Genomic DNA, 72089 nt, shown 5'->3' with positions numbered 1-72089 from the left:
GTTCCAATTGATTATGAGAACAAAGTTGCTATCTATGATGATTATTGTGATGACTTGTATGCTATAAAGAATAATGATATCCATGAAACTTGTCATCATGATTTTAGTTTTGAATTGGATTATGCTTCACATGATAATCATTTTGTTGAGTTTACTCCCAGTATCCCGAATGAGAAGAATTTTGCTTATGTGGAGAGTAATAAAAATTCTATGCTTGTAGATCATGAAAAGAATGCTTTAGGTGCTTGTTATATTGTTGAATTCATTCATGATGCTACTGAAAATTATTATGAGGGAGGAATATATGCTTGTAGGAATTGCAATAATATCAAGTTTCCTCTCTATGTGCTTAAAATTTTGAAGTTATGCTTGTTTTACCTTCCTATGCAAGTTGATTCTTGTTCCCATAAGTTGTTTTCTCACAAAATCCCTATGCATAGGAAGTATGTTAGACTTAAATGTGCTAGTCATATTCTTCATGATGCTCTCTTTATGTTACAATTCTTATCATTTATGTGAGCATCATTGAAATCATCATGCCTAGCTAGGAGCATTAAACGATAGCGTTTGTTGGGAGGCAACCCAATTTTATTTTTGTTCTTTACTTTTTTCTCCCGTTAGTAATAAATAATTCATCTAGCCTCTGTTTATATGTGGTTTTATGATTTTAATTAGTGTTTGTGCCAAGTAGAACCTTTGGGAAGACTTGGGGAAAGTCTTGTTGATCATGCTGTAAAAAACAGAAACTTTAGCGCTCACGAGAACTGCTGTCATTTTTATTTGTAGAGTTCTATTTAGTTAATTATTTTTGCAGATAATTAATAGATAAATTCCTCAGGTCCAGCAATTTATTTTATAATTTTATGAGTTCCAGAAGTATAGGTTTGATTCAGATTACTACAGACTGTTCTGTTTTTGACAGATTCTGTTTTCATTGTGTTGTTTACTTATTTTGATGAATCTATGGCTATAAAAGAGTTTACAAACCATAGACAAGTTGGAATACAGTAGGTTTAACACCAATATAAATAAAGAATGAGTTCATTACAGTACCTTGAAGTGGTGATTTATTTTATAGTAACGGAGCTTACGAGTTTTCTGTTAAGTTTTGTGTTGTGAAGTTTTCAAGTTTTGGGTAAGGATTCGATGGACTATGGAATAAGGAGTGGCAATAGACTAAGATTGGGTATGCCCAAGGAACCCCAAGGTAATATTCAAGGATAGCCAAGAGCCTAAGCTTGGGGATGCCCCGGAAGGCATCCCCTCTTTCGTCTTCGTTCATCGGTAACTTTACTTGAAGCTATATTTTTATTCGCCACATGATATGTGTTTTGCTTGGAGCGTCAATTTATTTTGTTAGGATTTTCTTGCTTTTATTTAGAACAATGTTTTGCATCTTTTATTTCAATAAAAGTGGCATTAATAGTCTTTACTATGCCTATGTTACAAGTATATATGTTGCTGTTTGAAAACAGAAAGTTTACCGCTGTTGCAATAATTCCCTAGAAAATTTAGAATGTGATAAAATGTTGAAACCTTTTGCATATTAAGCTCTGATAAATTTACTACAGTGGGAATTTTCTTTCATAATTTTTGGAGCTAGGGAAGTATGGATGTTGCTGCATTCTTTACAGACTGTCCTGTTTAGGCAGATTGTTGTTATGTTTGCATTGTTTGCATATGTTTGCTTCTTTAATGATTCTATTTGAGGATAGGACTATTAAATATGCAGAGGAATTTAGTATGCAATGTTGAATAATAATTTTAGTGATTTTCTACAGTAGAGTATGATAAGGTTTTGGGAATGGTTTATACTAACTTATCTCACGAGTCCTTGTTGAGTTTTGTGTGGATGAAGCTTTTGAGATTTAGGGAGACCTTGATATGAGAGGAATTAAGGAGACACAAAAGCTCAATCTTGGGGATGCCCAAGGCACCCCAATATAATATTTCAAGAAGTATCAAGCATCTAAGCTTGGGGATGCCCCGGTTAGCATCCCACCTTTCTTCTTCAACAATTATCGGTTAGTATCGGTTGATTCTAAGTTTTTGCTTCTTCACATGATGTTTGCTATTCTTAGATGTCATTTTATTTTGCTTTGATTGCTGTTTGAATAGAGTACCAAGATCTGAAATTATTAAATGTTAGAGAGTCTTCACATAGTTGCATAATTATTCGACTACTCATTGTTCTTCACTTAAATCTCTCGGAGTAGTTTGTCATTTGCTCTAGTACTTCACTCATATCTTTTAGAGCATGGTGGTAATTTTAGAGCATGGAATATGCTGGCAAGGTAACACATAGAGAATAATGGAATGAAACAGCTATACTATATACATATTTGGCTGGTGGAAGCTCTATGGTTACAGTTTTGCGTAAAGCCAATTTTTCCCTACTTTAAAGGAATAAAATTTAATTACTATCATGGTGGTTGTTAAATATTAAGAATGGTTGACAGCATTCTCAATCCCAATTAAGCATCATCATTAAACATAACCCAACAAAATTTATTTAGGGTAACATGTTGAGATTCACATGAAAATCCAAGTACTAGATACTCAAGATGTCCATAACCGGGGACACGGCTAACCATGATTAGTTTATTACACTCTGCAGAGGTTTGCGCACTTTTCCCCACAAGACTCGATCGCCTCCGTTTGGTTTCTCGCACTACATGGTGTTTGAGAAGACGGATGACCGAGACATAGTCTTTCAGAAGCGCTAGCACCTTACGATGGGTAGACCGTACCACCTACATCCCCTACATCTGCTAGTCTACCACTGTAAGAGTTCGCATGACTTAGTCAACTATGCTAGAGCCCATAATAGCTTGTGGCTGCACACGGAAGTTTCTAGTATGAATAGTCTCATGATCCCTTTGAGCCTGGGTGGCGGTCCAAAAGAAAACAGGCAAGTCCTGGAGTACCCAAGTGCCTCAATCCACCCAGATGTGTGTTTAAGTTGCCACCTTAGATAAACCATTAATTTAACAATCTCACATCTGTCATGGATATCACTCACCCAATCCACGTCTACTAGCATAGCATGGCATGATAAGCAAACGTAGAAGTAACTCCCAAAGGTTTGATAATAACAGGTAATAGGTACTACCTCATCTACTTCCCATCCCACAATTTAATTAGATCCTAATCATGCAATGTGTGAGGATTGATCTAATGCAATAAAACTGGGTAGTAGGAAAGGTATGGTCAAAGTGTTACTTGCCTTGCTGATGATCCGTGAAACCTAACGATTCGAAGTAACAGGCGGCGCACTCCGGGTATTCTATCGCAGACAAACAAACAAGCATACAATAAGTACTCATCTAATGCACAGGTAAAACTCAAGTAAGAGATCTAACCAGAAGGTTCAACTTAAGAACTCCGGTTGGCAAAAAGAATCAAATCGAACGAAACAACGAAAGTCAAACGGCGAAAGAAAACAACTTCGTTCTAGTAATCTGTATCTAGGGCAAATTTTACAGTAGCAAAATCTTGTTTAAGTTGGTTAAACGGATAGAGGGTTTCGAGACGAAATTCTAGGCGCTTGAATCGCCTGATTCCGATAAACGAGCGAAAAGTTATACTAAAATGAAAATCGGATCAGGAATCGCGATTAGAAAAATCGCGGATTTAATCCGAGAAAAGAAAACGACGAACGCCGAATTTTTTTCTCTTTTTTTTTCTCTTTTTCTTTTTTTCGACACGGAAAACGAGGCGCGACGAACCTCGGGCGGCGGGATCGTCGGCGGCGGCGGCGGCGGCTCCGGCGACGCGCGCGGATCGAGGCGGGGCTGAGGGGCTGGGGCGGCTTGGGGCGGCGCTATTTAAAGGCTGCCCCCGGGCGGTGTCCCGCTCGGGTACGGCCCGAAGTCGGTTCATTTTTTTTAATTATTCCGCTCGGAAGAAAAATAAAAAGAAATACTAAACAGACTCCAAAAATTCCGAAATAAATTTTCACGGGCGTCTAAAATCAAACCGGACAAGGTGAACATTTATTTGGGCCCTAAATGCAATTTTGAAAAATGCACTTTTTTCCTAAATTCAAATAAAACACCGAAAAACTCCGAAATAAAATCTTATTTGATTTTTTTATTAAATCCTCAATATTTCTTTATTTTGAGAAAGTCATTTTATTCCCTCTCTCATATTTTTGTAATAGAAATAATTGATGATAAAATAAATCAAATCAAATGATCCTATTCTCAAAATTTGAGAGAACTCAAATATGAAAATAACGAAATCCCCAACTCTCTCCATGGGTCATTGAGTTGCGTAGAATTTCTAGGATCAACCAAAATGCAAAATAAAATATGATATGCATGATGATCTAATGTATAACATTCCAAATTGAAAATTTGGGATGTTACAAACCTACCCCCCTTAAGATGAATCTCGCCCTCGAGATTCGGGTTGGCTAGAAAATAGGTGAGGGTGGTCTTTGAGCAAATCTTCCTCTCGCTTCCAGGTGGCTTCATCCTCCGTGTGGTTTCTCCACTGAACTTTGCAAAACTTGATAACCTTACTGCGAGTAACTCGGCTGGCAAACTCGAGAATCTTAACTGGTTTCTCCTCGTAGGTCAAATCGTTATCCAACTGAATAGTTTGCAAAGGCACTGTGTCTCTCAATGGTATGTCAGCCATCTCCGCGTGACATTTCTTTAACTGAGAAACGTGGAACACATCATGTACTCCTGACAATCCTTCGGGCAATTCCAACTTGTAGGCCACTTCTCCCATACGCTCCAAAACTCGATATGGTCCTACAAATCGTGGCGCTAACTTCCCTTTAACTCCAAAACGCTTTGTTCCCCGAAGTGGAGATACTCGAAGATAAGCTCTGTCTCCGACTTCGTAAACTGTCTCCTTACGTTTAGAATCTGCATAACTCTTTTGTCTGGACTGGGCTACCTTGAGCCTATCGCGAATCAACTTCACCTTCTGTTCAGACTCTCTAATCAAGTCAGGTCCAAACAACTGGCGGTCTCCAACTTCGTCCCATGACAGCGGTGTCCTGCACCTCCTTCCGTACAAAGCTTCGAAAGGGGCCATCTTCAAACTGGTTTGGTAACTGTTGTTGTAAGAGAACTTTGCATATGGCAAATTATCGTTTGAACTAGATTCGTAATCTAGCGCACAAGCTCTCAGCATATCCTCCAAAATCTGATTGACTCTCTCGGTCTGTCCATCTGTCTGTGGATGAAAAGCTGTACTGAATTCTAGCCTGGTTCCCAAAGTTTCGTCCAACCGCTTCCAGAACTTTGAGGTAAACTGGGTTCCTCTATCTGATACGATACTCCTTGGAACTCCATGCAGACATATGATCCTGGTCATGTATATCTTTGCCAACTTAGCACTGGTGTAAGTGGTCTTTACTGGGATGAAATGAGCTACTTTCGTCAATCGATCAACTACAACCCAAATCGAGACATAGCCTGAACGAGTCCTGGGAAATCCCGTGATAAAATCCATGCCTAACTTAACCCACTTCCATTCGGGTATCGGCAATGGTTGTAACAATCCTGCTGGCTTCTGATGCTCTGCCTTTACTCTCTGACATACATCACAAACTGCTACATACTCTGCAATATCCTTCTTCATTCCGGTCCACCAGAAAATATCCTTCAAATCCAGATACATCTTGGTATTTCCTGGGTGAATTGAATATGGAGAATTGTGTGCCTCTTGCAGTATCAACTTCCTGATCTCTGGGTCATTGGGCACGTAAACACGGTCTTCAAACCATAGGGTGTCGCGCTCATCCTCACGAAATCCTTTAGCTTTTCCGTTGCTCAGTTTCTCCTTTATAGCGGCAATCTCTTTGTCAGCTTTCTGAGCTTCCCTGATTTTATCCATCAAGGTTGACTGAATCTCCATTGCTGCTACATAGCCTCTCGGAACTATTTCTAAACATAGTTCACGAAGATTTTCGGCTAACTCCCTTGGTATTCCTCCCGTCATTAATGTATTGACATGGCTCTTGCGGCTTAATGTGTCAGCTACTACATTAGCCTTTCCGGGGTGATAATGCAATTTCATATCATAATCCTTGATAAGCTCCAACCATCTCCTTTTTCTGAGATTTAACTCCTTCTGTGTGAAAATGTACTTCAAACTCTTATGATCCGTGTACACCTCACAATGATTTCCAATGAGAAAATGTCTCCATGTCTTCAATGCATGAACTACGGCTACTAACTTCAAATCATGCGTAGCATAATTCAACTCATGAGGTTTCAGTTGTCTTGAGGCATATGAAACAACTCTCCCTTCCTGCATAAGCACTGCTCCAAGTCCTCGACGTGAAGCGTCGCAATACACCTCATAATCCTTGGTCTGGTCTGGCAAGATCAACACTGGTGAGGTAACTAAGCGTTTCTTCAACTCCTGGAAACTAGCCTCACTTTCCCCTGTCCATATGAACTTGGTATCCTTCTTCAACAACTCAGTCATAGGCTTCACAATCTTTGAGAAATTCTCAATAAATCTCCTGAAGTATCCTGCGAGTCCAAGAAAACTCCAGATCTCTCCAACTGTTGTTGGGGCTTCCCACTTGGTCACGGTTTCAACTTTAGCGGGATCTACTGCTATACCTTCTCCAGATATAACATGTCCGAGGAATCCTACTTCCTTCAACCAGAACTCACATTTGCTGAACTTAGCATATAATTGATGTTCTCTGAGCTTTCCAAGTACCAAACGCAAATGCTCCTTATGCTCCTCTTCATTCTTCGAATAAACCAGGATATCATCAATGAACACTACGACGAACTTATCCAAAAACTCCATAAACACTTTGTTCATCATGTTCATAAAATAGGCAGGTGCGTTAGTCAGACCAAATGACATAACGGTATACTCATACAGCCCATACCTGGTGGTAAAAGCTGTCTTCGGAATATCATGTTCTCGAATCTTCAACTGGTGGTATCCTGATCGCAGATCGATCTTGGAAAATACCTTAGCTCCTTGCAATCGATCAAACAGATCGTTGATCATTGGTAGTGGGTACTTGTTCTTGATCGTTACTTCATTCAATCCTCGATAATCAACAACCATCCTTAATGATCCATCCTTCTTCTCCACTAGAAGTACTGGCGATCCCCAAGGTGAAGAACTTGGGTGAATATATCCCTTATCCAGTAACTCCTTAATCTGCTTCTTAACTTCCACCAAATCCTTTGCTGGCATCCTATATGGTCTCTTTGATATTGGCCCTGTGCCTGGCAATAGCTCAATCAAAAACTGAATATCTCTATCCGGTGGCATGCCTGGCAACTCCTCTGGAAATACATCAGGGAAATCTCTTACCACTGGTACTTCCTCCTGCACAACTCCTGTTAGGCAATTTACTTGAGTCCTCTTTGGCACATGCCGGGATACATACTTGATCCTTCTCCCTTCTGGGGTGGTAAGCAAAATTGACTTACTAGCACATTCAATATTCCCTTCATACTTTGATAACCAATCCATGCCTAATATCACATCCAATCCTTGAGATTCCAATACTATTAGGTCTGAGGGAAAAACATAGTTACCAATCCTTAATGGTAACCGATCACACCATAGACTAGCCACATATTCTGCTCCGGGCGAGGTTACTGACATGGGTGACCTAAGAGCTTGGGTTGGAGGCATCTGAGGGTTTAGAAAAGATGAGATATAAGAATAGAGGGGGTCTAAAGAGAAAACACTACCCATATGCACATGAGGCAAAAGCAAACAATTCACTTCAATCAATCAAACAAGGGCATACAATCGATCTAACTATCGCAAAAGTGCTCGGACTACTATATTTACATGGTGGACTACTACTACTGATGAGGTGGTCTACTAGAAATATTCTACGGTCGTTGACTCCATGATATCTGCTCCAGCTTCATCAACATAGTCATCATCGCTACTATCTGCTTCCGAGTCGGTGCCGTCGATGATGATGTAGTCTTCCGGGCTAATCTCCTGGGGTTCTTCGTCTTCATCTATTGGCGTAGGGTCTCCCATAAATATTCCAATCTTCTTGATTAGGTCGTCATTCTTCTCCACCAATACTTCAATTTCCTCTTCATAATCTTCACGTGTAGCCTTGAGTTCTTCCTCCAGTTCCTTGATTCTAGTCTTTGCCTTCTTCAGGTCTATCATGTCGGCGCACATCTAGTTCTCCTGTCGTCGAATGTGCTGGTTTAACTCCTGGATAAAAGCTTCGATTGATCTATCCTTCCTGGTGCTGATCATCTCCCAGTGTTCATCTCGGCGCCCACAAATCTGGTAGATAGTATCCTTGAGATCCTTGCGGTAGACTTCTCCAATGCGTCCCATGGCGATGTGAGCTGCCATACTCTTTCCTAGACTCCAAGTTGGTGCATCAAAAGAAAATTCTATGGGCTCAGTGACTGGCATGAACGTCTTTCCTGGAACTTGAACTTGAATCATTCAGCGCTCTTCTTCAGGTAAAGTGGCGTTGTAGGTTCCCGTGAAGCTTGGTACTCCTATATTCAGGTATCTAGTGACTTCCTTCAAGTGACGTCCAAAGGGGTGTATCTTCATCCGGTTGTGTGAACTTGTTCCTTGCATCTGCCATCCTAAAGAGTAGAAAAGATGAGAGGTCAGAAGAGAAGAGAGTGAATAGTAATCTAGGTCTTGTGCTTAGTGGTCGTGTCCTACAGTCAGCGTGTGCTCTGATACCATCTCTGTAGCGACCAGACCTCAAACAGTCTGATCTCTGTGCTCCGGTGTCATCCCTGGATCAGTAATGCTGACACCACACGGTACTCGGAGGATTTATAGCAGAGTAGCAATCACACACTTATTACATCGAGTGTCTCAAAAGAGAACTTATTACAATAAATATGGCTTAAGGCCATCTAATAACGATAACAGCGGAAGGCTTGGAAGATAAGTGAGTCCATCAACTCCAACGGCATCACTGAGTATAGAACCACGACCTAAAACTCCTTAATCGTCATCTGAAAAGTCTGCAACATTAATGTTGCAGCCCGAAAATGGGTCAGCACATGGAATATGCTGGCAAGGTAACACATAGAGAATAATGGAATGAAACAGCTATACTATATACATATTTGGCTGGTGGAAGCTCTATGGTTACAGTTTTGCGTAAAGCCAATTTTTCCCTACTTTAAAGGAATAAAATTTAATTACTATCATGGTGGTTGTTAAATATTAAGAATGGTTGACAGCATTCTCAATCCCAATTAAGCATCATCATTAAACATAACCCAACAAAATTTATTTAGGGTAACATGTTGAGATTCACATGAAAATCCAAGTACTAGATACTCAAGATGTCCATAACCGGGGACACGGCTAACCATGATTAGTTTATTACACTCTGCAGAGGTTTGCGCACTTTTCCCCACAAGACTCGATCGCCTCCGTTTGGTTTCTCGCACTACATGGTGTTTGAGAAGACGGATGACCGAGACATAGTCTTTCAGAAGCGCTAGCACCTTACGATGGGTAGACCGTACCACCTACATCCCCTACATCTGCTAGTCTACCACTGTAAGAGTTCGCATGACTTAGTCAACTATGCTAGAGCCCATAATAGCTTGCGGCTGCACACGGAAGTTTCTAGTATGAATAGTCTCATGATCCCTTTGAGCCTGGGTGGCGGTCCAAAAGAAAACAGGCAAGTCCTGGAGTACCCAAGTGCCTCAATCCACCCAGATGTGTGTTTAAGTTGCCACCTTAGATAAACCATTAATTTAACAATCTCACATCTGTCATGGATATCACTCACCCAATCCACGTCTACTAGCATAGCATGGCATGATAAGCAAACGTAGAAGTAACTCCCAAAGGTTTGATAATAACAGGTAATAGGTACTACCTCATCTACTTCCCATCCCACAATTTAATTAGATCCTAATCATGCAATGTGTGAGGATTGATCTAATGCAATAAAACTGGGTAGTAGGAAAGGTATGATCAAAGTGTTACTTGCCTTGCTGATGATCCGTGAAACCTAACGATTCGAAGTAACAGGCGGCGCACTCCGGATATTCTATCGCAGACAAACAAACAAGCATACAATAAGTACTCATCTAATGCACAGGTAAAACTCAAGTAAGAGATCTAACCAGAAGGTTCAACTTAAGAACTCCGGTTGGCAAAAAGAATCAAATCGAACGAAACAACGAAAGTCAAACGGCGAAAGAAAACAACTTCGTTCTAGTAATCTGTATCTAGGGCAAATTTTACAGTAGCAAAATCTTGTTTAAGTTGGTTAAACGGATAGAGGGTTTCGAGACGAAATTCTAGGCGCTTGAATCGCCTGATTCCGATAAACGAACGAAAATCGGATCAGGAATCGCGATCAAAAAAATCACGGATTTAATCCGAGAAAAAGAAAAACGACGAACGCCGAATTTTTTTTCTCTTTTTTCGGCACGGAAAACGAGGCGCGACGAACCTCGGGCGGCGGGATCGTCGGCGGCGGCGGCGGCGGCTCCGGCGACGCGCGCGGATCGAGGCGGGGCTGAGGGGCTGGGGCAGCTCGGGGCGGCGCTATTTAAAGGCTGCCCCCGGGCGGTGTCCCGCTCGGGTACGGCCCGAAGTCGGTTCATTTTTTTTAATTATTCCGCTCGGAAGAAAAATAAAAAGAAATACTAAACGGACTCCAAAAATTCCGAAATAAATTTTCACGGGCTTCTAAAATCAAGCCGCACAAGGTGAACATTTATTCGGGCCCTAATTGCAATTTTGAAAAACACACTTTTTTCCTAAATTCAAATAAGACACCGAAAAACTCCGAAATAAAATCTTATTTGATTTTTTTTATTAAATCCTCAATATTTATTTATTTTGGGAAAGTCATTTTATTCCCTCTCTCATATTTTTGTAATAGAAATAATTGATGATAAAATAAATCAAATCAAATGATCATATTCTCAAAATTTGAGAGAACTCAAATATGAAAATAACGAAATCCCCAACTCTCTCCGTGGGTCATTGAGTTGCGTAGAATTTCTAGGATCAACCAAAATGCAAAATAAAATATGATATGCATGATGATCTAATGTATAACATTCCAAATTGAAAATTTGGGATGTTACAGTCGTTTTATTTTGAAGAAATAAATGAACTCTCATGCTTCACTTAGATTATTTTGAGAGTCTTAAATAGCATGGTAATTTGCTTAAAATCCTAATATGCTAGGTATTCAAGAATAATAAAGTTCTCTTATGAGTGTGTTGAATACTAAGAGAAGTTTGATACTTGATGATTGTTTTGAGATATGAGGATGGTAATATTAGAGTCATGCTAGTTGGGTAGTTGTGAATTTGAGAAATACTTGTGTTGAAGTTTGTGATTCCCGTAGCATGCACGTATGATGAACTGTTATGTGATGAAGTCGGAGCATGATTTATTTATTGATTGTCTTCCTTATGAGTGGCGGTCGGGGACGAGCGATGGTCTTTTCCTACCAATCTATCCCCTTAGGAGCATGCGCGTAGTACTTTGTTTCGATAACTAATAGATTTTTGCAATAAGTATGTGAGTTCTTTATGACTAATGTTGAGTCCATGGATTATACGCACTCTCACCCTTCCACCATTTCTAGCCTCTCTAGTACCGCGCAACTTTCGCCGGTACCATAAACCCACCATATACCTTCCTCAAAACAGCCACCATACCTACCTATTATGGCATTTCTATAGCCATTCCGAGATATATTGCCATGCAAATTTCCACCATTCCATTATTATGACACGCTTCATCATTGTCATAGTGCTATGCATGATCATGTAGTTGACATCATATTTGTGGCAAAGCCACCGTTCATAATTCTTTCATACATGTCACTCATGCATCATTGCACATCCCGGTACACCGCCGGAGGCATTCATATAGAGTCATATCTTGTTCTAAGTATCGAGTTGTAATTCTTGAGTTGTAAGTAAATAAAAGTGTGATGATCATCATTATTAGAGCATTGTCCCAGTGAGGAAAGGATGATGGAGACTATGATTCCCCCACAAGTCGGGATGAGACTCCGGACGAAAATAAATAAATAAATAAAAGAGGCCAAAGAAGCCCAAATAAAAAAAAGAGAAAAGAGGCCATAAAAAAGAGAAGGCCCAAATAAAAAAATAAAAAAATAAAAAAATGAGAGAAAAAGAGAGAAGGGACAATGCTACTATCCTTTTACCACACTTGTGCTTCAAAGTAGCACCATGATCTTCATGATAGAGAGTCTCCTATGTTGTCACTTTCATATAGTAGTGGGAATCTTTCATTATAGAACTTGGCTTGTATATTCCAATGATGGGCTCCCTCAAAATGCCCTAGGTCTTCGTGAGCAAGCGAGTTGGATGCACACCCACTAGTTTCTTTTGTTGAGCTTTCATATACTTATAGCTCTAGTGCATCCGTTGCATGGCAATCCCTACTCACTCACATTGATATCTATTGATGGGCATCTCCATAGCCCGTTGATACGCCTAGTCGATGTGAGACTATCTTCTCCCTTTTTGTCTTCTCCACAACCACCATTCTATTCCACCTATAGTGCTATATCCATGGCTCACGCTCATGTATTGCGTGAAGATTGAAAAAGTTTGAGAACATAAAAAGTATGAAACAATTGCTTGGCTTGTCATTGGGGTTGTGCATGATTTAAATATTTTGTGTGGTGAAGATAGAGCATAGCCAGACTATATGATTTTGTAGGGATAGCTTTCTTTGGCCATGTTATTTTGAGAAGACATAACTGCTTAGTTAGTATGCTTGAAGTATTATTATTTCTATGTCAATATGAACTTTTGTCTTGAACCTTATGGATCTGAATATTCATACCACAATTAAGAAGAATCACATTGAAATTATGCCAAGTAGCACTCCGCATCAAAAATTCTATTTTTATCATTTACCTACTCGAGGACGAGCAGGAATTAAGCTTGGGGATGATTGATACGTCTCCAACGTATCTATAATTTTTGATTGCTCCATGCTATATTATCTACTGTTTTAAACATTATTGGGCTTTATTATACACTTTTATATCATTTTTTGGGACTAACCTATTAACCCAGAGCCCAGTGCCAGTTTCTGTTTTTACCCTGTTTTAGGGTTTCGAAGAAAAGGAAAATCAAATGGAGTCCAATTGACCTAAAACTTCACGGAACTCATTTTTGGAAGGAAACCTACCGGATAGACTTGGACCCTACATCAGAAGATGAAGGAGGAGCTCCCGAGGGTAGGGGGCGCGCCCACCCCCCCTGGGGCGCGCCCCCCTGCCTCGTGGCCCCCCCTTCGGTCCACCGACATACCTCCTGCACCCATATATACCTACGTAACCTAAAACTTCCGGAGAGCACAATAGATCAGCAGTTCCGCCGCCAGAAGCCTCGGTAGCCACCGAAAGCCAATCTAGACCCGTTCCGGCACCCTGCCGGAGGGGGCAATCCCTCTCCGGTGGCCATCTTCATCATCCCGGTGCTCTCCATGACGAGGAGGGAGTAGTTCTCCCTCGAGGCTGAGGGTATGTACCAGTAGCTATGTGTTTGATCTCTCTCTCTCGTGTTCTTGAGGTGATACGATCTTGATGTATCGCGAGCTTTGCTATTATAGTTGGATCCTATGATGTTTTCTCCCCCCTCTACTCTCTTGTAATGAATTGAGTTTCCCCTTTGAAGTTATCTTATCGAATTGAGTCTTTAAAGATTTGAGAACACTTGATGTATGTCTTGTCATGGATATCTGTGGTGACAATGGGATATCACGTGATTCACTTGATGCATGTTTTGGTGACCAACTTGCGGGTTTCGCCCATGAACCTATGCATAGGGGTTGGCACACGTTTTCGCCATGATTCTCCGGTAGAACTTTGGGGCACTCTTTGAGGTCCTATGTGTTGGTTGAATAGATGAATCTGAGATTGTGTGATGCATATCGTATAATCATACCCACGGATACTTGAGGTGACATTGGAGTATCTAGGTGACATTAGGGTTTTGGTTGATTTGTGTCTTAAGGTGTTATTCTAGTACGAACTCTAGGGCTGTTTGTGACACTTATAGGAATAGCCCAACGGATTGATTCGAAAGAATAACTTTCAGGTGGTTTCGTACCCTACCATAATCTCTTCGTTCGTTCTCCGCTATTAGTGACTTTGGAGTGACTCTTTGTTGCATGTTGAGGGATAGTTTTATGATCCAATTATGTTAGTATTGTTGAGGGAACTTGCACTAGCAAAATTATGAACCCTAGGCCTTGTTTCAACGCATTGCCATACCGTTTGCGCTCACTTTTATCATTAGTTACCTTGCTGTTTTTATAATTTCAGATTACAAATACCTTTATCTACTATCCATATACCACTTGTATCACCGTCTCTTCGACGAACTAGTGCACCTATACAATTTACCATTGTATTGGGTGTGTTGGGGACACAAGAGACTCTTTGTTATTTGGTTGCAGGGTTGCTTGAGAGAGACCATCTTCATCCTATGCCTCCTACGGATTGATAAACCTTAGGTCATCCACTTGAGGGAAATTTGCTACTGTCCTACAAACCTCTGCACTTGGAGGCCCAACAACGTCTACAAGAAGAAGGTTGTGTAGTAGACATCAGTAGTGAATGCGGTCTTAGGAATATCTTCCTTCTTGATCTTCATTTGATGATATCCGGTCCTTAAATCAATCTTGGAAAATACTTTTGCACCACTGAGCTGATCGAACAAGTCATCAATCCTTGGTAGTGGGTATTTGTTCTTGATTGTGACATCGTTCAACTGATGGTAGTCAACGCACATTCTGAGACCACCTTCTTTCTTGTCTACAAATATTGCAGGTGATCCCCATGGTGACGAGCTTGGGCGGATATATCCTTTCTGCAGCATCTCATCCAACTGCTTCTTTAATTCCACGAGTTCGGAGGAAGGCATCTGATAATACTTTTTGTACAACGGTGCAGTCCCGGGTACAAGATCAATTGCAAATTCAAGCTCTCTGTCTGGGGGCATTCCGGGTAATTCCTCAGGGAATACATCGGGAAATTCACTGACCACATGAATCAGATCCAATTCTTCGGCTACTGCAGTGAAGACCATCTCCCTTTTGGGTATACCTTTGCGGGCATAACATTTTATGGCTCGCCCTTCCTGATTTGTCAAGGTGACTTCTCGGGTCGCACAGTTTATGCATACTTGATATTGAGTCAACCAGTTCATTCCCAAAATAACATCCAACTTGGCAGACTCGATGACTATCAAAGCGGTTGGAAAGCGGACCCCCTTAATATCAATTTCCAAATTCTGGCAGACCAAATTGCTTTCGAGCATAGATCCCGGGGACTGAACCATCATACTTTTTCACAAAAGTGAGCAAGGAAATTTGTTTCGGGCAACAAAACTCTGAGAAACAAAAGAGTGGGAAGCCCCAGAGTCGAATAAAATTATTGCGGGTATGCTATTAACAGAAAACATACCAATGACAACTTCAGGGTTTTCCTGAGCCTCGTCTGTGGAGAGGTGATGAACTTGCCCTTGGACGATCTTCTGGGTATGATATGGCCCCATGTGATTGACTTGCGGCCGGAACGGGGCATTTGACTTCTTGGGACACTGCCTGGCATAATGTCCGATCTGTCCACAATTAAAGCAGGCGTTGTCTGACGCTCCTCGTGTACTGGACTGGTCACGACATTCTTGGCTTGAGTAGTGGTCTTGTTCACATTCTGCTGCCAATTGGGTTTGTACTCCACTTGAGTCTATTACCAGGTACGGGCCTTCTGTATGGGATGTCCGTCCTTTTTCGGCTCAAATTTACACTTGTGGACATTGTTTGTGGGTCGGTTGTCTTGCATAGGCTTGTACTTTCTTTCTGCGATGAGGGCCTTGTTTACCAGAGACTGAAAATCTGGAAAATCGAGCATGCAGAGAGCACTCCTGAGGTGTTGATTTAATCCTCCAAGGAACCTGTCAATCTTCCTTTCTTCCATGGCCACATCATAAAGGGAATAACGGGCAAGATGGTTAAACTTGTGAAAATATTCACTTACTGACAGACTTCCTTGAGTGAGACCAAGAAATTCGCGTTGCTTGACCTTCATGATACCAGCTGGAATATGATACTTGAGAAATTGGTCCTTAAAATTAGTCCACGTAGTTTCTTCTCCCGCGGGCCACAGAGCTTTAACATTATCCCACCATATAGCAGTGGCTCCTTCAAGATAGTGGGTAGCGAACGGAACCTTGTTAGCTTCTTCAGTGCGAGCAATTTCAAGTTTCTTCTCAATGGTTCGTAACCAATCGCCTGCTTCCAAAGGGTCAACCACTTGACTGAAACTGGGAGGCTTAGTCCTTTGAAAATCTGACAGTTTGGAGTGATGGCCATTTTGATTCCCATTCTGCCCAACCATAGCTTGCACACTTTTTAATAGCTCAATCAGATCACTATTCCTTCTTTCTCAAACATGCGCATAATTTGTTCAGTGGAGGGTGGATTTGGCGGTGGAGGCGGTGGCTGTGGATACGGCTCGGGGGAGTGTCATGCTTGTCTTGCTGAGCGACGAACAGGGACATCCTCCCAAGCCTGCGTGTTGCTGCCTCCCCGCGTCATCCTACTATTTATTTTTTTCCCAATAATAGCAACCGCGATGAGCAACATCCAAATGTGGGAAGAAAAGACAGCGGCAAACCCGAAAGAGCGAAACGAATGAACCAAAAAACACGGCGATCGAATAAAAAGTTCCAACATAATTATACATAGACTCATACATGAAAGATAGACATCATGACTGGTGCGACTACTTGCATACATGCAACGATACACCATGGCTCATACAACTACATCCGTACATCACATGACCACCACGGATACTCACACGCTCTAGGACTCTGCCGGTGCTGCTGGATCCTCTCCTGAGTCAGACCCAGATCCTGAACTGACGACGCCAACCGAGACCTCCGGGTTAAAGGTAACACAACGACACTGCCTCGAGGGCTCTCCCTCAGGGGTAGGCACGAGATGAGAAGGGATCATGGGAGCTGTGGGGGTAGCAAGAAGAGATGCCCACTCAGCAGGAGCACTGTGTGGGTTCACTGTCGAGGTGCCCGAGCTACTCGGGGGAGTAACCGGAGAAATAGGCAAGCTAGAACTAGGCACAATATAAGGAGTAAATCCCATGGAAGGTGGAGTAGGGTAGGATCCAGCGGCGGCTAAAGCAGAACGAGCACGATTCAGCTCTCGAGCCAACTCGTGAATCAGAAGATAACTAGCAATGATATATCAAGAAAGGTGGCTAGTGTGACTATCAGACGGCGGATCAATGGAATGAAAGCGAACACGGCCATCATCATGCAAAGATGGGTAGAAGCGAAAACCTGGGTGGTTCTGCATCCGAGCCTCAGCATATCGTAACTCAACAAGAATCTCGAATGCAGCATACTGGACGGCCTAAGCAACGGTGGATGCATAACCGCTCCGAGAGGAATGAGTGTAAGAACCCGCTGACGAACTGGTGCGCAGGGTAACCACGGCGTGATACTCATACACGGAGTCGGCTAGATGCTCCCGGTGTTGGGGAACGTAGCAGAAATTCGAAATTTTCCTACGTGTCACCAAGATCTATCTATGGAGAGACCAGCAACGAGGGGAAGGAGAGTGCATCTACATACCCTTGTAGATCGCTAAGCGGAAGCGTTCAAGTGAACGGGGTTGATGGAGTCGTACTCGTCGTGATTCAAATCACCAATGACCAAGTGCCGAACGCACGGCACCTCCGCGTTCAACACACGTGCAGCCCGGTGACGTCTCCCACGCCTTGATCCAGCAAGGAGAGAGGAAGAGGTTGAGGAAGACTCCATCCAGCAGCAGCACAATGGCGTGGTGGTGATGGAGGAGCGTGGCAATCCTGCAGGGCTTCGCCAAGCACCACAGAAGAGGAGGGAGAGAGAGATGCAGGGCTGCACCAACGAGAGATCGAATCGCGTGTGTTATGGGCAGCCCTAGGCCTCATATATATAGGGAAGGGGAGGGGCTGTGCCCCCTCTAGGGTTCCCACCCCCTAGGGGGGAGGCAGCCCTAGATGGGGATCAAGGATGGCGGCCAAGAGGGGGAGAGGAGAGGGAGGCGCACCAATATGGGCCTTAAGGCCCATATCCCTTAGGGTTTGCCCCCTTTCCACCTCTTAGGCGCCATGGGCCCTTGTGGGAGGCGCACCAGCCCACTAAGGGGCTGGTCCCTCACCACTCTTAGCCCACGCAAGCCTCCGGGGTTGGTGGCCCCACTTGGTGGAACCCCGGGACCCTCCCGGTGGTCCCGGTACATTACCGATAAACCCCGAAACTCTTCCGGTGACCAAAACAGGACTTCCCATATATAAATCTTTACCTCCGGACCATTCCGGAACTCCTCGTGACGTCCGGGATCTCATCCGGGACTCCGAACAATATTCGGTTACCACATACAAACTTCCTTTATAACCCTAGCGTCATCGAACCTTAAGTGTGTAGACCCTACGGGTTCGGGAGACATGCAGACATGACCGAGACGTTCTCCGGTCAATAACCAACAGCGGGATCTGGATACCCATGTTGGCTCCCACACGTTCCACGATGATCTCATCGGATGAACCACGATGTCAAGGACTTAATCAATCCCGTATACAATTTCCTTTGTCTATCGGTACGATACTTGCCCGAGATTCGATCGTCGGTATCCCGATACCTTGTTCAATCTCGTTACCGGCAAGTCTCTTTACTCGTTCCGTAACACATCATCCCGTGATCAACTCCATGATCACATTGTGCACATTATGATGATGTCCTACCGAGTGGGCCCAGAGATACCTCTCCGTCACACGGAGTGACAAATCCCAGTCTCGATTCGTGCCAACCCAACAGACACTTTCGGAGATACCCGTAGTGTACCTTTATAGCCACCCAGTTACGTTGTGACGTTTGGCACACCCAAAGCACTCCTACGGTATCCGGGAGTTGCACAATCTCATGGTCTAAGGAAATGATACTTGACATTAGAAAAGCTTTAGCATACGAACTACACGATCTAGTGCTATGCTTAGGATTTGGTCTTGTCCATCACATCATTCTCCTAATGATGTGATCCCGTTATCAACGACATCCAATGTCCATGGTCAGGAAACCGTAACCATCTATTGATCAACGAGCTAGTCAACTAGAGGCTTACTAGGGACATGGTGTTGTCTATGTATCCACACATGTATCTGAGTTTCCTATCAATACAATTATAGCATGGATAATAAACGATTATCATGAACAAGGAAATATAATAATCAATTTATTATTGCCTCTAGGGCATATTTCCAACACCCGGTACACCCGATATGTTGGGTCGTCACCGTGAGGGTACAGTCGACGCCACACGCTACGAAGGAGATGTGGAGAAGTGTAGGGCATCAGCCGCAACTGGCATGGATACAGCACCGGAGCCATCTACACTCACAACCATTAACTGGTTAGAAATAACAATAAGTCTAATGCATGCAATGCAGCATCTAGATGCAAGTACTAACGGCACTCAATTAGCAAACTAACTAACGTTTACTTCGCGTGTCAGGGTCTAGCGTATCCTATAGTCAGCGCGGCTCTGATACCAAGCATTGTGGCACCCCGGCTCAGAGCAATCGGTTTACCTTGCATTGCCAACCCAGAGATCATGTCTTCTGGCAACACACAACATCTTGTACAGAAATCACCGCTTTATTGAAACTAGCGGAAGCATAGTGTGACATTACATCAAGTTGCGAGGCCAAGCGGCACACTCGGTGCGGCTGAATAATATGTACATTATTTAGTGAACATAAAAGGGGCCTCGAGCATGACATCTACACGGCAGCGGAACAACGACGTAGCGGGACTCCATAGCACAGGGACACTGATGTGAACATGGTCTAGACACAGCAGCACTCCGATCCAGTTAGACTTTCCTAAAATCTGGTATAACACGCCAGGTCAGTACATTGAATGTACTTGCAAGGTCACAGCAAACCAAACCATAATGACAAACAATATCATGACATTTAATCAAGTTAAATGCAAACAACAACATGCTACTCATGCAGTGAAACCAAACTTGTGCATCGAGTCACTCGGACTCTCTTACCAACAAGTTGCCTCGCAACCGAGCAGTTCTCACGATGAATCACTAACAGAACCATACTTGGTTCAACTGGTTACCTTGTAACCAAGCAATGATCACTCCCGGATCACAAGTGATACCACAACAGTCAGTCTCACTGACATCATCATGATCCAACCAGTGCAATGCAAATAACTTAGTGTACAAGATTTATTTATGAAAGTTGATCCATGGTGTGACTTACTTATGAACTGGGCCCTTATCCGTAGGCGTGGTTCGATAGATTATTACACTCTGCAGAGGTAGCGCACTTTACCAACACCATGGAACCCATGGCCTCGCACTCCCATTTGGGTGGACCAATGGCATTCCGACAGAATTCTCCCATTGCCATGACACTCTTTCGGCCATTCTGACCAACTCCCCACTGGGCTTAGTCCTGGGTGACCGAGCCTACCAAAGGCAAAACAACCACCGTCATGGCAAATAGACAGTCCCAAACGGGGACAAGGTACCATAACAACAATAGGTCCACAAGGTTATGTCTGCTTACCGGGCCAGGGTAACACACGCCCATAACCTTCCCTCGTTGGAGGCACCGACAAAAAGGCATGACAATAGGATGACTAACGGCCTTCCCATACCAAGGCAAATGTGGTTGCACTTGTTAGCCTGATTTAGTGGCACCATGACCCGACCAACTTTATGTTCAAGTTCAATTATCATCAGGTTTAACTTGAGATAAAATGCTCGAGTCACTATATGCCACGCTTATGCAACCATATAGCATGCATCACATATCACTTAGGAACAACAGATCAACCTCATTCAAAGTTCTACTTGCACAAACTCATCTTTCAACATTTCTGGTCCTTACTTACTGGGCATCTAGATTAATCACTTTTTAGTTGGCATTTCTCATACGAATCTCATCATGCATATAAGGAAAATAATACCGATGCTCATATTACCATAGTCATGACAAACTCACTTAGTTCAACTACTCAAGCTATACCTCACTAGTTCAAGCATTCATTTCTGTTAACCAAGCATTTTGATCATGATAAACTAAATAACACAAGCATTATTTATTTTAATACTATATGCAAGGAATAACATATAAATTCAAGTAGAAAATCATGGATATTGCAAAGAAACCATGACAATGTTGTTGTGGCTTGCCTTAGTGCAGAGGAGCTTCACACTCCTCCTGAATGCCTTCAAGACAACCTTCACCTTCTGAAAATAAATCAAATGACAAAAAGAAAATATCAAGAACACTTCTGAAAATTACTAGAAATTCTTGGCAGCAAAGAAAAATCCCATCTTGGGTGTGCTGCTAGGATTTTCCAGTAAGAACAGGATGCAAAAAGAATCAACTCATTTGGACTTGTAGAATAAGAGTTACAGCTAGTCAAAGTTCTGGTCAAATTTGAACTAAATTTGAATTAAAAGAAAAACCAAAGGGGGTGACGTCGAAGGCGTAAACCGCCTGGGCGCCACCACTCATACCGCTTTGGCCGCGGCCTGAGTGTCTGACAGCGGGCCCCAGTGGTCAGGTCGGAGGGGGAGGGGAAGAGAAGCAGAGGCGGGCCGCGCGGCGACGGCGCTTTCTCCGGCGAGGAGTGCCCGGCGACGAGATCTAAGAGGATAGGGTTGTAGAGGAGATTGAGGCGCACCTGCCCGTACCCGTAGCATGGCTAGGGGTGGCCGGACGGGGTCGGAATGGAGCTCTCCAGCGGCGGCGGCAGTCGGAGCTCGTCGGAGATGGTGGTTCCGGTGAAGCAGGGCCAGTCCAGCAGCTCCAACGGCACCAGCACGCACCAGTGGACCACCATGAACACGCCGGAGTGGTCAGTGGAGCTCGAGCCGCTCTGGAGAGGGAGGGGGCAGAGTACGGGGATCGCCGGCGAGCTCGGGGCGGGGACGGCGGCCAGAGGCCTGCCCAGCCGGGCTGCGGCTTCCTATGGTTGTGTGGAGGTGTGCTGAGTGTGTGTGCAGAGAGAAACGAGCTCGGGGGAGCTCTATTTATAGGCGAGGCCGAGGCGGGGATCAAGAGCTCGCCGGAGCTCTCTGGAGTGTCGCCCGGCGACGAATGGCGTGAGTGAGAGGGGGAGAAGACGCCGGAGATTACACGGGGGCTGTAGACGAGCTGCGACAAGCACAGGAGCGCGTTATGCTACGAGCACAGGGGCACGGGCGCACTGTTGCCTTGGCCGCGCCGTGCCCATGCTCGCTGCGGCGAGCTCCGGCGTCGGCGAGTGCCAGGGTGGAGTTATGGAGGTGCAAATGAGGATAGGGGCGCGGTTTGGCAAGGTGCGGTGGCCGGGGCAGCGAGCACGCACGAAACAGAGACGCTGGCGCACCGCAGAGCGCGTCGGCCGCATGTCAACCCCCTTGGACGCTCGTGGTCACAACGTGAACTTTGGCATCAGGCTAAGCTAAGCGCAAACACCATGTCTGGCAGTTAGTCCTTAGTGGTTTTGGTTGTTTTGCACGGTTGGTTGGGTCACAGGTGAACTGTGGGAGTGGCTTTCTTCCTGGCAAGTTTCTGGACAGAAACTTATGAGCTTTACTGAGAAAATTTTAGTGAGAACTAAAGGTTGTGCTTTGGGGTTTAGCAATCTCTTAGGAGGGTAATCAAGCTCAGAAAAATCAGCCCCAAAAGATCAAGCAAAAATATACTTGCTGTGCAAAGTGACCATTCTGTCCAAAATAGAAATGATTTTCTAGAGCAAAAATATTACAAAAAGTTATGCAATTTTTTGCTCAGAAAGGTGCCCTAGGGTTTAAAGAATATTTATGAATTTATTAAGTATTTTTGGAGCAAGAAATCTAGGGGTTGCTTTGGAGCATACTTCTCTAAAGTGATTTTCAGGGAAGAAAATAAATATTTTTCTTTTATGAAGAATATTCCTTGGTCTTTTGTTGGAGTTTTTCAGAAAACGAAAGGTGAGTTAGAGATGGATGGGTCACTGGGGTGAAAATCAAGGGTAGGCCCAAGTATTCAAGTCCATTTGAATTGATTCAAAACTCCAAATCCAAAGCAAATGCAAATGAAAGTCCGAAGAAAGAGAGAAGGCAAATCTAGGCTGTCACAGACATGTAGCTAAACAATTTCCTTTCCCAAATGATAACGCCCACACGTGTGGCACTCCAATTTGCCCACACGTGTGGCGTATCTGCACTTTACCCACACGCTTTGATCTCCGTCTATTATGCTTTGCGCGAATCTTGAAGGAATCTGTTGAAATTTCAGTGCCACGTAGGTATAGCGTGTTTGTGTGGGTGTTAGAGCGCTCGCCCACACGACTCGCGGCGCGTGGTTGCCAGTTGCGCTATGTGGGCGAACCAGTTCCCACCCACACAGTCATCATCCCGTCCACGTGCGTGTGGGTGAACTACTCTTCGCCCACACGACGCTCGCACGATGATAGATGACAACTGCAGTTGCGCATATGTGGCAACTAGGTAAACACACATGGCAACTATAATTCGTTGATAGATGGCAACTACAGTTGTGCGTACGTGGCAACCAGGTAAACACACATGGCAATTATGATTAACCATACATGGCATTGGCAACTATAGTTGGAGCAGACATGACAACTATATAAATGCACATGGCAACTATTGTTTGACCCATGTGGCAAGTAGTTAATTACACACGACAACTATGGTTTGATTACACGCGGTAATTATCATAAATTAGACATGACAACTATAGTTAACAAAAATAGAGAGAATTATATGCTTTTACAACTACATTTACTATCCCGGATAACTAAAGTTGCCATCCCCGGGGTAACTAAAGTGTCATCCCGTGAGTAACTAACGTAGCTGCGCCAGGACATGTGGATATATTTGCTTCATGCCACACACGCGGGATGAAGATGAATAATACTTGTTGGGCGTGTGGCACGAAATAGCTGCGCCCAACATATGTGGGCAATTCTAATATTCGACCACATATAGCCCGTGTGGGCTGCCTCCTGATTATGCCACACAGGACGAGTGGGCGGATTTCGAATATGCCACACGTATGGCAAATATCGACGTTCTTTTTTTTTCTAGTGTGGCAGCTGGACACAAAGACACGCTATAATAATATACGGCTATGCGCTTTAAACAGGGAACAAGTGTGGTGGCGCTCGCTAGCCACGTCCCTTAAATAAAGTGGCAACACTAACAAGAAAAAAAAGGTACGCGATTCAAATATTCTACCTATCACGTTCCCGCGAATCAACATGTAGTTGAGATAGTTAGGTGAACAGTGATATCTTCAACCCAACAAGGTTCAAATTCTGATGCTCGCATTATTTCTAAACTTATTTCAGGATCCCGGCAATGCTAAAAAAAACTATCACGTTTCCGGCGCGGCGCGTGCTTTCTTTACCGCGTGGTGGGGACGTGGAACTATCATCTATGGCACCGAGATCACTCGTGGTGGCCGTAGGGTCCGCGTCACTGCCACGCGCGTGAACGATAGGAAGAGACGACATACCTAGCATTTGCGTTCGTTTGACTGCTCCCTGGTGTGCTGATATTGCGGTTTAACAGGTCGGGTCCTGCTTTAGCGATCTTACTCTGATGTGAATGAACGAGACATCTCGTTTCTTTCAGATCGAGACAGAACGCCATGCGAACGAGGGTTATCTATCAAAAATCAATAAAGCTCTTTGAATCCCAAAAAGAAGGCTGAAAACTACTCTTCCAAGTTAATTAACTTAGGTTAGTTTTGGCGCCGTGATGGCTTTTCAAAAATCATTTTCTCTAAAATAAAAAACTAACACCAGTTGAAACAAATCCTCAACGATGTGCCGTCTCAGCTGCCCCTATCTTGTCTTCATGCCTAGACAAATAACCCGGCCGGTCCGTCGGTTTTGGTCTCCATCTGCCTCCGACTGCGACGCGGGTAGGCGGTTCAGGCCTCAGATCCGCTCCAACAAGGACGACCCGAACCCGCAGCGCAAACGAATCAAACGCGCGCACGGCACGCCCACGGTATACTTTGCCGTGTGGAGCCAGCCAGTCACACCCCCAACGCCTATCCTACCTGGCCACCTTCCCGTCAGCGATGCATGGCGATGGCGCCCTATATAAGCGACAGCCAGCATCCAAGGTGCTCCATCGGCCATCGCATATTCGCATTTGCACAGCCCCGTTCGCTGGCATCCAGATCACCCATTTCGTTCCTGCAATCATACAAGTGTTCGTCCGGCCCACAAGTTGGTTGAGATCAAGCCCTGCGCCATCGCCATGTCTTCGACGACGACGGCGGCATCCGACGTCGCCGGCGTCTGGTTCTTCGGCGAGCTCTCCGCCGCCCTGCGTGGGAAGAAGCGGCAGGCCGTACCCACGGTGAGCCACGCCGAGCACCAGCACCAGATGGGAGGGGCCGCTCATGGCAACAAGGCGGCCGCGGCGGCGGGGCCTTCCGTGGTCGACCGGAAGGAGGCCGGCGGCGGCGGGATGTCGGACGCGACGGTGTACCTGCTGCTCGACCGCTTCGCACCCAGTTAGCCGGTGTTCGCTCGTCTCACCCACCCCTGCTTCCTCGTGTACCTCGACTGTGTATGTAACTACGTTCTTGAGACATTTATGCAGAAACTCTGGTTGGACATGTGATTTCCCCTGTTCTGACTATTACCCGAGCAACCGGGGGATCAGAGCATCTCTAGCCCATACCCGCCAAAAAATAACTTTATTAATTCAAAACTCGAAGAATTCAAGTACGTATCGAATTTAATGGTTTTAAACTTAGTCATTCAAATTCAAACACAACATACGGTTCAAATGAAACAAGAATACAAATAAAAAATGATCAAAGCACAAGAGACAAGTGATATGAAGTAGCCAGCGGGGCTCAACAATATATCTTGGAGTTGGTTATGAGCTTCTCGGTTCTCGATTCTTCCGCGTGCTTGGATTCTACTGGGGGTGATGTTCTAGCTCTACCATGATAGCAGCGTAGAGGAACCGCAAGTTCTTCGCGTCATCCCTCTCATCCTTAACGATTATGTTGTACAAGATAACACACATTGGCATGACCTTTCACAGGATCTGAGGCTTCCAATACTCAAAAGTGCCACGGACAATCGCAAAGTGTTTTTGAAGCATGCCAAAAGCTCTATCACCGTACCAAAGTGTTTTTGACGACTCAAGTTGCTGCCGCGCGTACTCATCCGTCCGCGCGGCTATGTGAGGAAGGGCGGATGCTACAACTCCTCTTTTTTTGTCGTCCGAGGAGAGCACCGCCTCCGTCTTAACTCTTAACCGACAGAGCAGTGGACCATGACAGGCCTGGGACTGTGGGCGGCGGCACCACGATTTGTAGCTCTTCCGAGATCCTCCTATCGGGGAGAACCACCTGTTTGCCATTGTCGCACTTGCCCATCGCGACGATGTGCGGACGAGAGGAGGCAGCGGTGTGCAAAGTAGATGAGGTAGGGTTTGCACATACGGCCGGCCTGCTTAAATAGCCGGGGTAGACGGACCAGCGCCGCTTCAATCCGAACACAATGGCCGGAGTAGGCTTCTCCGTCGTTGCATCTGCATTGAAGTGGCTAGTCATCTGGTCACGTCGACCTAACTGTCATCAATGCGGGGACGAGGATCCTCTGTCGTACGACAGGGTACCATTCGACCACTGACAGGTGGGGCCGGCGGGAACTAGGCCCACATGTCAGTGCCCCAACAACATGCACCGTACGTCAGGGGAGCTATCTCCATCAATGCGGTAGGCTGCCGCCACGTCGCGCCTGCTCTGAAGCGACATGAATGCGCAGTAATGATTTTAGAGCGGAGCACGTGACAAGGGCTTTGGGTGAGACCGTGCAGCTGGACGCCAACATGGCACACATCCAGACACCCGTACAACTTCCACCGGTTTGCTTCCGGTTTATGGGAATTAAGGCGCACGGGCCGGTCCATGGACGCACGGGCCGGTTTGTGGGTCAGACCACACTGTCCAAATATTTAGAGGTGTTTTAATGCAAACATTGGAGTTGCCCTACACTTGGGACAGCAAAAAGGGATGGGGAAGGGGGGCGATGTCAGAGAGTCTGCTAAGGCCTTGTTGGAAGTCTTTAAGCACCGGTACTTATTTATAGCAGACACTTAATAAAGCGTCTTTTCTGTAGAAATAGGCACCCATGCTTCAGAAAAAATCTGATTTATTTTTCTAAGCACCTCCCTAAGCAACCATGCTTGTTTGTACATATATGCAGGAACGATAGTTGCACAACTTCTTTACCCCCAGTTCGACCATTGCCCGGAGGTCATCTTGACCGGTTGTATAGCAGTCAGCACGTACCTCCTGCTCGGGCACTTCATTGCAAGTACTTGACAATGTAGTTGCATTCTTTATTTTCTAGTACCTGTTGAGATGCTTCGAGCACACAAACAATTGTACAAGAAATCGGACATGCTACCATGTAAAGGAGATCGATAATGATACATACAGATGCAAGAATCAATCGGAACCAGGCAGGCATCTTGCCTCTCATTCTACGTGTGAACAACTAAACAAACAAACCATACAATAAATTACAAACAGAAGATGAGCTGGGAAAAAAGAACCAAAATGGGCAAAGCTCTAAAAAAAGGTCATCGCCGGAGAGGGAAATGCACAACTATTTACACCTCTTCTTCGTCTTCTGTCACACAATCAAAGGTCGCCGTCAGTGGGAGTAGGAGCTCGGCTCGTCGCCGCTGTATAGCGTCTCGCTGGAGCCAAAAACAGGCTTCTCCTCCTCCCACTTGACGATCTCCCGGCCGTAGCGGATAGCAGAGCAGACAGACTGCTGGTCCAGGGCGTTCACGTAGGACACATAGAGCTTCCGCTCTGTGAGCGAGTGGAACAGCCTCTTGAATTTCACGCCGATGTAGTGCGCGGCCATCTGCGCCAGCGACGCGCCGTTCTGGCTGCCGCGCTTGCTTCTGCTGGTTCCGTCAATCAGATTGCGGCTTACCAACGGGGTGAATTCGGCAAACCAGTCGCATGCTGTTAGCGGGGATTTACCAATCTTCTGCTCTAGAAGATCAAACTTGGTCAGGAGTAGGAGAAAATTCATCTGCTCAAACGTTGGATGAAGGGCGATGCTCTCAAATAGCTGTCTGCTCTCTATCATCTTGTTCACAACGGTGCCATTTGCATCCTCGTAGTACTCGTCATAATCGCTAACCGCAACACAGAAGATGACAAGGCTGACATCATCGAACATCTGCAGCCATTTGCTGTTCTCCCGCAATCCTTTATTGTTTATTCTGATCAGCTGGTACCTGATAATAAAAGAGAAATTTTTATTGTGAGTATTACTATCACAGTTCTTAATAGTAATATAGGAATCCGACATAGAATGTAAATATATGGTGTCTTGAGCTGAACGAGATACTAAATGTACATGTGTGCTTTCCATTGCGACAGACATTTGACAAAATACCATGGAAAGCGGCCTCATGAAATCAGAAGGGAAAGACTAACAGGAACCCATGCATATATGCATTTTTTATTACATAATTAGCTAATGGTGCTGAAATATTGTAAGCTATGGAAAAACTACACGGAACACAAGTAAATACCAGATCATCCCTGCCTTTTGTGACAAAAGATTTACCTTAGCAACGTGTCATGTGGATCAAGCTCATCAGCAACCCGCACATCCAAAGCCAGCTGCGGGAAAGAGATATCTGTAGATGCTAATCCATCCGAGGATGTTATTCCATCAGCATAGAGGATATCAGTATCACAGAGCTCATATTCCGTTCGAGAAATATCAACCACCTGATAATTTCAAATGCACAAAGGCCAAAGAATGAATGATCACAATTGGACAACTAAATCACTACTAAAGAAGTCCAATATAGGAATGGATATGAAAACATCAACCCAAGTAAACGAGCAAATTTTTCAATAGAACAACAATAGTACCCTGTCAAGGAAGTAACTGGCAGCAAACGGAAGGAACGGCAGTTCATTTCTTCGTCTATATGTAGCTTGAATAGCAGGATCTTTCCATAGTTCCTCAACCAGTGGCGCATATTCACGACTAGCTGCAGGGAAAATATCTTCAAGATTACCCAAAGCCATGGCCTTTAGAATCCAATCCGAGAATGCTTTCAAGCGTGGGACAATGGAGTACTCAGTAACTTCTTCATCACAGAACCCCGACTCAGGACGCCCTGCAAAAAACATGTGGCTGTTAGGGTCAGTTCTAGCCAAACAGTTAGCATAGGATGTTGGAATAATCCAAACATAGCTATCGTGTGTTAGGGCTAAAATAGGAAAGTTTATTGAGTCCGGCTAGGATTAACAAGTGTGATCAAGCTTGCTGGAGATTAGTATAGGAAAGTGTATGAGTCCTAGTTAGTTCTCTGGATGTCTGTGTAGTATTACATGAGGGTTTCTGTAATAATCCGTGTAGGTCTAGGTGTTCAGGTTTGGGTCGGCTTGCTACGCGTATGCTGCTCCTATATATATATGCACGGTTGCGTGTGTTTTTTGTAACACCAGAGAGAAAACCAGAAAATCAATAAAGAGGAAAAGAGGGCACGACAAGAGCCCTTGGCTATCAGATTTCTTGTGTGCGCGTGTTCGTGTTTTATTGTAATCGATCCTATGGGCGAATTTCCAACATAGGAGTCTTCCACTTGGTTTCAGTTGCTTTACAAGGTACCATGAATCTAAGACTTATGTGTTTATTATGAAGCAGAACAAATGGTGGATAGAAATGATCATACCAGAGCTAGAAGGATCGTGTTGGCAGAGTTTTCTTCTATCAGCTAAAACTTCCTCTTCAAACCGTTCACGGCCTTCAAGAAGTATACCAATGTAGCGATATATGTTACTTTGTATGATAAGTTTGAGATCTTCACACTCATCCACAGAAAATGGTTTACTCTTGTATGAGAATTTAGCCTGAGATTCAAGAGATTCAGAATTAATTGCTAGTCTACAAGAGTATTGCAAATGACATTTGGCACTGCAGAAGATTTAGTAAGTGCACATGTGGATGTAAATCTTAATACTAATATAACAGTGTGAATACCGGTTGTAATTGGACGGTGACCTTAATGCAGCTAGTCAGCTTATCAGTTCGTGAACATGAACACAATAGACGTCAATAGCCATATGTACCTGTTTGAGTATGGTGCTTGTCCCTGATCCAACTAACAGAAGTTTCTGGGTCGTCCTTTGCTCCAAGTAGTCAGGTCGATTTACCACATTAATAGCCTCTTCGCCACATTGATTAGTCATTTTATTAGGAGTTGGCAATGACAGGACAGGACTAAGCAGCTTCACTATAGGCTGGTGAAAAGTGCAGATAAATTTAACTTTGGTCAGACTCCTCACGGGGAAATACAGGTCACCTAAGAAAAGATGAATTCTAGAACTACCTTATCCCAAATCTTTCCTTTAACAGTTTTTTGGCCTTCCTCTTGGTAACTCCCATCAGCATTCAACCAAAAGTGAGGTTTTCCAGCACACTGAACTCCTGCCAACTGAAACCAAAGATATATGTAAGGAAAAATGCAACTCACAAATCTAAAAATGAGGTAGGAGTAAATTAATTCCGAACCTTAAGTATTTGCAGCTCAGATTTTGTAATCTCACGACCATTTACCAAGATGCCGGTGCTCCCATTGCTTGCCTTTTGAACTAAAGCACCTCCAACATTTAGATTTGCGCTTATTATGCAATGGGGTTTGTGTCCCTCCTGTAACATTATCGAAGACGAGTTTAAAACCAGAGTTGTGGACGATATATATCATCAACATTTATGCGAAGAAGCAAGCAAAAATAATCATGCAATGATTGAAATTCTGAAATGGCATGTGCAGGATAAAAGAATGACATTTCTAACTTGAAATTCCATTTTCCCCAAAAAATAAGTCAGCACAAGCTATGACACCCAGACACTGCAATATTCCTATGTACTATGATGTACTCCCTCCGTTCCAAATTACTCGTCGCAGAAATGGATGTATCTAGAACTAAAATACATCTAGATACATCCATACCTGCGACGAGTAATTCGGAACGGAGGGAGTACTATTTTACATACATACTACTGCTAATATGTGCTAACCTTGGTGTGCAACTGTGTACTATTCTCAACTAGAAAAAGAAATGTAGCAACTTCTCCTGATTTAGGGACAATACCAACCACCATGATTCCTAGGATTTGATAATTCGTTCAAACCATGATAAGATCGTAAGGCATCATGGCTCTACCAACTAACTAAAAAAACATCAATATTCGAAATAGTCAACTAGATATTTGACAATATCAAAGCTCAACAGCACTATCCCTCCAGATCTTTCTACATATTTCCCACCAAGAATAATTAAATATACAGTCTCATGATTTTCATCCAATACAGAACCTACACAGCTCAATCATATCAGGCAACTATCCGGCGAAAACCCACGCAAAGACCCTAAAGGAGTAATCTTTCACTTCCAGTTTGCAGCATTGGCAAGGGCAACAAGCCAACAACCCATGTTCCACCTTTAATAACCATTAAATCTAAGCATTCAACAGAATATTCCAAATTACTCCACATCTCCTATGAGAAGTTCAGAACCATACACAGAAACCTCAAGGTGTCTCTTGCACCTCCAATAATCTACCCTGGCTTGGATCTCCGGTAAGGAAGCCGGCTAGGGGCACCGCCACGTGCTGCCAGCAAGGGCGCAGAGGGGAGCCGACTTGATTTTTTTTCCTTGATTATATTGGGATGAAGTTCTCCAAGATTACTTGGAAGCTGGCTTGTGGGAGGTTTAAAGCCCGGATCTCAGGATTTGAGGTCGAGTTTTACCTTCAATTCAATTTATTTATTTTCGTGGAAATTAATGATGAATTTAGAAGTTGGTGTCTTTCAGAGCTGAAAGCTCAGATTTAAGGCCAAATATAGTATCTGATTTGGGTTTTTTTTCCTAGTTGATTGATTGAAAACTCTAGTTCATCTAGTTGAAGGACAGTGTTCATTAGTTGGAAGCAGGGTCGAAAGTTGGGTAGTGGAGGTTGGACAGATTCATGGTTGAAATCTAGATGGATTTTTTTTTTTTTGAAAAATAAGGGAAACCTCCTGCCTGAAATCTAGATGGATGTCTAATAGAAAGTGAATGTGTTTGGGTAGAAACCCTCCATATTTTTGGTTGAAAGCTGCTTCTATTTTTTATGTGAGTGAGAATAGCAGGCACTGGCCGTTACAACGCTGTTGGAAAACCATTTGTCCATGTCCGCCGGCAAATGTGAAAAACGTAGGCCCTGTTCGGATCCTCTCCGCTCCCCCACTGCAGCTCCGGGAGCGGAGGGAGCGCGAGCACAAAAGCAGGGAGCGGCTTGAAACCAGCTCCTCGAGCGGAGCGGAGTTAAGGGACGGGAGAGCTTCCGAACAGGCAGGTAGTCGCTTAGCTCCAGGAAGGCACTAATGGAAATGTAGACGAATGCACTATCGATTGGCTAACACACAATTATGACATCATACTATAGGGTTATAGAGGCCACTCAAAATAGGTTCCTTACATCACGGACAAGACTGATAGACAAAGCAAACGAACAGATTAATTCTCGTGCCAAAACCTTGACTCACGTACCTTGCCCCAGAAGCCGGATACCTTGTCGTACCAATAGAAGCCAGGTCGGAGCCTGGAAGGAGGGCACGAGCATCCCTGCAGCAAAGCTAGCTCCTCCGGTGACAACTTAGCCCCATTAACGTAAATGTCCTCCGGGCGCAGCTGGTTCGCTGCGCATTCACGCTCGCTTCTCATGACGAGGTCCACCTCCGCCGCACTGATCAGTCGCCGCAGCACGCGTGAGCCTCGCCCCAGGGCATTCCGCCTCGACTCGGCCACGGGCCGCCCGATGCAGGACAAGCACTTGCGGCCCTCCGGCATGGACCCCATCGCCCTGAGCACGCAAGCCGAGCAGTACCGTGCGCCGCAGGCGAGGCACGCCTCCTTGTCCCCACGGCCCCAGAAGCCGCCTCCCTTCCCGCATCTGTAGCAGCCCCGAGACTTGGCTCCCGTTTGGTGGTTCCCCGCCTCGAAATGCGCCGGCGAGAGGGAGCCGCTGGATCGAGCGGCGGCAGGCAGGGCCTCGTCGGCGGTTTCGTCCTCGTCGTCGTCCTCCTCCTCCTCCTCGGATGAATCGAGGATGGAGCAGCTGGTCTCGGCAAAGGAGACGGTGGGCTGGTGGGGAACCGACGGCATCCCGGCCCCCTCCTCCTCCTCCTCCTCCTTGTCGTCGTCATCGGCGTCAGAGGGGGAGGAGGGGAGCTCGGCGGAGTGGTGCGCGGCGGCGTGGTGGTTCTCGATGACGGAGGTCGGGGAGTCGGCGACCGCCTGGGCAGCACCACCCCCCGCGGGGTCCCCGGAGGAGCGAGGAGGCCCCGCCGCGTGCTGCTGCGCGTGGATGGCGGAGCAGAGGGAGGAGGGGGTGAGGGGCCGCACGACGGGGAGCGGCGAGGAGCCGGTGGGCGGCGGCGAGGAGGAGGAGGAGAGGGCGGCGAGCGGGATGTGGGAGAGGTCGAGCGGGATGGCGCGCGGGAGGGAGTAGGGGAGCGGTGGGCCGTCGTACTCCGCCGCGAAGGAGTACTCGGCGTCGCCGGCGACGGCGACGGCGGAGGCCATGCGTGTCGGCGGCGGGGCGGGGCGGAGCACGAGGCTGGCTGGGGCTAGGGTTCGGGGAGGAGCGGCATGGGGGACGGGGGCGGGGAGGTGGGGAACCCTAGACGTGGGGAGAGGGGAAAGGTGGGGCGGAGAGAGTAGCTTTTTTGGAGCATGCGCGAGGGAGGGAGAGAGGATGGAGGAGGGAGGAGTCGTCGTGGGGAAGGAAGACTGCTAGCTGCTTTTGTCGTGCGCCGCGTCCACGGTGGACCAGTAGATCGTCGTCCCCTACCTGCTTCGACTGTGATGGGCTCTCTTTTTTCCTTTCTTGGTGACCTGCAATGAGTTCCATTCTTATTTTAGTTTTGTGGGCAGATTATACTATCTCAAGTTTTGATGCAAATCATAGTAGACTAGAATTTATCTTATTTGTATGGTGGATATAAGCAAAGCATTAGCTTGAAACTTCCTTGCAAATTTTTATTTTTTAAAAACTTGCATTGTGATTTTTTTCGGGCTTAAGCCCCTGCTCTCTAGTGGCATTGTAACAATGAAACCCTTGGTTCGATCGACATCAGAGAACGGGTTGTCGGTTCTCTTCCGCCCTCCGGCCCCGAGTCTACCTATCATGTATCAGAGTCCTAGACAGAAAACATGTCATGTCTCCCCTGTATGATAGCCAACGATTCGACTTGTCAAACGCAGAAGTCAAGTATGATACCATTTGCATAACCTGTGAAGTGTAGATATGATAAGACACCTAGAAGTTTATCATCGTAATTTATTCGGTGCACTAGATAACTTGCCTTCATCAGTTCTCACGTCAACACATTTTCGGTAATAAAATACTTGTTGATGTGTGTCGATATGACTAGTACAATTATTATTGCAATAAAATAGCCATTGTTTATAATGAGATGAACATGGCTTTTTGCGATATCTGAATCGACCACAAAGTAGTTCCACTTCTCCAAAAAAAACTCTTAGTTGATGGACCGGTTGGCGAGGAGCTCCTCGCCCTTCATGAGAATATCATCATTGGATGCATAATCCTTTTTCAAGGGACTTCTCATGAACATGTGGAAGTGGTTGGGCATGTATTTTGGGTATGCTTTAGCGTACATAAAGGGTCTAATCACCCAACCGATAAAATTAATCTTGATTAATATATACGGATGAAAATACTTTTTAGCCAGATTTAGGGTGTCTGTACTAATCTTCACTTTGTGATCCTGACAATGCTAGGAGCAGTAATGGGCATGTACTCAGGTCGTCAATGGGCAATAGGATAAAACTCAAAAAAAGAATAAGAAATATAACAATACAAGCACTCGCGCGAGGGTCATAGCATCCGTTGAATTGGATGTATATAGACACATGATGTTTGTATTTTCTTTCTGAATTGGATGTATATAGACATGTTTTAATATATTTGTTCACTAACTTTGGCTTATGTATGGTTCATATTAAAATATGCAAAACATCTTATATTTGTAAATGGATGGAGTACTATTTACGGCAATTGGACAATTAAGAATCAATAAGTATTCACTTAAGCGACATATTCTAAGTTGAACATCAATGACATGCCTTAGGTTAATAATAAACTAAACAACTGGGATTTTGACCTCGGTGTCTAGTTTTAAGCGCCCAGTTGAAAATGTTCTTAGATCCACTCACCGGGGGATGTTGGTGCGTGAGGAATTGATGTTTGTTTATTGACGGGTGGCTGGAGCCAATGTAGGGCCTTTTTCATAAGCATGTTCACAATGAAAACAGATCCTCTAACATTGATAAGGAATGTTAGAGACGCTAGAGTACCCTAATTTTTCTTCTTTCTATCCGTATGATTAAGACTAAAATGACTTAAATTAACTTGTAAATTGATGATCTATTGTGTACATTTATAGTAATTACATACAAACAAATTGATGATGAAATAAAATTAATTTTGAATTATTTATATCCATAGTAAATATCAACAATAACAACCCGTTAACTACGTATTAACAATCCCTAACTTTCCTTCTTTATTTTATACTAGAGTAGCACTGTAGCACCGTGACTTTTCTTCCGAATGTTAGAGGATTCGGTTCCGTTCACAATGTAGCAACGACAATTTGCTTTAGCCGTGTTGTCTAGGAATATGTAAACTGTATCCATCCAGTAGTAAAAAAGATGTAACGAGCCAAAAAACATTGACATGGTCAATCATGTGTCATGCACACTATGCTGTGTGGATCGTGGCTATGAAACATTAAAGCAAACATCTGAGTTCATGTGAGCCGTGCCCCGTGGATCGTGGCCGTAGCACGTTCAGGCGAGGAGCAGTATTTCAGAAGGAACATGCGCAATAATTACAAAATGACTAGCCATGCAACGCATTCAGCAACGAGCACTGTTCCGCAAGCAAAGCACGTGCGTGTTTTTCCTTTCTTTTCGCTTTCACAGCCCGAACCAGATTTTAAACAAAGGCGGCCCGTGCCGTGCCGCAACGGTCTGGACCCACCTGCAGCCCCCGGCCCATGGACCGCGACCACCCAACAGCGAGAGACGGGACGGACGGGCGACGCGCCACAGCGACTCAAGCGAGTGACCACCGTCCCCGGTCTCTGCCCAGCAATCCGGAGCGAGAGCGCGGGGCGAGGCGAGGCGAATCGACCGGTGGGCCCGCGGCCGGCGAATCTTCCGCGTGGGGCCCGCAAAAGGGGCCGAATGACTGACCAGACCGGTCCTGCCCCGACACGACCGGGCCGCGTCCTCCCTCCCGTACTCCTCCCGTGCCTCCACCGGCGGGCGTGGGACTGGTCGGTGGGTCCGGACACTTCTGGTAGTGGGGCCCACGGGATATTTTATGCCTGCGGGCGCGGGGGAATGATTTGCGGTTGGACCGGCCGTGCGTGTGCGTCACGGACGGGGAGCCAGCCGGTGGGTCGAGCGAGATTTTTTTTGGACAGGTCGAGCGGGAGATGGGCTCTGGAAGAACTCTCGTCGCTGCACTTGCACAAACATGGGCCGATGCTGCTACACTTCTACTTCTAGTGCACAGACATATTTTTATATCTCATGAATATTTTTTCAATAAATTGTGCGTTTTATGTTTTCATAAACACTTTATGTTATTTTTTAAAATGGTACAAATATATTTTTTATATGCTATGGTTTTTTAAATGCCCGAACAATTTTATACGTTTTATGAAGATTTTTTTAAATTTCATGAACATTTTGATTGAATGGTATGGATGTCTCTTAGATGTCATGAACATTTTTTTTATAAATGTGTGAATGTTTTGTTGTAAAAGTCATGAACATTTTGCTGAAATTGTGCAATTTTAAGAACCATTGATGATTTTTTTATACAGGCGGAACACTTTTTACAAACCTGATGATCATTTTTAGTACATGATGACCATTTTCTAAAATACATGAGGAACACACGATATTGTATCTAGATATGTTATGTCAATATACTTAATAAGAAAAATAGTGTATTTAACTACCACATGATAGTACATTAGACGTGGACATTACGTCCACTGAGGATGTATTTTTCCTAATATAGGAAATGAAAGAACAAAAAGTTCCCATGAAAACCACAATCACCCCCAGCCCCCAACCCACCCACCCACACACACTTCTGGTCTTTTTAACTCTTTTTTAGGGGTTGCTCTTTTTAATGCACTAGATAATACCCCGCGCGTTGCAGCGGGAATTGGTTGAAATATATTTCAATGATAATCGACTGTATTGATCCCTAGCATTTGATAACCATCCTCACCAATGTGAAAGTAACATGTTATCGAATTATCTATAAAAGGGAACAATGTTTGGTTAGGAAATTAGAATCAATACAAATAACCACTACAATTAATTTGGAGCCGCATTAGTGACAAAATTGACATATTGAAATTGCAACGTATGGCAGAAAAATGAGGAATGGAGTCGACCAAAGAGGACGATGTGCAGAATTGCAGTCCCTGTGTACTTCTAAAAGAATATTGAAAATTGAATGACCTGGTGACCCGGTGGACTCATCTGTATGGGCGTTCCTTCTGGGCCAAAAAGAGAAAACCTCCACACCATGGTTGAGGCCTTGCCCGGCGGCACACTAATGTGTTCCTTCCATGATGAAAAGGAAAAAAAATGAAAATTAGATGACATGGTGGCCCGGTGGACTCATGCAAAAAACAAATACCTCCACACCATGGCTGAGGCCCTGCCAGCGATGCACCAATGATCAGAGTTCCTTCCAAGATGAAAAGAAAGCCAACTTCAGATTAGGGCATCTCTAACAGTTTGTATGTTATCTTGTTGGTAAAATATGCCATGTCATCAACCAACACCTTAACATACAACAACTCCAATGGAATGTATGTAGTTTGCCCAATAGGATGTGAAATAATAAATAAGGTTCTCTCTCATTCTACATTGGAGCTTGTGCAAAGGGTGTTGGTTCATGTACATACAACCTTTTTCTCTTCCCTCATTTATTATATGACACATCATCAAAAATTCTATGTGGCAAAATCTACCAACAACTATCTTACAACCATTGGAGATGCCCTTAGAAACCCATCAGCCGCTTGATTGTGCTGGAACCAGCCGGCAGAAATCGATCACCCCAATAGCTGCGCAGATACCTAGTCAAGACGGGGACAAACATGGGGAATGGAGGACCAACGGAGGTGAACATACCCCTAGAGAATCCCAGAGAGCCGCCGAGGCAAGCAGTCGTTCCCTGACGCAGAGATCGGCTCCCAGCCGCCATAGCGAGGGTAGAAAACTGGTGTTCTTTTTTCTGGGGGAGAGAGGGGTCGATCGCTTTGTGTTTTTTTTCAATGATGAAGAGATGTGTCCGTGGGTTACGACTGGAAGTGGAAATGAAGAGAAGGCAGGTGTACAGTCGAACGCTGGTGATGAAACATTGCATGTTAAGAGTCACAATACGTGCCATTCGGCATTGTAGAAATGGTAGAAAACAAAACGTTTGGAAACGAATGGGCTGCCATGTAGACATGGCAGGGTCGCTGAGGTGGATAGGTTGATGAGGTGGATTGGCTGCATGCATTGCTTAATGGGACGTTGATGTGGACGCTTAGCATGTTGAGAGAATTGGGACCAACTTCTTAAGAATGTAAGATGTGATGGCACTAGCAAGTCCTGGGAGAAAAGTGAAAGAATACAAAGATGAAAACTCTGACATACTAAAATACGAAGAATACTTGGCCATTAGAATCTGGCAACACCCTATTGGTCCCCACCTTGGTGCTAGGTAACTCCTCCATTAGAAAAAAACGGATTTGCTATTTCTCAGGTGCCTGAAATTTCTTTTCACGCCAGTTACTTTTTTCCTTCTTCCTTCCCTCTTGACCGGACCTCGTCGGAGAAGAATTATCCCCCCCCCCCATCTATATGAGGGTGTGAAGTCATGACCCTATTATCTATCTTAGGGGTGAGGGGGGGGTGTGTGTGCAGGGGATCGTCAGAGGTTTTCATGAGTGGTGCCGGGCTTAGAGGGAAGGCTGGGGTGTTGCCTAGCAACGGTGGCGGGGGAGGTTGATGGGAGGGCGGGGTGGTGCGTGGTAGCGCCTGCCGGCCGCGGGTGGTTGAAACCGACGGTTAAGGCGGGGTAGCTTGAGCGTTCGGCGGGAGGAAGAAGATGAACAATACCTCAATCAATTCTGGGCGTTTGGATGAAGATATAGCGGTCCATATAAAAAGTGATTGACGCAACTGTTTTTTTCAAGCACATGACAAATAGAGTCTCCCTAGAAAAAAACATTTCTTCCTCCAAGCAACAACGTTTTCACCTAGCTCGATACTAGCATCCAGATGCACCGTCACCAGAGCCTATAAACATTCAACGGCTCTTTGGACTCTACATAGGCGAATGCTTGGTGGACATACCCTGTGGCAACGTGCGTGCCCTTGTTGCACTCGCTGATCTGAACCATGCCATGCCGCGACCTGTGAGTGTATAGAACATGTTTCCCGCGCGCATACCCGCGCGTCAGCACATGCTCGCTGTGCGCGAAGTGCGGCAGCAGGAGCTGCTGCGGCGGCCGCACGTTCATCTCCACGCGGTACCAGCGCCTCCACCTCTGCTCCCGCCTCGCGCTCTCCAGAACCCACACGTCCGTCCTCTCCAGCGCCGGCGAGTCGTGGATGATCGCCATGCCCAGCCTTCCGTGGACCTCCGCCAGGCGGAAGCGGCTGCCGGGCCTGGTCGGCAGCGGCACCGGCAGCGGCTTGACGGACGCGACGCGCTCGTGCTCGAGGTCGAACGACATGATCCTGTCGGTGCCCTGTGCGATCCAGTACGTCGCGCCGTCGACGCCGACGATGCCGGCCTCGAGGAGGCACCTCGCGCCGGCGCCGCCAACTGCCGGCGTCGCGACGTCGCGCCAGGACGCGTCCCCGAGCGTGAACACCTGCACGGTGTGGAACTCCCAGACTCCCCGGAAGCCGCACGGGACGTGTACGACCTTGTACCGCCCCGTGCTCTGGTGGTGCGCGAAGCCGTATGCCTCGTGCCACTTCAAGCTGGATGAACGCATATGGATGTCGGCCGCGCACGGCAACGGCGGGAGGAGGAGCCTCTCCCCGTTGGCCGGGTTCGCCAGCGCGATGGCGCCGCCGGGCTGGCTGTCGTCGCAGAGGCAGATCAGGCCGTTGCACGTGCCGACCACCTTCATTACCCGGTCCGCCCGGCTAGCCATCACCCGCTTAAGCCCACACTTGTCGTCAAGGACGTACGCTTCCCCTCCGCTGACGAGGAGGGTCCTGGCGCGGCTCCGCAGGTCCGTCGCCGTGCGCTCGTCGACGGCGTCACGCCATTGCCGGCACACGAGGCGGGATCGGCGGCGGGAGTTGGGCGGGAGCCGCAGCAGGATCTCCACGAGGACGTCCGTGGCCGTCGGGAATTCCACGACGCTGCAGCTGGTGCCCTCGTCGTCCATGGATTTCGCAGGTGGCCGATGCCACAGGTATCCACGGCGGTCTGTTTGGGTTGATTAATTTCGTTGTGTTTTTCTTGCTTCTTAACCGGATGTATATGTTGTGCATACGTGGTCCTCAAGTTTTCTGTAATTTCGATAGATCGGTACGTATTTATATCTTGTGCAGTTTTACGTAGTTTTTTTTTTTAACATCAGTACAGACACAAGCGTTCATACATACACACATCTCTATGAACGCGCACATATACTCTATCCCTATGAGCACCTCCGAAAGACTGAGCTGTCATGTCATCTTGAAATTTACGAAGTCATCGATGGAAATGTCTCCTCCTACTGAAAATGCATTGCCGGAAATCCAAAAATAATGCGAGCACCAAGACTTAATCCTAGTGGGCTGGAGATACCACTATTTCTCTAACCATCTAACCACATGTTGGTTCACGCAGGTTTACGTTGTCAAGCCACGGTAGCATGCATAGAAACATGCATGGGCGTACAATCCGACATTCAACAGAATCCGTGTCATGGGGTAGCACAAACGAATGGTGTTCATCATGTGTGAATGAGTTTTTGGGTCACCTATTCTTTAGGTGCCTAAAAGGTTTATTGCCTAATCACTATCAACCTCCAGCACATACTCATTGATTGACACCCCATTCGACGGTGCAATGTTCACTTAATCAACACAACTAGACATCAGTTGCATTGATCTTGGATCACACCCCATTAGTGGCGAGAGCCCCTTTAATATGATGTGAAGGAACAATCGCGTTGCTTGAGTAGTACTCTTCAATCCTACTCCAAAACTAATCCACCTAATTTTAGGTAGAGAATACCAACCGAGTCGAGACATTCATCCAAACAAGGCGCAAATTGATGTCCTCTTGGCTATGGTAGTTCACCGACGGACCGACCTTATCTTCTTCATGCTTGCTTGGTGGCTCCACGGGCTCCTCGACCTCCTCCACTTAGGGATCATTCTCCCTCTCAGGATCATGCGCCATATGCATCGCTATGTCATCGAGGTCGAGTACATGCAATTCATCCAACTGAGACATTGTCACACACCAATTTGCAGCTCGTGCATGTGGCCCAAGAATCACATTGGCGCACTTGACGTACATGATATTCATAACACAAACATTTACTAAAAGAAGGTTTACCAAGCAATTGTGGCTTGTTTATTAAAGCAACACCATAATTGGCACTATAGCAGAGTTTAACGACAGCAGAAGACAAACTAAGTGGGCGCACGGACTTGGAGGGACAGCACTCCACAAGGAACTGACTAGAAAACTCTCCTAGCAAATGAACACTCTGACTTCACGCTAGTGGAAGACGACACCTTAGTTGGATCTGGTCAAAAAAACGAGATAGTGAGTACTTTGAAAGTAGTTGCAAGAACCAAATGGCATATTGAAGGAAATATGCCCTAGAGGCAATAATAATGTTATTATTTTATTTCCTTATATCATGATAAATGTTTACTATTCATGCTAGAATTGTATTATCCAGAAACATAATACTTGTGTGAATACATAGACAAACCAAACGTCACTAGTATGCCTCTACTTGACTAGCTCATTAATCAAAGATGGTTATGTTTCCTAACCATAGACATGTGTTGTCATTTGATTAACGGGATCACATTATAAGGAGAATGATGTGATTGACATGACCCATTCCATTAGCTTAGCACCCGATCGTTTAGTATGTTGCTATTGCTTTCTTCATGACTTATACATGTTCCTATGACTATGAGATTATGCAACTCCCGTTTGCCGGAGGAACACTTTGTGTGCTACCAAACGTCACAACGTAACTGGGTGATTATAAAGGAGCTCTACACGTGTCTCCAAAGGTACATGTTGGGTTGGCGTATTTCGAGATTAGGATTTGTCACTCCGATTGTCAAAGAGGTATCTCTGGGCCCTCTCGGTAATGCACATCACATAAGCCTTGCAAGCATTTCAACTAATGAGTTAGTTGCGAGATGATGTATTACGAAACGAGTAAAGAGACTTGCCGGTAACGAGATTGAACTAGGTATTGAGATATCGACGATCGAATCTCGGGCAAGTAAAATACCGATGACAAAGGGAACAACGTATGTTGTTATGCGGTCTGACCGATAAAGATCTTCGTAGAATATGTAGGAGCCAATATGGGCATCCAGGTCCCGCTATTGGTTATTGACCGGAGACGTGTCTCGGTCATGTCTACATTGTTCTCGAACCCGTAGGGTCCGCACGCTTAAGGTTTCGATGACAGTTATATTATGAGTTTATGAGTTTTGATGTAGCGAAGGAGTTCGGAGTCCCGGATGAGATCGGGGACATGACGAGGAGTCCCGAAATGGTCGAGACGTAAAGATCGATATATTGGACGACTATATTCGGACACCGGAAGTGTTCCGGGTGATTTCGAAAAAAACCGGAGAGCCGGAGGGTTACCGGAACCCTACTGGGAGAAGTAATGGGCCATATGGGCCTTAGTGGAGAGAGAGAGGGGCAGCCAGGGTGGGCCGCGCGCCTCCTCCCCCTGGTCTGAATTGGACTAGGAGAGGGGGGGCGGCGCCCCCCTTTCCTTCTCCCTCCCCACTTCCTTCCCCTCCTGGCGCGCCAATTGGGGCCGGCCGGCCTCCTCCCCTTGCTCCTTTATACACGGGGGCAGGGGCACCCCTAGACACACAAGTTGATCCACGTGATCATATTCTTAGCCGTGTGCGGTGCCCCCTTCCACCATAATCCTCGATAATATTGTAGCGGTGCTTAGGCGAAGCCCTGCGACGGTAGTACATCAAGATCGTCACCACGCCGTCGTGCTGACGGAACTCTACCCCGACACTTTGCTGGATCGGAGTCCGGGAATCGTCATCGAGCTGAACGTGTGCTAAAACTCGGAGGTGCCGTAGTTTCGGTGCTTGATCGGTCAGGCCGTGAAGACGTACGACTACATCAACCGCGTTGTGCTAACGCTTCCGCTGTCGGTCTACAAGGGTACATAGATCACACTCTCCCCTCTCGTTGCTATGCATCACCATGATCTTGCGTGGGCGTAGGAAAATTTTGAAATTACTACGTTCCCCAACAGTGGCATCCGAGCCTAGGTTTTATGTGTTGATGTTATATGCACGAGTAGAACACAAGTGAATTGTGGGCGATATAAGTCATACTGCTTACCAGCATGTCATACTTTGGTTCGGCGGTATTGTTGGACGAAGCGGCCCGGACCGACATTACGCGTACGCTTACGCGAGACCGGTTCTCCCGACGTGCTTTGCACAAAGGTGGCTAGCGGGTGACAGTTTCTCCAACTTTAGTTGAACCGAGTGTGGCTACGCCCGGTCCTTGCGAAGGTTAAAACAGCACCAACTTGACAAACTATCGTTGTGGTTTTGATGCGTAGGTAAGATTGGTTCTTGCTTAAGCCCGTAGCAGCCACGTAAAACTTGCAACAACAAAGTAGAGGACGTCTAACTTGTTTTTGCAGGGCATGTTGTGATGTGATATGGTCAAGACATGATGCTAAATTTTATTGTATGAGATGATCATGTTTTGTAACCAAGTTATCGGCAACTGGCAGGAGCCATATGGTTGTCGCTTTATTGTATGCAATGCAATTGCGATGTAATGCTTTACTTTATCACTAAGCGGTAGCGATAGTCGTGGAAGCATAAGATTGGCGAGACACAACGATGCTACGATGGTGATCAAGGTGTCACGCCTGTGACGATGGTGATCACGACGGTGCTTCGAAGATGAAGATCACAAGCACAATATGATGATGGCCATATCATATCACTTATATTGATTGCATGTGATGTTTATATTTTATGCATCTTATCTTGCTTTGATTGACGGTAGCATTTTAAGATGATCTCTCACTAATTATCAAGAAGTGTTCTCCCTGAGTATGCACTGTTGCGAAAGTTCTTTGTGCTGAGACACCACGTGATGATCGGGTGTGATAGGCTCTATGTTCAAATACAACGGGTGCAAAACAGTTGCACACGCAGAATACTCAAGTTATAATTGACGAGCCAAGCATATACAGATATGGCCTCGAAACACGGAGACCGAAAGGTCGAGCGTGAATCATATAGTGAAGGAAATATGCCCTAGAGGCAACAATAAAGTTATTATTTATTTCCTTATTTCATGATAAATGTTTATTATTCATGCTAGAATTGTATTAACCGGAAACATAATACATGTGTGAATACATAGACAAACAGAGTGTCACTAGTATGCCTCTACTTGACTAGCTCGTTAATCAAAGATGGTTATGTTTCCTAACCATGGACAAAGAGTTGTTATTTGATTAACGGGATCACATCATTAGGTGAATGATCTGATTGACATGACCCATTCCATTAGCTTAGCACCCGATCGTTTAGTATGTTGCTATTCCTTTCTTCATGACTTATACATGTTCCTATGACTATGAGATTATGCAACTCCCGTTTGCTGGAGGAACACTTTGTGTGCTACCAAACGTCACAACGTAACTGGGTGATTATAAAGGAGCTCTACAGGTGTCTCCAAAGGTACATGTTGGGTTGGCGTATTTCGAGATTAGGATTTGTCACTCCGATTGTCGGAGAGGTATCTCTGGGCCCTCTCGGTAATGCACATCACATAAGCCTTGCAAGCATTTCAACTAATGAGTTAGTTGCGAGATGATGTATTACGAAATGAGTAAAGAGACTTGCCGGTAACGAGATTGAACTAGGTATTGGATACCGATGATCGAATCTCGGGCAAGTCACATACCGATGACAAAGGGAACAAAGTATGTTGTTATGCGGTCTGACCGATAAAGATCTTCGTAGAATATGTAGGAGCCAATATGGGCATCCAGGTCCCGCTATTGGTTATTGACCGGAGACGTGTCTCGGTCATGTCTACATTGTTCTCGAACCCGTAGGGTCCGCACGCTTAAGGTTTCGATGACAGTTATATTATGAGTTTATGAGTTTTGATGTAGCGAAGGAGTTCGGAGTCCCGGATGAGATCGGGGACATGACGAGGAGTCCCGAAATGGTCGAGACGTAAAGATCGATATATTGGACGACTATATTCGGACATCGGAAAGGTTCCGAGTGATTCGGGTATTTTTCGGAGTACCGGGTAGTTACGGGAGAAGCAATGGGCCTTGATGGGCTTTAGTGGGAAGAGGAGAAAGGGCCAAGGGGCTGCTGCGCCCCCCCTCCCCTCTGGTCCGAATTGGACTAGGGAAAAGGGGGCCGGCCACCTCTCCTTCTCCTCCACTTCCTTCTCCCTTCCTCCCCTCTTGGTGGACTCCTACTAGGACTTGGAGTCCTAGTAGGACTCCACATCCTGGCCGCACCAATTGCCTTGGCCGGCCTCCTCCTCCTCCATCCTTTATATACTGAGGCAAGGGGCACCCCATAGACACAAGTTGATCCACGTGATCTTATTCTTAGCCGTGTGCGGCGCCCCCAGCCACCATAGTCCTCGATAATATTGTAGCGGTGCTTAGGCGAAGCCCTGCAGCAGTAGTACATCAAGATCGTCACCACGCCATCGTGCTGACGGAACTCTTCCCCGACACTTTGCTGGATCGGAGTCCGGGGATCGTCATCGAGCTGAACGTGTGCTAAAACTCGGAGGTGCCGTAGTTTCGGTGCTTGATCGGTCGGGCCGTGAAGACGTACGACTACATCAACCAAACGCTTCCGTTGTCGATCTACAAAGGGTACGTAGATCACACTCCCCTCTCGTTGATATGCATCACCATGATCTTGCGTGTGCGTAGGAATTTTTTTGAAATTACTACGTTCCCCAACATATAGTAGATATGATCAACATAGCGATGTTCACCAATGAAACTACTCCATCTCACGTGATGATCGGACATGGTTTAGTTGATTTGGATCACGTAATCACTTAGAGGATTAGAGGGATGTCTATCTAAGTGGGAGTTCTTTAGTAATATGATTAATTGAACCTAAATTTATCATAAACTTAGTACCTGATGGTATCTTGCTTGTTTATGTTTGATTGTAGATAGATGGCCCGTGCTGTTGTTCCGTTGAATTTTAATGCGTTCCTTGAGAAAGCAAAGTTGAAAGATGATGGTAGCAATTACACGGACTGGGTCCGTAACTTGAGGATTATCCTCATTGCTGCACAGAAGAATTACGTCCTGGAAGCACCGCTGGGTGCCAGGCCTGCTGCTGGAGCAACACCAGATGTTATGAACGTCTGGCAGAGCAAAGCTGATGACTACTCGATAGTTCAGCGTGCCATGCTTTACGGCTTAGAATCGGGACTTCAACGACGTTTTGAACGTCATGGAGCATATGATATGTTCTAGGAGTTGAAGTTAATATTTCAAGCAAATGCCCGGATTGAGAGATATGAAGTCTCCAATAAGTTCTATAGCTGCAAGATGGAGGAGAACAGTTCTGTCAGTGAGCATATACTCAAAATGTCTGGGTATAATAATCACTTGATTCAATTGGGAGTTAATCTTCCAGATGATTGCGTCATTGACAAAATTCTCCAATCACTGCCACCAAGCTACAAGAGCTTCGTGATGAACTATAATATGCAAGGGATGAATAAGACTATTCCCGAGCTCTTCGCAATGCTGAAAGCTGCGGAGGTAGAAATCAAGAAGGAGCATCAAGTGTTGATGGTCAATAAGACCACTAGTTTCAAGAAAAAAGGCAAAGGGAAGAAGAAGGGGAACTTCAAAAAGAACAGCAAGCAAGTTGTTACTCAAGAGAAGAAACCCAAATCTGGACCTAAGCCTGAAACTGAGTGCTTCTACTGCAAGCAGACTGGTCACTGGAAGCGGAACTGCCCCAAGTATTTGGCGGATAAGAAGGATGGCAAGGTAAACAAAGGTATATGTGATATACATGTTATTGATGTGTACCTTACTAATGCTCGCAGTAGCACCTGGGTATTTGATACTGGTTCTGTTGCTAACATTTGCAACTCGAAACAGGGACTACAGATTAAGCGAAAATTGGCTAAGGACGAGGTGACGATGCGCGTGGGAAATGGTTCCAAAGTCGATGTGATCGCGGTCGGCACGCTACCTCTACATCTACCTTCGGGATTAGTATTAGACCTAAATAATTGTTATTTGGTGCCAGCGTTAAGCATGAACATTATATCTGGATCTTGTTTGATGCGAGACGGTTATTCATTTAAATCAGAGAATAATGGTTGTTCTATTTATATGAGTAATATCTTTTATGGTCATGCACCCTTAAAGAGTGGTCTATTCTTATTAAATCTCAATAGTAGTGACACACATATTCATAATGTTGAAATCAAAAGATGCAAAGTTGATAATGATAGTGCAACTTATTTGTGGCACTGCCGTTTGGGTCATATCGGTGTAAAGCGCATGAAGAAACTCCATACTGATGGGCTTTTGGAACCACTTGATTATGAATCACTTGGTACTTGCGAACCGTGCCTTATGGGTAAGATGACAAAAACACCGTTCTCCGGTACTATGGAGAGAGCAACAGATTTGTTGGAAATCATACATACAGATGTATGTGGTCCGATGAATGTTGAGGCTCGTGGCGGATATCGTTATTTTCTCACCTTCACAGATGACTTAAGCAGATATGGGTATATCTACTTAATGAAACATAAGTCTGAAACATTTGAAAAGTTCAAAGAATTTCAGAGTGAAGTTGAAAATCATCGTAACAAGAAAATAAAATTCCTGCGATCTGATCGTGGAGGAGAATATTTGAGTTACGAGTTTGATGTACATTTGAAACAATGCGGAATAGTTTCGCAACTCACGCCACCCGGAACACCACAGCGTAATGGTGTGTCCGAACGTCGTAATCGTACTTTACTAGATATGGTGCGATCTATGATGTCTCTTACTGATTTACCGCTATCGTTTTGGGGTTATGCTCTAGAGACGGCCGCATTCACGTTAAATAGGGCACCATCAAAATCCGTTGAGACGACGCCTTATGAACTATGGTTTGGCAAGAAACCAAAGTTGTCGTTTCTGAAAGTTTGGGGTTGCGATGCTTATGTGAAAAAGCTTCAACCTGATAAGCTCGAACCCAAATCGGAGAAATGTGTCTTCATAGGATATCCAAAGGAAACTATTGGATACACTTTCTATCACAGATCCGAAGGAAAAACTTTTGTTGCTAAATTCGGAAACTTTCTAGAGAAGGAGTTTCTCTCGAAAGAAGTGAGTGGGAGAAAAGTAGAACTTGATGAGGTAACTGTACCTGCTCCATTATTGAAAAGTAGTACATCACAGAAACCAGTTTCTGTGACACCTACACCAATTAGTGAGGAAGCTAATGATGATGATCATGAAGCTTCAGAACAAGATACTACTGAACCTCGTAGATCAACCAGAGTAAGATCCGCACCAGAGTGGTACGGTAATCCTGTTCTGGAAGTCATGCTACTAGATCATGATGAACCTACGAACTATGGAGAAGCGATGGTGAGCCCAGATTCTGCAAAATGGCTTGAAGCCATGAAATCTGAGATGGGATCCATGTATGAGAACAAAGTATGGACTTTGGTTGACTTGCCCAATGATCGGCAAGCAATTGAGAATAAATGGATCTTTAAGAAGAAGACTGACACTGATGGTAATGTTACTGTCTACAAAGCTCGACTTGTCGCAAAAGGTTTTCGACAAGTTCAAGGGATTGACTACGATGAGACCTTCTCACCCGTAGCGATGCTTAAGTCTGTCCGAATCATGTTAGCAATTGCTGCATTTTATGATTATGAAACTTGGCAGATGGATGTCAAAACTGCATTCCTGAATGGATTTCTGCAAGAAGAGTTGTATATGATGCAACCGGAAGGTTTTGTCGATCCAAAGGGAGCTAACAAAGTGTGCAAGCTCCAGCGATCCATTTATGGACTGGTGCAAGCCTCTCGGAGTTGGAATAAACGCTTTCATAGTGTGATCAAAGCATTTGGTTTTGTACAGACTTTTGGAGAAGTCTGTATTTACAAGAAAGTGAGTGGGAGCTTTGTAGCATTTCTGATATTATATGTAGATGACATATTACTAATCGGAAATGATATAGAATTTCTGGATAGCATAAAGGGATACTTGAATAAGAGTTTTTCAATGAAAGACCTCGGTGAAGCTGCTTACATATTGGGCATTAAGATCTATAGAGACAGATCAAGACGCTTAATTGGACTTTCACAAAGCACATACCTTGACAAAGTTTTGAAAAAGTTCAAAATGGATCAATCAAAGAAAGGATTCTTGCCTGTGTTACAAGGTGTGAAATTGAGTAAGACTCAATGCCCGACCAATGCAGAAGATAGAGAGAAAATGAAAGATGTTCCCTATGCTTCAGCCATAGGCTCTATCATGTATGCAATGCTGTGTACCAGACCTGATGTGTGTCTTGCTATAAGTCTAGCAGGCAGGTACCAAAGTAATCCAGGAGTGGATCACTGGATAGCAGTCAAGAACATCCTGAAATACCTGAAAAGGACTAAGGATATGTTTCTCATATATGGAGGTGACAAAGAGCTCATCGTAAATGGTTACATTGATGCAAGCTTTGACACTGATCCGGACGATTCTAAATCGCAAACCGGATACGTGTTTACATTAAACGGTGGAGCTGTCAGTTGGTGCAGTTCTAAACAAAGCGTTGTGGCGGGATCTACATGTGAAGCGGAGTACATAGCTGCTTCGGAAGCAGCAAAACGAAGGAGTCTGGATGAAGGAGTTCATATCCGATCTAGGAGTCATACCTAGTGCATCGGGTCCAATGAAAATCTTTTGTGACAATACTGGTGCAATTGCCTTGGCAAAGGAATCTAGATTTCACAAGAGAACCAAGCACATCAAGAGACGCTTCAATTCCATCCGGAATCTAGTCCATGTGGGAGACATAGAGATTTGCAAGATACATACGGATCTGAATGTAGCAGACCCGTTGACTAAGCCTCTTCCACGAGCAAAACATGATCATCACCAAAGCTCCATGGGTGTTAGAATCATTACTGTGTAATCTAGATTATTGACTCTAGTGCAAGTGGGAGACTGAAGGAAATATGCCCTAGAGGCAATAATAATGTTATTATTTTATTTCCTTATATCATGATAAATGTTTATTATTCATGCTAGAATTGTATTATCCAGAAACATAATACTTGTGTGAATACATAGACAAACCAAACGTCACTAGTATGCCTCTACTTGACTAGCTCATTAATCAAAGATGGTTATGTTTCCTAACCATAGACATGTGTTGTCATTTGATTAATGGGATCACATTATTAGGAGAATGATGTGATTGACATGACCCATTCCATTAGCTTAGCACCCGATCGTTTAGTATGTTGCTATTGCTTTCTTCATGACTTATACATGTTCCTATAACTATGAGATTATGCAACTCCCGTTTGCCGGAGGAACACTTTGTGTGCTACCAAACGTCACAACGTAACTGGGTGATTATAAAGGAGCTCTACAGGTGTCTCCAAAGATACATGTTGGGTTGGCGTATTTCGAGATTAGGATTTGTCACTCCGTCGGAGAGGTATCTCTGGGCCCTCTCGGTAATGCACATCACATAAGCCTTGCAAGCATTTCAACTAATGAGTTAGTTGCGAGATGATGTATTACGAAACGAGTAAAGAGACTTGCCGGTAACGAGATTGAACTAGGTATTGAGATATCGACGATCGAATCTCGGGCAAGTAAAATACCGATGACAAAGGGAACAACGTATGTTGTTATGCGGTCTGACCGATAAAGATCTTCATAGAATATGTAGGAGCCAATATGAGCATCCAGGTTCCGCTATTGGTTATTGACCGGAGACGTGTCTCGGTCATGTCTACATTGTTCTCGAACCTGTAGGGTCCGCACGCTTAAGGTTTCGATGACAGTTATATTATGAGTTTATGAGTTTTGATGTACCGAAGTTAGTTCGGAGTCCCGGATGTGATCACGGACATAACGAGGAGTCTCGAAATGGTCGAGACATAAAGATTGATATATTAGACGGCTATATTCGGACACCGGAAGTGTTCTGGGTGATTTCGGAGAAAACCGGAGAGCCGGAGGGTTACCGGAACCCTACCGGGAGAAGTAATGGGCCATATGGGCCTTAGTAGAGAGAGAGAGGGGCAACCAGGGTGGGCCGCGCGCCTCCTCCCCCCTGGTCCGAATTGGACTAGGAGAGGGGGGGGGGACGGCGCCCCCCTTTCCTTCTCCCTCCCCACTTCCTTCCCCCTCCTAGTAGGAGTCCTACTCCTACTAGGAGGAGGACTCCTCCTGGCGCGCCAATTGGGGCCAGCCGGCCTCCTCCCCTTGCTCCTTTATATACGGGGGCAGGGGGCATCCCTAGACACACAAGTTGATCCACGTGATCATATTCTTAGCCGTGTGCGGTGCCCCCTTCCACCATAATCCTCGATAATATTGTAGCGGTGCTTAGGCGAAGCCCTGCGACAGTAGTACATCAAGATCGTCACCACGCCGTCGTGCTGACGGAACTCTACCCTGACACTTTGCTGGATCGGAGTCCAGGGATTGTCATCGAGCTGAACGTGTGCTAAAACTCGGAGGTGCCGTAGTTTCGGTGCTTGATCGGTCGGGCCGTGAAGACGTACGACTACATCAACCGCGTTGTGCTAACGCTTCCGCTGTCGGTCTACAAGGGTACATAGATCACACTCTCCCCTCTCGTTGCTATGCATCACCATGATCTTGCGTGTGCGTAGGAAAATTTTGAAATTACTACGTTCCCCAACACATATATCACTAAGCAAAGAAAACCATGGTACATCACATTATCATAACCATTCTAGCTATCATGGCAGAGCAATTTTAACAGACTTTATCTAGTAAGTAATATGAAGATAAAGCATACAAATATATGGGTATAACATTTTAAGTGTTTCTGATGATCCTACCAAGATGATAACCATATTCTCTTGATCACGCCGAGATCATACCAAAACTCTCATGGTCTTCGAGACCAACATTTCTCATGATCCCCAAGATCAACATTTCCATAGCTATTCCATGGTGCTGAGGGGGCGGCGGTTCCATTCTTGCTACAATCGGTGTGTTTGGCACCATGCGGCAGCGGAGGCAGGAAGAGGAGTGGAGCCGTGGGCGGGAAGAGGAGGGGAGGCGGAGGCAATCTTTTATTCATAAGTAGATGCGGCTGCTCAAATTTGAGTTAGAGGGACAAAGTTTGAGGCATAACTACTCAAAATATTTGTTGAAATATTTGTCGAATATTATGTTTTCGAGTTGGGCTACAGTTCGACCTGTAATTACCAGTGGGTTACGTGTTTGAGTCGGGCATGCGTAACCCGGGCTTATTATTGATAGGCACTGGGTGTAGCCTAATAGACTAGACATAAGTTGTAGGCCAAGACAAAGATCACGAGAGGGACGGTTCAGGCGCCCGTGGCAGGGCTGGCCGGACGGGTGCATGACAAGTGGTTGGCACACCGTCTGGTGGTCTCAAAAGTCTTATCGTCGATCTGCATCGTGTGATTTTGTACATGAGGAGGTGCGCTCGTAATCATGCCCTGTGATTAGCTATGATAGTGAACCTTGGTATATAATCTCGGTGCCGTGCTCGTGCTTGTGTGATTTTCCTGTACGGATCAATGTGTGCTTCGGATTATCCTAACAAGTTTGAGGAGTTAATCATTTGAGGGATCAGTTACCTAGGCTTAACCGCTCAAAATGTAATCTCTTCAAGAGTTAAATTTTCAGGGTTTGGTTAGAGATGCCCTTGTGTCCAAAGCCGAAAGAGCTTATCACTTATGTTAGAATATGAATAAACCTATAACTTAAATTTGAGTTAACTACACTTCCATGTTTTGACAGTTTTCATAGTCTATTTCCTGTTGTTAGTTTTGTTAGTCTTGCATCGGTCATTATAATATTGGGTCTTTCTAGGTCTTAGTCGACTTAGACTTCGCGAAGTCTAAGTCGATTGATGACATCAGCATGTGGACAAACCAGGCTTGTTTTATTCCTAGAACTGTTTGTGTGTTTTTGACGTTACGGGCTGCCTTTGTATTTCTAGTGGGCCTTTGTCACCTTTTCCAATGTGAACGTTGCTTTGTTGCCAAATTTTTCCCTCTTCCTTGTGCTTGGGCTGTACGACACACTTATATGTGTGTTTCGCTATGCAGCTACAACCTCAACAATTATAAATAAAAAACTACAACCTCAAGTCCTCAACAAGTGAGGCAACTTTTTTTGTGTTCAAATCGTTCCATTTGTTTTTGTCAGAACTTGTATATGTAGTATGGTGCTTGTAGTTTTTTTTTCTAGATGGGCATGCAACTTATTGTCATTTTTCATTCGAGGAAAATACAAGGATTCAAACACAAGAAAATATATTGACGAAAATAATAAATTTGATGAGTACACAAGCAATGGATAAAAATAAATAAAATGAAGACAAAAATAATAAAAGACGCCTACCGAGCACCCTCCGCCCACACCCCCACGTGTGCCTTCTAGTTGTGTGCTTATGTCGCTTGTGGTTGCATGCGGTGTGAAGTATATGCGGCTACACGCGTAGCAGACATGCAGCTAGGTTGCACGTTTGCAGTATCAAAATTTTAGAAAACAGTATAAAATAAAAGATAAAAGAAGAAAAAACATCACTAAATTTCAGTTGAGTTGAACACATGAAGTTACAGTCGAGGATGATTGTGCAACCACATGGCAATATTTCAAATTTTTAGAAAACTTACTATTTAATATAAATTAAAAATAAAAATGTAGTAAGAATCGTACAACTAGCAAAGAGAAAGGATAAAAAAACATGAAAAATTGTTGCATTTGCATTTGCCCCCTTCCCATGACAAAACGGACACAAAGTTGTAGTCGGGGCAACACTTACAGTTGTATGCCTAGTGACAAACATGCAACTTCCCCTCCCGACAAAACACCGTAGTTTCGGACATGCAATTGGCCCACCCCCTCTCCCGCCTCCCCCACCGACAAAACAAAGGTCTAGTTGCAACCACGTTGGGGGACATGCAGTCTCGGTCGGGTGCGGCGCTTGCAGTTGCGAGGATATTGTCGGGCTTGCAACTGGTCCGCCCCCTCTACCGGCGCCCCCTCTGACAGAACAAAAAAATTCCAGTTGCGGTCGGCTGCGACACTTGCAGTTGCATGCCTAGAGTCGGACATGCAACTGGCCCGCCCCTCTGTCAATACAAACGTCCAGTTGCAACCATGATGGGGGACATGCAGTTGCGGTCTGGTGCGGCGCTTGCAGTTGCGGGGCTGTTGTCGGACTTGCAACTGGCCCTTCCCCTCCGAAAGAACAAAAAAGTCCACTTGCGGTCGGGTTACAAGACATGCAGTTGCAGATGGGGCACGACAATCAGAGTTGCGTGCCGGGTTGCATACATGCAACTCCACACTCACCCCACCCACACACAGAATAACACATAGTTGCATTACGAGGCGATACTTGCAGTTGCATGGCTAGTATCAGACATGCAATTGTCCCTCCCCGACAAAACAATACAGAGTTGCAATTGCGTTGAATACTTGCAGTTGCAGTTGGGACGGGACACTTCCAATTGCATGACTAGTGATACACATGCAATTGTCCTCTCGACAAAACACCATAGAGTTGCAGTTGTGTTTGAATACATGCACTTGCAACCCGGGCACGACAAATCAGCGTGCATAAACCCCCCCGACAAAACAACACATAGTTGCATTACAGGGCGATACTTGCAGTTGCATGGCTAGTATCAGACATGCTATTGTCCCTTCCCAAAAAACAATACAAAGTTGCAAATTGTGTTGAAGACTTGTAGTTGCAGTCCCCCCCCCCCCCCCCCCCCGACAAAACAACACATGGTTGCATTACGGGGCGATACTTGCAGTTGCATGGCTAGTATCAGACATGCAATTGTCTCTTCCCGACAAAACAATAAAAAGTTGCAATTGCGTTGAAGACTTACAGTTGCAGTCAGGACAAGACAAGACACTTGCAATTGCATGCTAGTTCCAAGCATGCAACTGCCCTCCCGATGGAACATCATAGAGTTGTAGTTGGCGGCACTTGGAGTTGTGTGCCTAGTGATAGACATGCAACTACCACATCTTCCGATAAAACACCAAAGAGTTACAATCGCGTTGAAGATGTGCGGCTGTACTTAGGGGTGACCCTTGCTAGCTACTCCCTCCCCAACAAAAACACCACTGAGTTACGATCATGTTGAAGACATGTAGCAATAGTCGGGGCCGATTGTGCAACCAGATGGCGACATTTCCAATTTTCAAAAGTGAAACATTTATGTAATAAAAAATGAATAAAAAAGGTAGCAAGAAAAAGGTTTGAAAAGAGCAATAAAAAGAAAGAAAGAAACACCTCATCGACGGGGCAAATTGCATGAAAAACAAAAAAAAAATTGAATATCCCACTGGATGTCGACTTCCATGTGGATGGGAAAAAGAAAGTACAAAAACTATAAAATAAAATAAAGTTAAATAATAAAATTCCCCATATTATGCGTGTTTCGATCTCATCGCCAAACAAGTCTCGTCATAGTTGCGGACACGTTTTACTCCTTGAGCTGCACGTAGTTTTGGATGCAGGCAATTGCATATGTGTTGCACCCTCGTAGTTGCATGGATTCCGATAATTCTAGTTGTACGCAAGGGGAATAAGAGTTTTTGTGACAAATAAAAAGAAAAGGCAAAAGTTTTTCTGTCAACCTGACGTACGAAAAATAGGGCATATCAACATTACGAAAATATATTGCTGGGTAATACATGAATGAAACAAATTTTTTTTACAAAAAAGAACAGGTAACATACAAACAAACAAAAAATCCATGTACAAAAAAGAACAGGCAACATACAAATAAACAAAAAATCCATGTCCAGAAGACATCAATAAGCGAGTGTAAAATTCTTCATGCATGTAAAAAAAGTCTGTTCTACAAAATTTAGATGTTCCGTATTGCCAAAAGATAAAAAGAAATTACAAGTAAACCATTTTAATAAAAACAAATTGATGATTATATACACTAAAATAGAAAAGGAAAAAAAATTTAAAGTACATGTATATACGAGAGTGGGCTGCGCTAGCAAGTTTCCTTCTTGTGGTAGACAAAAGCAAAACAACGGAAAAGGCCATCCAGCCGCTGGCCAGCCGCGCGTAGCCTTTTGCGGCAAAAAAACAAAAAGGAACTGGGCTGGTCGCGTCTTAACAGGCCGAATTGATACAAGACACTATACAAACGTGAATCTTGAAGCGACAAACATCGCTCAGATTTCACGAAGTCTCAGTCGACTGATTTTTAGCATCTCCGTATAATATTTTTCTTTCCTCACAAACGGAGGTTATGGTGAAGTATGACACCTTTGAATTAGAGAACCGAATTGTATGTGCCCCTAAAAGATTGTTGAGAGCTCATATACACACTTCTCATTTATACCATGTCACTGACTCTCCAGCTACGATCTTCCTGGGACATTGTATTTCGACAGTGCAGAAAAACTATGGTCGACTGCTTCTGCTATGAAGTACTTTCTGAGAGAACTTCCATCTTGCCATGCACTCATCCCCATCCTCGCCGGCGGAGGTTGACGACTTTCGAATTGTGGTGAATTCTGGTGTAAAATCAGAATTTAAACTGCCAAAACGTCTTACATTCTGGTGTTGAATTAGAATCGACAAAAGATGTAACAACATTCCTCCTCTTGGTTCTGTGAATTTTTTTTATGTGATAATACACCCTTATAAGTGTTCTATTTTTCCGTGATCTGGTAGCAAAGATGAATCGTTGGATAATAGGGATGATGACAGCGAATTTCACTGTACTAGGTTCCCTGTCCGGTGGACTTGACTGATATAGCAACTTGTTTTTAACCGTGCCATTGGATAAAACCTTGTTTCAATTGAGATTAATAGCACAATAAGAAGAATTAGCTTTTGTCAACATTCACCGAAATGGATTATAAAATTGCAGGAGCGGAGAACAATACGATGGGACTACTGATCCTGCAACATGCCTCATGTCTACTGCTGCTAGTTCGTTGCTACAGATATTGCAGCTAGTTGGTACAACCACTAGATGTGGAAGAAATGATTATTGTAAATAAATAAAGAATTTCTTTGTACACATCAAAAGCATTCCTGCGGCAAATGCAACTTCACTCTTGTATGGTTGTACCTCCATTTGCTGTTCTAGTGCTCTTGATCATCTTGACAACATTTAACTTCCGGGATCACACCAGCCCTGCGGTCTGATGATTGTACCGCAGTATCACTACTGAAATGAAGGCTGCCAAAAAAAGATGCACTTTCATGTTAATAATATGAATTTGCCACAGTCATGCTATGAAGTCATGAACACTTTTTCACATTGAATTTGAATTCAACTGGAATCATAAGAAAAGGAATGTTTTTTCATGCACCAAGTGTCTAAAGCTCGCACATGAGATGTTAACACTTAGCTTAACGCACTACCTTTGAGGCCAATATTGAAAATTGATTTGGGTTTTAGTTTCCTGAAACATTTGAGGCCATTTCTGTCTAGATTCTTTTGGTGGAGAAAATGACACCATACAGGTGTCAGAATTTACACAACCCTTTCCATGATGCAAATCAAGGATCATATGGTAAACTTCTTATCATTTTCTAATAAATATATCATATTTTCATCAGCACTGCATTGGAATTGAATCTGCAAGATTGCCACAAAAAAAAAAGTCATCCCAACTGTACCTGCCAGGAAGCGAGTCTTAACACTAAACAAATTCCAGCACACTGTCACTGCCGTGCCCGCAACGAATTTCTTGCGGGGGCAAGACTTCCATGCTTCTAGAGCCCGGTCTATCAAATTTTCAGCTGGGGTAAACAGGGTACACATCGGTGTTAGTGTTATGCTATGAATTTGGGTTAACAGTAGCCATGTTTAACAAATAAGGTAATCTCAAGAGTATGGACTGGTAACTATACCTATCATATGAATTTGTGTTGAATAACAGATATAAAGCTTTGGGAGTGTAAAACTGGTGAAGAAACCTGCAAAATTTCGTGAATAAGAAAATGATATAGGACCGCAGTCATGCTAAGATTGTTCTGATAGTACTTTATGTCTTGTACCTGTGGCTAGAAGCCTCCATACCGTAACCAGACTACCATATTTTGCACCGAACAGAAGAACAGGCAATACCTAAGATTCAGATATCAAAGAGACAAAGATTTATAAATTACTCAGGGAAAGAATTATGCTTCAGCCAGAACGATCCAGTCACTAATACAATTTAATGCTTACTTTGAGAGTCATCGATGGGTTGCCTGAGAAGATCACTTGTGCCGTGGATATGATGGAGTTAGCAATCGGCAGCACAGCTCCGGCAGCACGAAGCACATCTTTTTCAGTCAATTGGAAGTTCCTTTCCCTCACCGGATGCCTGCTACAAATGCTAACTGAAATTAGCTGCTCGGTTCAAACAGAGTAACGACTTATTCTGTGGCACAAAGAACAAAATTGATCATTGGCTCATAGTACTTCATACCTCTGTGGCACAGAATCCTTAAAGAAGGCTAGACCCAAAATCATAACGCCCAGCTGACAAAATACAGAAATTGGGCTGCACAGATGGTCACCCAAAACTCATACGAGATTAGCACAGGAAGAAACATAGAGCAAAGTAGAAATTTGAGGAAAAGCAGTAGCAGATCATGCATACCTGAAAGTGATCTCTCTTGAAAAGGAGCAAGATAAGAAGAACATGGATCCCAGCCCGAACCAGAGTGCTGATTTCGCCACGTCCTTCCACATCACCAGCTCGACGACCCTTTCCCAGAGACTTTCCCACCCGGACTGCTCCAGAGCGTCAGTTTCTGTGACTGAAACAACAACGGCAGTTACTACTAGGAAGTGAGCATTCGGATCTAGCAATGCTTTCTTCAACCAGTAATCTAGCAATGCTCACCAGGAGTGGCATCGGCAGGAGCAGGGACCAAGGCCAAGCTCATGTCGTCCTCCTTCCCTGGGGCGGGCGCCGCCGCCGCCACCGCCTTGTCCACGGCCACCGCGGTCGCGACCTTGGACGCCACCCTGGAAGACCTCCTCCGGCGCGCCTTCCTGACGGCTTCCTCCTCCGGGTCGGCTTCCTTCTCCAGCCTCCGCCTCGCCCGCCTCGCGTTCCTCGGCGAGGCCCCCGCGGGCGTCGCGCGCCGCCGCCTGGGAGGCGTCCCCGCCATCTCCAGGCTCGAATCCACGCCTCCCCCGGCCGCGGCCCGCTGGCCCGAGCGGGTGCGGCGGGAGGTCGGGGACGGGGAGAGCAGGAGCAGCTCGTGGAGAGAGTACCCGCCGGAAAGCTGCAGCGGCGACGGCATGGGCGACCTCTGGCCCGTCGGTTTCGGCGGCGGCGTCGCCATGGGCTCCTCCTCCGCCGCGGGGGAGGGGTGGTGGTACGGAGGCGTACGCAGCTTCGCGGATGGGGCCGGCGAGGTGGGGTTCATGGCCATGGCCGCCATGTGCTGGTCGATTTGCTTGATTGCTTCACCTTGCTTCGGTCTGTGCGGGTTTGGGTGCGGAGTCTGGCGTTTAAAAGTCAAGGGCGGTCATGGAGGAAAGGAAAGCGAGAGGCTACATAGATTCGCTAGGCCCACTTATCAGAGAGGAGGCGCGCGATATAGCCGTTGCGGGGTTCGACAGGCGGCCAGGGCACGTGGCGGGTGGGCTGGGTGACTCGCGAATGGCCCGTTGGGAGGGCCTGTTTCGGTTTTTCAAAGAAAACTTCGTATCCAGTAAAAATGAACAAAGTCCCCTAAAAAAGCTAAAAACAATCAAACGAAACTTGAATAAAGATTCCTGTAGGAATTTTCACTTTGAACAATGAAAAAAAAACATGCTATAGCAAAATAACATCGGCCTTAAAGTTCGCTACTGGCATGCTATATCGTGCTATGGCGTGCTATTAGCGAGAAAATATGTACTGATTCATTTAGCGAGCCATTCCTCGACACTTTTCAGTGTCCTTGATGTAAAACACATGAAAGTTCCTCTATTCGTACAGATTTCACAAGAATCCCCCATCCCTGCAAGGAACAAAAAAGACAAAGGGATTTATGATCTTTCATTTTTTAGTCATTAGTGATCGTATCAAAGCAATTCTCTCACAAAATCTGAGATTATCCGGCTTAAGCACATGCACAAATGAGTGCAAAAATACACTCGTCAACACATCAAGTTATTTTTGCTTCATGTGAGAGTCATCCGAGCTAGGCTGTCCATCATCCTTTCTAGATCTTCTTGTGCTTTGCGTAGCCGAGCTCTCAGCCCTTCAATGTTTTCCAGTCCTTGACATGAAGTTCTTTATGGACAAGATAAAACTTCTCCTTGGTAGTAGGGAAGAGGCCATGATGCCTAGCTTTCACCCATGCAGTCTTCACAATATCCTCCACCGCCTCACTCAACCATCTTGCCTCAAACCTGCGACATCCAGTGTCAGCAAATCGGTCGGTGTTCATTCTTGCGAAGTTCCAAAGTTTGGATGCCAGCCAATTGGAACTTCTAGCTCCATTCTTCATTACATACCACTTGATCCAACCTTTCCTTCAAATCACCTCTAAAGCAAGTGTATATACCACCTTCATACCCCATGTCTTCTAGAGAGCATTGCATCAGCACACCCAAGAAGGCTTGCATTCAGACGATGGGGTGATGGGCTCCTCCTTCCTTTTTTAGCCGAGTTTAAGATCTCATTAAAATCCTTCAGTGACCACCCGTGGTAGTCTAGAAGGAAGAAAATCATATAAGACCCGGATCGTACGCAACGGATTGTGAGACCCTATCCAGTGGGCGACACCAGGCGATCGGAATCTCAACGCCAGTTGCGGGAGACCCTCTCCATTATCCTCTGTTTCCACTCATGATTCTTGTTCCCTAGCCCCGTTACCAAATCCCAAATCTCCTCTCCTTCTCGGGCTCGCTCGCCTCAGCAGCCGCCGCCGGTCCCGCTGCTTTCCGCCGCCGTTGACGACAATGTTCCTCGGCATCCCGACAGCTTACCCTTGAGGTGCTTCCCAATTCCTCCGGCTCGCTTCTCCGGCTCGCTCGCTGCGGCCGGCACGACCTCCCCGCTGCTCTCTGCCGCCGTCCACGACCGTATTCCTCGGCAGCCCGAAAGCTCGTCCTTGAGGTGCAAGTCCTCTGCTCGTTGCATCGCTACCCACCGGCGCTCCGTCCACGACCATCCTCCTCAACTTGGCTCCATCGGATGTGGTCTGGTACTCGACTCGTTGCCTGCTGGCATGTATCTTGCACGTGGGGCTAGGCTGATATGAAAGAGGGGAATAGCTCACATGATACAAAAGTTTTTGGTGATGTAACGCTGACGGAAATGATCAGCGAGCAGGATGGCAAAAGAAAGACAAAAAACTAGCAAAATAGGATTGCTGGTCCGGGTTGTGGAGGTTATCTGTTGTATAGGAATGAATTTGATGTACATTGTCAAGTATTTTGGGATAGTTGATGCTTTGTTCATTTTCCTTCAGAAATTTCTTCTCAAATCAAGATAGGATTGTTGGTCCAGATTGTGGAGGTTGTCTGTTGTATAAATGAATTTGATGTACACTGTCAACAAAAGCTCCTTTGAAATTTTCTGTGAATATTTCTTACTGTCCACTCTTGTGCTAACAATGATGCGCAGTTTTGTAGTCTGTATATGTGGCTGTTCACTCTTGTGATAAAAGAGATTTTTTATCAGTCAAGAATACAATCTACTAGCATCTATGCCTATTTGTTGTTTTAACAAGCTCACATGCATACCCATTATTTAAAATAGTGTACCTATCCTGAAGCATAGAATTTTGTATGATTGTACTGTTGCCTGTTTGTGTATTGAATAAAGGGATACATGAGCCACAAATTAGATTGCATCTAATTTGTTAGTGCCACAAATTAGATTGCATCTACTCATTACTTTCACGGGAATAAAAATGAACATAGTTATAGGATCAAAAAGGATATCACCATAGGGCATGAATAGATAGTTTTAGTTTTGTCAAAGAGTCAAATGCAATAAGATTAGCTGACATGCCCAGGTAACTAGCTATATTTTCACCAATATTCAAGTACCAACACAAGCACATAGCTGTAGAATGAAAGGATAACTTGAAATAAATAACACCACTTAGCTGACATGCTGATACGTCTCCAACATATCTATAATTTTTGATTGTTCCATGCTATTATATTGTCAACCTTGGATGTTTTATATGCACTTATATGCTATTTTATATGATTTTTGGGACTAACCTATTAACCTAGAGCCTAGTGCCAGTTTCTGTTTTTTCGTTGTTTTTGAGTATCGCAGAAAAGGAAAACCAAACAGAGTCATATTGACCTGAAACTTCACGGAACTTATTTTTGGACCAGAAGAAGGCCATGAAGTAAAAGAATTGGGCCGGAAGATTCTCGGGCTACCCACGAGGGTGGGGGGCGCGCCCCCCTGCCTCGTGGACAGCCCGAAGACCCCCCCGCCTTGTTCCCGACTCCAACACCTCTTATATAACCCCAAACTTCCAGAAAGAAACCTAGATCGGGAGTTCCGCCGCGGGAAGCCTCCGTAGCCACCAAAAACCAATCTAGACCTGTTCCGGCACCCTGCCGGAGGGGGGAATCCCTCTCCGGTGGCCATCTTCATCATACCGGCGCTCTCCATGACGAGGAGGGAGTAGTTCACCCTCGGGGCTGAGGGTATGTACCAGTAGCTATGTGTTTGATCTCTCTCTCTCTCTCTCTCTCTCTCTCGTGTTCTTGAGGTGGCACGATCTTGATGTATCACGAGCTTTGCTATTATATTTGGATCTTATGATGTTTCTCCCCCTCTACTCTCTTGTGATGAATTGAGTTTTCCCTTTGAAGTTATCTTATCGGATTGAGTCTTTAGGGATTTGAGAAGAGTTGATGTATGTCTTGCATGTGCTTATCTGTGGTGATAATGGGATATCACGTGATCCACTTTATGTATGTTTTGGTGATCAACTTGCGGGTTCCGTGACCTCGTGAACTTATGCATAGGGGTTGGCACACGTTTTCGTCTTGACTCTCCGGTAGAAACTTTGGGGCACTCTTTGAAATTCTTTGTGTTGGTTGAATAGATGAATCTGAGATTGTGTGATGCATATCGTATAATCATACCCACTGATACTTGAGGTAACATTGGAGTATCTAGGTGACATTAGGGTTTTGGTTGATTTGTGTCTTAAGGTGTTATTCTAGTACGAACTCTTGAATAGATCGATCAGAAAGAATAACTTTGAGGTGGTTTCGTACCCTACCATAATCTCTTCGTTTGTTCTCCGCTATTAGTGACTTTGGAGTGACTCTTCGTTGCATGTTGAGGGATAGTTATATGATCCAGTTATGTTATTATTGTTGAGAGGACTTGCACTAGTGAAAGTATGAACCCTAGGCCTTGTTTCCTAGCATTGCAATACCGTTTACGCTCACCTTTATCATTAGCTACCTTACTGTTTTTATATTTTCAGATTACAAAAACCATTATCTACTATCCATATTGCACTTGTATCACCATCTCTTCGCCGAACTAGTGCACCTACACAATTTACCATTGTATTGGGTGTGTTGGGGACACAAAAGACTCTTTGTTATTTGGTTGCAGGGTTTCTTGAGAGAGACCATCTTCATCCTACGCCTCCCACGGATTGATAAACCTTAGGTCATCCACTTGAGGGAAATTTGCTACTGTCCTACAAACCTCTGCACTTGGAGGCCTAACAACGTCTACAAGAAGAAGGTTGTGTAGTAGACATCAAGCTCTTTTCTGGCGCTGTTGCCGGGGAGGTTAGCGCTTAAAGGTATATATTTAGATCTTGCAATCGAATCTTTTTGTTTATTATTTTATCACTAGTTTAGTTTATAAAAGAAAACTACAAAAAAATTGGAATTGAGGGTAGCTCATATGCTTCATCTTTTTAATATCTTTCATGAAAATAAGGATTCCGATAATTGTGCCAAAGTGTTAGAAGAAGAATGCACTAGAATGTTTGGCACTAAATCTTTGAATGATGAGCATGATTGCAATGTTATTAGTATGAACTCTTTGAATATCCATAGTACTAGTGATGGTTGCACTAGTCATGATGAAAATGTCTCTTATAAGCACGTCAACTTTTGTTGAATACATAGAGCTTGCAAGCACACACCAAATAGGGAAGATAGATTTTGCAAGAGGCATAAGTATTTGGAAACTAAATGGTTGCAAGAAAGGCCAGATGATTGTGTTGAAAGATTCAATATTTATCGCCATCCTTGTGAACTTTGAAATGAACATGGTCATTTAAAGCTCCAATGCTATTTGTTTCATGATCAAATCATGTCCAAAAATATTGATAACTTGATTACCCTTGAGCATCATAAAGAGCTTAGTCTTCTTTTGGGGTATGAATAAATGAAACATATAACTGAGGTATTCCAAAATTTAATCTTGATAGATTTCTTGATTTTGATCTAGAGGAAATTTATGTGTATTGTGTGGTGAATTGCATTGAGAATCCTTATATTGCCAATTACATAAAGTCTAGAAAACAAATAGAAGATGAAGGGAATACTAATGAAAGGGAAGATATCTCCCAATACCCTCCTATTATTTCTTATGATGAATCGGGTAACAAGGAGGAGCCTTCTATTCAACCAATCTCATCAATAAGGAGCTCCAAAAAGAGGGATAAACCCATACTTAATGTGAAGAAGAAAAAGAAAAGACGGAGAAGTAAAGGTAAAGAGGTATCCCTCCTAAATGATGTTGCTCCTATCACTCATTGTGATGATGATAATTGCTATACTATTGGTGCTATCCATACTATTAATGATGAAAGTGATTATGCTTATGATATGAAAAGGCCCAAGCTTGGGGATGCTATGTTTGATGAGAATGACATGTTTGAGAATGTATTTGCTGCAATTAATGTTTGTCCCAAGCTAGGGGATGCTACGTTTGATGAGGATGATATGTTTAACCTCCCAAGTTTTGATATGCAAATTTATTATGATGATAGCATGCCTCCTATTTATGATGCTTATATTGATGAAAGTGGGTTTAGAAGAGTGTCAACTTTAGGAAGTAATGATCCCACTATTTTGTAGGGTGTTGAATCTTATTATGACAATTATGAAAGTGGACTCGGAGAGGTCATGACTTTATTTAGTAATGATTCCACTATTTTGGAAGAGGTTTCAATTGATTATGATGAGAACAAAGTTGCTACTTATGATGATTATTGTGATGCCACTTATGCTATAAAAAGTAGTGATGATTATATTTATAAAACTTGTCATGATTATGATTACCCTTTTTCTGAACATTACTCTTTTAATGTGGAAACAATCTATAGTATTCGAGTTTCTTATGATACTCCCACTATTCTGAATGAGAATAATTTTTCTTATGTGGAGAGTAGTAAAATTTCTATGCTTGTGCATCATGAAAATAATGCTTTATGTGATGGTTATATTGTTGAATTCATTCATGATTCTACTTAAAATTATTATGAGGGAGGAATATATGCTTGTAGGAATTGCAATAATATCAAGTTTCCTCTCTATGTGTTGCAAATCTTGAAGATTTGCTTGTTTTACCTTCCTATGCAAGTTGATTATTGTTCCCACAAGTTGTTTGTTCACAAAATCCCTATGCATAGGAAGTGAGTTAGACTTAAATGTGCTAGTCATATTCTTCATGATGCTCTCTTTATGTTTCAATTCTTATCTTTTATGTGAGCATCATTGAAATCATCATGCCTAGCTTGGGGCGTTAAACGATAGCGCATGTTGGGAGGCAACCCAATTTTATTTTTGTTCTTTGCTTTTTGGTTCTGTTCAGTAATAAATAATTCATCTAGCCCCTCTTTAGATGTGGTTTTATGCTTTTACTTAGTGTTTGTGCCAAGTAGAACCTTTGGGAAGACTTGGGTGAAGTCTTTGTGATCTTGCTGTAAAAAACAGAAACTTTAGCGCCCACGAGATTAGCTACCATTTTTTACTAGAGAGTGCTATCAAGTTGATTATTTTTGCAGATGATTAATAGAAAAATTACTCAGGTCCACCAATTTATTTGAGAATTTTATGAGTTCCAGAAGTATACATTTGATACAGATTACTACAGACTGTTCCGTTTTTGACAGATTCTGTTTTCTATGTGTTGTTTGCTTATTTTGATGAATCTATGAGTACTATCGGAGGGTATGTGTAGGACCGAAAGTATGTCTAGAGGGGGGGGTGATTAGACTACTTGACCAAATAAAAACTTATCCTTTTCCCAATTTTAGTTCTTGGCAGATTTTAGCAACTTTGGACAAGTCAAGCAATCTTAACACAATTCAAGCAAGCATGCAAAGAGTATATGAGCAGCGGAAAGTAAAGCATGCAACTTGCAAGAATGTAAAGGGAAGGGTTTGGAGGATTCAAGCGTAATTTGAGACACAGATGTTTTTGTCGTGGTTCCGATAGGTGGTGCTATCGTACATCCACGTTGATGGAAACTTCAACCCACGAAGGGTAGCGGCTGCGCGAGTCCACGGAGGGCTCCACCCACGAAGGGTCCACGAAGAAGCAACCTTGTCTATCCCACCATGGCCGTCGCCCACGAAGGACTTGCCTCACTAGCGGTAGATCTTCACGAAGTAGGCGATCTCCTTTCCCTTACAAACTCCTTGGTTCAACTCCACAATCTTGTCGGAGGCTCCCAAGTGACACCTAGCCAATCTAGGAGACACCACTCTCCAAGAAGTAACAAATGGTGTGGTGATGATGAACTCCTTGCTCTTGTGCTTCAAATGATAGTCTCCCCAACACTCAACTCTCTCACACAGGATATGTATTTGGTGGAAAGAAGATTTGAGTGGAAAGCAACTTGGGGAAGGCTAGAGATCAAGATTCATATGGTAGGAATGGAATATCTTGGTCTCAACACAAGTGTAGGTGGTTCTCTCTCAGAAAAAGTAAGTTGGAAGTGTAGGTTTGTTCTGATGGCTCTGTCCACGCATGAAGAGGAGGTGGAGGGGTATATATAGCCTCCACACAAAATCTAACCGTTACACACAACTTGCCAGTCTCGGTGGGACCGAATTGATAAACTCGGTCGGACCGATTCAGCAAAGCTAGTGACCATTAGGAGTTTCGGTGGGACCGACATGCAACTCAGTAGGACCGATATGGTTAGGGTTAGGGCATAACTTAATCTCGATGAGACCGATTACACAAACTCGGTGAGACCGATTTTGGTAATAAGCTAACCTGAGAGTTAGTCAGGTAAACTCGGTGGGACCGATTCGCTCATTTCGGTGAGACCAAAATGTTACAAAAGGGAAACATAGAGTTTACATTGCAATCTCAGTGGGACCGATTGCTCATCTCAGTGGGACCGAAACGTTACGAAGGGAAACAGAGAGATTACAATCCCATCTCGGTGAGACCGAGATCCCTATCGGTGAGACCGATTTGCCTAGGGTTTGTGGCAGTGGCTATGACATCTGAACTCGGTGGCGCCGGATAGAAAGAATCGGTGGGGCCGAGTTTTACTTTTGGTTTAGGTCATATGTGGATGTGAGAAAGTAGTTGAGGGTTTTGGAGCATATCACTAAGCATTTTGAGCAAGAGCCTCATTAAGCAACACCTCATCCCTCCTTGATAGTATTGGCTTTTCCTATAGACTCAATGTGATCTTGGATCACTAAAATAGAAAATGTAGAGTCTTGAGCTTTGAGCTTTGAGCTTGAGCCAATCCTTTTGTCCTTAGAATTTTGAGGGGTCCACTTTTCTCATCCATGCCATGCTAATCATTGAGCTTTCCTGAGATATTAATCTTGAAATAGCATTAGCTCAATGAGCTATATGTTGTTAGGAATTACCAAAACCACCTAGGGATAGTTGCACTTTCAATCTCCCCCTTTTCGGTAATTGATGACAACATATAGATCAAAGCTTCGACAAATGATAATAAGAGTGATAAACATTGTCGCTTTGAGAAGTATGTGAAAAGCAAGAGCTCCCCCTAAATTTGTGCATAGTTTAAGATTTGCTTTGGACTGCAAATGCACAATGAGTTAGGATCATGGGTTACTCTTCCATGTCACATACATCTTGGTGGAGCGCTCAAAATGATAATAATGAAATACATGCACTCATCACTAAGCAAAGTGAATGATCATATGGGGATATAAAAAGATAATGTCATCCAACAAGCATTAAGGTAGCATATGATCAAACACATGATCATCCAAGTATCACACACAAGCATAAAGTATCTCAAACAAGCAAATAACAAAGTTCAACCACCAAACAATAAGAGAGAATAAAAAGAAACACTCTCTCTCGAAGCCTATGATCTATACATTTTCTCCCCCTTTGGCAACAAGTTACCAAAAAGTTCATAAAAATGCATAGTTCTAGATCGACTCTCAGGCTTGGTCTTCAGGTGGTGGTGTAGATAAAACTCCAAGGACGAAGGCATCATTTGATGTAGATGGAGCTGGTGGAGTGGGTGCTGGAGATGGTGGCACTGAAGCTGTAGCTGGTGTAGATGAAGTTGCTCTGGTGTCTGTAACAGGCACTGCAGCAGATCTCTGTCCTCTGGGCACTCTAGCAAAAGCATCAGTGGTAGACTTGCCCTTCTTCTCCTGCACTTCATCCTGAAGTTGCTCAACAACTGACTGTATCTCTGTGACCTTCACATCTAAATCATAGAACTTTTGCTCCATGATCCTCTCCAAGCTCTCCTGGTTTTGAGTCAGGGTGGCCAATCCCTTCTCAATCCTCAGAGTGAAGGCAATCAAGTAGCTAAGCTGATCTTGCTTGCTCTTCAGAAGATACTAAGATGCCTCATCAATGGTTGGCATCTTTGCAGCCTTTTCAGTCCTTGCTTTCTCCCTCTTTGCTTATGCTTGCACAGAAGATGGTTCATTCTCATCCATCACCACAGTGTTGTCCTCAAAGTCTAGGTAGATGGGCATGTGTTCCTTGTCCAAGAGATATGTGCCAGTGCCCATCTTGGAGTTGATTAGCTCCTGGATCTGTGGGGCATGCCCACAGCTTCTCTTCTGATCTGCAGCTGTTCTCTTTATGGTTTCCACAATTAGGCTCATGACTTTGAACTTTTGAGGCACATCAAATATGTGAAGTAGGTTAATTGCATGGCCTCTGATCATCTTGTGATCACCTGATTTTGGCAATAGAGTGTGCCTGAGGATCCAATTGATGGTTGGCAAACCTGACAGAAGGTAATGTACTGATCCAAACTTGTGTGTCTCAAGAGCAGCATCTGGGATCTCTTTGTACATATGTGCCATGGTGTTGTGATCCTTCTTCTTCTTGGCATAGACATCCAAGTCATCTTCATTCTCCTTAGGAGCATCGATCAATTTTGCCCATTCTTCAACCGTTGACTGGTACCTAGTACCTTCAGACATCCAGACAATCCTTCCATATGGGTAGAAATGAGTTGTGGAGTAGAATTGCATAATAAGCTCATCATTCCACTTTGTGAGCTTCTGAGCCACAAACTCATCGACTCCACATGCCTTGAAGCTGTCATATACACCAGGGAAGTGATCTTCATTTTCCTCAATGAATTTCTAATCAACCCATCTCATGTCACACACTATGGGCTTCTTGTCAAGTAAAATAGTCTCATAGAAGTCCTACTATTCCTTTGTATGGAACCTGTAGTCCACAGTAGTCCTTCTCCTGGTGGCATATGGATCAGACTCTCTCCATAGTCTCAATCCTGAATCCTTCCTAATTTTCGTATTCTCTGCAACTGGGCATGCATCATTGTGATCAGGGATCTTGGGCTTCAACTTCCTCAAAACAACAGAATCATCATCTTCTTCAGCAGCTTGAGGCACTGGGGCCTTGTTCTTCTCCTCAGCAGGGATGTTCCTGGTGCTCCTCTTGGGTTTTGGCTTTGGAGCTGGAGCAACAGTCTTAGGAGCAGTTTTGGGCTTAGATGGAGCAATCCCTGCCCTTATAGCATCTCCCATGAGCTTTTGAGCTTTGGGTGCTGTGCTGTATCCTCTTCCTCTTCTTCAGAATCTCTCATTATTGAAGATCTGCCAAGCACTCTGGCAGTGGTCTTCTTGACCCTTTCCTTCCTTTTCTTCTCTACCACAACCTGTTCTTTGGGTGCAGATCCCAAAGTCTCTTGAGTGGATGTTCTGGCCTTTGACATAGGAACTCTCTTGGCAGGAACCTTTTGCTTCATTCCTGGCTTAGTGGCAGCAGCTGTGCCATATTCCTTTTTCAGAACTTTCCTCTTTGAGGTGGCCTCTTCCTCAACAGCCACATAGTCCTCATCCTTAGAATCTGAGGTTCTCTTCTTTCTGGTCCTGGTGGCTGCCTTAGGCAAGTTGCTGGTTGTACTTTTGCTTCCCTCATCAAAGCTGCTAGAGGGACTAGTGCCCTCACTCATGTTAACTTGCTTCTCAGACTTGTTCTGACTGTCACTTTGATCTGACATGATGCAAACACTGATAGCAGACCCTGTGAATAGATATAGATGAGATAGATTGGATGAGCATCACAAAGTACAGAGGTTTTTTTTGCAAAAGAATGAGTCAAAAACTTAGTTTTAGTTTTCCACAGAAAGCATTTCGGATCTACCAATTTGAAAACTCGGTGATACCGAAGCATTTTTTGGAACCTAAACTAGTGAACTCGGTCAGACCGAGTCACAGTTCGGTGGCACCGAGACTGTTAGGGTTTCACAAAGTATTGAACTCGGTCACACCGATTTGCAATTCTCGGTCAGATCGAGAATCACATGTGCAATGGCCTTAGCCGAATCGGTGGAACCGATTTCTACAACTCGGTTGGTCCGAGATGATTTCGGCGGAAACCTAACCCTAAATTTTCAATCCACAACTAAACTACGGAGTGATTTCGCTGGATAGAGTGATCTCAATCGTGGCAAGATACATGGAAAAACAATGTGCTAGGAATCGGAGTGAGATTAGCACAAGGATCAAGTCCATACCCTAAGTGCGGCGATGGACCTGCTACGGCGGTAACGGCGGAGACGATTTCCGTTGACGGCGGCGGTGTTGGTGTCAAAACCGGCGGATCTCGGGTAGGGGGTCCCAAACTGTGCGTCTAAGGCGGATGGTAACATGAAGCAGGGGACACGATGTTTTACCCAGGTTCAGGCCCTCTTGATGGAGGTAATACCCTATGTCCTGCTTGATTGTTCTTGATGATATGAGTATTACAAGAGTTGATCTACCACGAGATCGTAGAGGCTAAACCCTAGAAGCTAGCCTATGGTATGATTGTATGTTGTCCTATGGACTAAACCCTCCGGTTTACATAGACACCGGAGGGGGCTAGGGTTACACAAGGTCGGTTACAAGGGAGGAGATATACATATCC

At 44.5% G+C, this 72089-nt stretch overlaps 4 protein-coding genes across 5 annotated transcripts; 1 reads left to right on the top strand and 3 right to left on the bottom strand.

The window, feature by feature from the left end:
- The first annotated feature begins 25173 nt into the window (after window positions 1–25173).
- Window positions 25174–25710, top strand: LOC125527942 (uncharacterized). The gene has a single exon (XM_048692441.2). The coding sequence runs from the start codon at window positions 25342–25344 to the stop codon at window positions 25603–25605; it is 264 nt and encodes an 87-aa protein (XP_048548398.1). The 5' UTR covers window positions 25174–25341; the 3' UTR covers window positions 25606–25710.
- Window positions 25711–27519: 1809 nt separating this feature from the next.
- Window positions 27520–33841, bottom strand: XLG1 (extra-large G-protein 1). The gene is made up of 8 exons (XM_048672488.2): window positions 32687–33841; window positions 30663–30800; window positions 30481–30585; window positions 30221–30391; window positions 29824–30001; window positions 29015–29265; window positions 28701–28867; window positions 27520–28365 (listed from the first exon to the last, which is right to left on the bottom strand). Exons 1-8 carry the CDS (start codon window positions 33719–33721, stop codon window positions 27765–27767), a joined length of 2646 nt encoding a protein of 881 aa, XP_048528445.2. The 5' UTR covers window positions 33722–33841; the 3' UTR covers window positions 27520–27764.
- A 5696-nt stretch (window positions 33842–39537) lies between these two features.
- Window positions 39538–40736, bottom strand: LOC147970345 (F-box/LRR-repeat protein At2g43260-like). The gene has a single exon (XM_087523409.1). The coding sequence runs from the start codon at window positions 40654–40656 to the stop codon at window positions 39538–39540; it is 1119 nt and encodes a 372-aa protein (XP_087379535.1). The 5' UTR covers window positions 40657–40736.
- A 16866-nt stretch (window positions 40737–57602) lies between these two features.
- On the bottom strand, window positions 57603–60282 carry LOC125555674 (reticulon-like protein B18). 2 transcript variants are annotated; one of them, XM_087525556.1, is made up of 8 exons: window positions 59629–60282; window positions 59383–59542; window positions 59209–59283; window positions 58965–59106; window positions 58793–58862; window positions 58646–58711; window positions 58412–58534; window positions 57603–57968 (listed from the first exon to the last, which is right to left on the bottom strand). In XM_087525556.1, the coding sequence occupies exons 1-8, from the start codon at window positions 60173–60175 to the stop codon at window positions 57913–57915; spliced, it is 1239 nt and encodes a 412-aa protein (XP_087381682.1). In that variant the 5' UTR covers window positions 60176–60282; the 3' UTR covers window positions 57603–57912. The 2 variants fall into 2 exon arrangements, with proteins under 2 accessions (XP_087381682.1, XP_087381683.1); XM_087525557.1 differs by having other exon boundaries at window positions 58965–59103; window positions 59629–60280.
- Between the last annotated feature and the right edge of the window lie 11807 nt (window positions 60283–72089).

The sequence above is a fragment of the Triticum urartu genome, chromosome 5A (assembly GCF_056163025.1).
Source record: "Triticum urartu cultivar PI428250 chromosome 5A, HENAU_Tu73, whole genome shotgun sequence".
Classification (NCBI taxonomy): domain Eukaryota; kingdom Viridiplantae; phylum Streptophyta; class Magnoliopsida; order Poales; family Poaceae; genus Triticum; species Triticum urartu.
The sequence above is the reverse complement of the archived record's forward strand: the minus strand, read 5'-3'. Positions and strand labels throughout refer to the sequence as shown.

Bases quoted from the DNA above. Each gene is read 5' to 3' on its own strand.
- XLG1 (XM_048672488.2), bottom strand. From the start codon at position 33,721: ATGGCCTCCGCCGTCGCCGTCGCCGGCGACGCCGAGTACTCCTTCGCG. The intron at 30,586-30,662 runs GTTCGGAATTAA...CTTTGGTTTCAG, and splicing joins CTGAGCTGCAAATACTTAAG to TTGGCAGGAGTTCAGTGTGC. The intron at 30,392-30,480 runs GTAGTTCTAGAA...ACTTTTCACCAG, and splicing joins AAGGAAAGATTTGGGATAAG to CCTATAGTGAAGCTGCTTAG.
- LOC125555674 (XM_087525556.1), bottom strand. From the start codon at position 60,175: ATGGCGGCCATGGCCATGAACCCCACCTCGCCGGCCCCATCCGCGAAG. The intron at 59,107-59,208 runs GTATGAAGTACT...TAGCATTTGTAG, and splicing joins AAGGATTCTGTGCCACAGAG to CAGGCATCCGGTGAGGGAAA. The intron at 58,535-58,645 runs GTATAGTTACCA...TGTTTACCCCAG, and splicing joins AACACAAATTCATATGATAG to CTGAAAATTTGATAGACCGG.
- LOC125527942 (XM_048692441.2), top strand. From the start codon at position 25,342: ATGTCTTCGACGACGACGGCGGCATCCGACGTCGCCGGCGTCTGGTTC.
- LOC147970345 (XM_087523409.1), bottom strand. From the start codon at position 40,656: ATGGACGACGAGGGCACCAGCTGCAGCGTCGTGGAATTCCCGACGGCC.